Source organism: Anguilla rostrata, chromosome 5 (genome assembly GCF_018555375.3).
Source record: "Anguilla rostrata isolate EN2019 chromosome 5, ASM1855537v3, whole genome shotgun sequence".
NCBI lineage: Eukaryota > Metazoa > Chordata > Actinopteri > Anguilliformes > Anguillidae > Anguilla > Anguilla rostrata.
Genome location: NC_057937.1, coordinates 21,373,657 through 21,445,745, shown reverse-complemented (window position 1 = coordinate 21,445,745; position 72,089 = coordinate 21,373,657). Strand labels below are relative to the sequence as shown.

General features: G+C 39.7%; 2 long non-coding RNA genes across 4 annotated transcripts; both read left to right on the top strand.

Moving 5' to 3' along the window:
* The first annotated feature begins 23,868 nt into the window (after window positions 1-23,868).
* On the top strand, window positions 23,869-31,620 carry LOC135256105 (uncharacterized). Its single transcript, XR_010330377.1, has 3 exons — window positions 23,869-24,224; window positions 25,366-25,440; window positions 31,509-31,620. It is a non-coding gene; the product is annotated as an uncharacterized LOC135256105 (long non-coding RNA).
* A 33,690-nt stretch (window positions 31,621-65,310) lies between these two features.
* Window positions 65,311-68,797, top strand: LOC135254970 (uncharacterized). 3 transcript variants are annotated; one of them, XR_010330009.1, is made up of 3 exons: window positions 65,350-66,622; window positions 66,755-67,250; window positions 68,080-68,797. It is a non-coding gene; the product is annotated as an uncharacterized LOC135254970 (long non-coding RNA). The 3 variants fall into 3 exon arrangements; XR_010330010.1 differs by having other exon boundaries at window positions 65,351-66,622; window positions 66,783-67,250; XR_010330008.1 differs by having other exon boundaries at window positions 65,311-67,250; window positions 68,080-68,738.
* Window positions 68,798-72,089: the final 3,292 nt, after the last annotated feature.

The following is a 72,089-nucleotide window of genomic DNA, read 5'->3' as shown; positions in this document are numbered from 1 at the left end:
GAGAGGCTAAAGCAAATATGGAATATGGTTATCTTGTGAAAGAAAGATAAGAAAAAAACTTGGAGGAATAAAAATGACCTGTGCTAAGAACTTTAAAAGAGCTATTGTGAACCTCTTGCTATTTATTCCATTTTGTGTGTAAATATGTTTTGTGGTATCCTGGAATGCAACGGTTCTTTCAAGTTAGAATCCTCGTGATTACAAAGATAAAGATAAAGATAAAAGCATATTCACTTATCATGGCTCACTTTATGCCAAATTTAGCCCTCTCCTGTTTTTTTCCCACCCCCGCCCCTCTCTCTTGATGCTCAGGTCCCCATTTGCAGCGATTTGCATGGCAATTACCTTAAAACAAACAGTAAATACTCTGCCCCCACACCCACATCCACTGTCCCCCTTTCTGTCCCCAGACAAATTGGCAGAAGAAGCTTTTAATTGGCCGGCTGGGTGCTGCTGAGCTATTAGGTGGAGTACCAAGGGTGGGAAACGAATGGGCCCGTCTGATTGCACAGCAGGAAGTCAGTGAGGAAACTCTTCCAATTACCCTGTTCCACACATATCTACGCCCCTTCCACAAAAAATGCCTGGTAAGCCATGGAAGCCCTCTACAGTGAATACCATGAATTCAGAGGCATTTGGTTAAACTTAAGCAGACAAGATGCTTCTGTACACTTCAGAGTTACAGTAATTCTATTCCTGCTATCAGCACTTACATCATCAAGGAAGACAAGTTAGCCAATATATGTGGCAGCTATACATGCCCAAACCACAACACCCCCACCACCATGTTTCACAGATGAGGGTGCTGCTTTGGATCTTGGGTAGTTCCCATTAGCCTCCACACTTTGCTCTTGCCATCACATGGATACAAGTGGATCTTCATTTATCCACAAGACCTTTTTCCAGAACTCTGCAGGCTCTTTTAGGCTTTTTTTTTCTCCATATTTCTGTTCATGTGAACAGTAGTCACTGACATCCAAGCTGGCCTCCTGAAGAGTGTTTCTGTTATGTGGTGCAGTTCTCAGATGCACAGGTATTTCTGGGAATGTAAACTGAGAGGTTTATTTTAGAAAACAACAGAGCCAGACAGGAGTAATGGGGATGGCGATGCTGGTTCAGGCTGATGCAGACAGGGAGACTAGAATGGAGCCGGATGCTGATGCAGGTCGTGTAACGGCGAAGAGCTGGCACGGAACTGGGCTGGACGGGAAGTTGCGGCGGAGGCGACGTCAGACTGGATCCCATGGGAACTGTCACCGGACTGGGCTGGACTGGGCTGGGCTGGACTGGCAGGAAGGAACTGGACTGGACTGGCAGGACCGGAATTGGACTGGACTGGCAGGAAGGAACTGGACTGGGAGGCCGGTGAAAGGCGGGCTGGATCAAGCAGACTGGAGAGGGGGGAAAATAGCGACGGACAAGGAGACGCACGAACAAGGGGAACAAGGGGAAGCACGAACACAGAACAGAAACAGGAAAGCAGGTGGGCGAGCTGGCTACAGGCTGGGAAAAAACTCTGAAAGAGTGTTTAAATGAAGTAACGTTTTACATGAACAGGAGGCGAGGAAACACGCGATTACACGGAGTACAATCTGGTGAAGATCAGCGGGTGAACCGAGAATATATACTGGGGGGAATTAGAGAAAAAGCACGCTGAATGCTGAGTGACCAGGTGAGGGGAATCAGCTGGGAACTGGAGATTGAAGGGGCTGTCACAGCGGGCACGCCTACTCTGCGGAAGGAGAACAAAGACTGTGCGGAGAAAAAACAAGATACACAAGGTGAATACAAAAAACACGGGAAACGAGAGGAATATGAGAGTTTCTGATCTCTTGAACACCTGTTTGGGGTTTTTTCTTCATTATGGTGAGCATTCTTCGGTCATCAGCTGTGGAGGTCTTTCTTGGCTTACCAGGCTCTTTATGATTAAGAATTTCACCAGTGCTCTCTTTCTTCTTAATGATGTTGCAAACAGTTGATTTTGGTTAGCCAAAGGTTTAGCCTATGTCTCTGACTTTCATTGGCACAACTCTGTTCTTCATGTCGACAAATGGCAACAACAAAATCAGACTGAAAGCTCTCTTGTACCTGCACACTTTCCTCTGAAGAATGTCATATCAGACATCGCTTCTCAGTTCACAAGTCAGCGTCACACAGACATGAGTAGGCGGAAGACACTTCATGTGCAGCTGAATAGGTAAAGTTTCAGGCACCCAACTGACCAGCAAGGGTCACTGATGTGTGATGAGAAGCTGAATCCGGTGGCCACCTGAATCCCTTCCATTCGTAGGTGATTCTTGAGTTAATTGTGCATTGCCATGTGTGGCGTCTGGCCCCAGTTGACACTGGAATGGTCCAGAGCCCATCCATGCACTACAACAGTGCCTCAAAAGAATAAGCAATCCAGCAGCCCTTAATTAAAAAGAGTCATATCACCTACAAACCCCTGTCCCTACACAGTTCCTTGCTTTACCAATAACCCAGCTTCATACATAACAACACTCACCACATTAACAATTACTAAGTGTAATAAAACCTTGCATCCCCCTATTACACAACCATGGTGTATTTATAAGCAACAAGTATTACGTGAACATTCTAAAACTGAAACAGGACTGAATTCATAGGGTGTATACAGGAACTAGTGAGGCAGAAAGAGCCAGAAATAGCAGAAGACACAAGTGTACAAATTACTTTTGCACCAAAATGATAATCAGGATAGCATGAGAAATTGTAATTACTGAGTTGCTTTTGCTCAAGTTGTACAAGTTTGAAACTGTTCTTGCGAGTATTCTCACATTCATTTTCAGATTTGTGAGTCCATTCTACAGATTTGTGAAACCATTTACAGATGTATGAATCCATTCTACAGATTTGTGCTACCATTTACAGATTTCTGAATCCATTATATAGATTTATGACACCTCCATATAATGCTCCATATTCTTGCTTCACACAGATGCAATGGGACATAATATTGAATCATTTGTTTTGTACAAAATCACTAGTGTTTCCAATATAACAAATGTAAATTGATACAGTAAAAAGAACTGGCTACCATATTAATGTGTGCAATAAAAACAAGGGGCTACGTCCATTCCATATGCTAGAGTTCTATGGCTGAATTGAATATTCAGTTCCAGAACACTACAGGTGGTGATTGTGTAGGCGTGCTGCCTTTATACTGTGGCCAATTGCATACTGTGATATGTTACTACACTAGCAAGCACTGTTAAATCTCTGTAAATCAGCAGCATCACTGGCCTTGAGGGCCAGATTTGAGTATCCTGACCTAGTGGAACCAACATTGCCCACAAACCATCGCCTGAGGAATGTTACAAACAGCAAACCAAAATGGTTTGTCATTTCAATAAGAAAAAGATCTTACATTATCCAAGGCTGTACTTAAAAATGAATGGTATACAAAGACATTAACAAATCAGAGTGTTTTATCATTTCCTGTGGTTGGTTACCATGTTTCATCACTTACTTAGTAAACTTCATTCTCCACCCCATTCTTAATCAGGGGGTGAAGACAAACGTCTATTCACATCACTTGTGTAAAGTTTAACCAATTCTGTTGTCCAGTACATTTCCCGGAAAAGTATTCAAGCCTAATGATTAACTAATGAGAAAACAGAGATTGTTCATCCTCAACTAATATTATGTTATCACTACTGTAGTTAAACCTATTTGTGTATCCTATTGTAAAGTAACAACTAGTCAACTATTCACATCCATTTGGTTAACTAATATGAAACCAGAGCTTGTTAAGCATGCAGTAATTTTACTTAATAATTAGCTAAGCTTATTTGCATATGCTATTGTTTACCTGTAACTTGCTATCATTCAACTATTGATAATTTGGTACACAGAACATTTTGCGGAATTGTACTATTTTACAATATGGAATATATACGTTTTGTGTATGTGAGTAACTTTTTAAGTTGCTTAGAAGGGCAATATTGAAAAGGATGCTATACTTAAGGTGAAATTCAGTATCTTTATCGTTATGGGGTGGTTTTGCATTTACTGTTCCTAGGTCCTTGTGAAGATCAATGGAATCATGAACTCCAGCAAGTATCAAGGCATTTTGTCCAGAATCCTTGTTCCATCCTTTCATGCCTGGAAGCTTAACCCCTTAGCACACATGCCAAATCAGGCCAATCCTTGCCCATTTAAGGGATACCCTATTTAAAGCTTTATAACTCAGATGTGAACACCACAGAGACTTAAAAAATGGCTTAAATGAAGCAAGACATTTGTCCAATTTACAATACTAACGCAGATGAGTTTATATTCATAATTTTGGAAGAAATAAAGTGCCACAAATGCAATTGTCTAGATAAAAAATCAAAAATGAATTTGCACTTTTTTAATTTGCAATGAAATACTGAGAGATTGCATATATACAACAGGTTAAACTATACATGTGCTGGATCAAAAACTTCTTGACCACAAGTTCATAAAATCTAAGGGTGGATATGTCGAACTACTATATTTGTGAAGCAAAAACTAAGTGGTGTACCCAGCGTCTCCAAATCAATCCAAAATGTCAAAATTATGCATTGCTGTAAATCACAACATATTCATGTATTTCACTACAAATCAAGCGTTTTGACTCAAGACACTCACTGTTGCATCATTTTGAAGTGGGAATTACAAGCTTTCCATCAGTACAGTGGTCTAAAATATCCAGGGGTCCAGAAACATATCCCGAATCTCTCCAAAAATGAATAAAATGCTTTTGTCCATTATAAAGCATATAAATGAGCCCCTTATGAAGGTTTAAGTTGAAACATTGCTATCAGATAAAAAAATAAAAAAATATTGTCACACAATGCGGTACAGTACCTGAATGTGTAATAATTAACTCTTGTATGTATTTCTTTACTCTATACTCTCGTATGTTTTCTTGTATGGGGATGGGACGACATGAAAACAATTTTCAACCATCCACCATGTTTTGGAAATGTTCCAACTCTCACGTCATCACTGTTGCATGCATCACAAAGACTATTACACTACCAACTAACGCTTACATTACAATGTGAAATATCCACATTATATAATACCACTAACCTATTTAAAGACACTCAATTTCAAAAATAATGTGTATAACCAAAATATGTTGAGCAGTAATACTTACATAGCAATGATGAAATCTTACCTGTGTTCAGTAGATGGAGACAGAGACAGTAAATCAATGATACTGTTCTATCTGCTTCTGTATTGCTCCAGAAAACGATGTCAGCTAGTCCTATCAGCAAACATATGGCTTAGCTATGCTCAGAAGTCCTCAATAATAATAGTATTTCCCAAGAAATTACGAGAAATCGTTCACAACATTTTGTCAGGTGCAGTGTATTTTACTGCTAGTATAATGAGAAAGTTTTCGTTTACGCTGCGATATAAAACACTATTCCAAAAGCAAAATGAGATATGTTATACATCGTTAGAAAGCTTATACTCTCACCTACTGCATAAATGAATTGTCAATCAAGCCAGACTGTACGAAAAAGGGCAACAACGCTGTAAACAACACGTTTGGTATTACACACAGCTTTTTTGCAAGGTACCCAGGCATCACAAATGCGTGTATATTTCACAAATGGATTGTCCAAGGCAAACAGGGAATAATAAAGAGTTGGATTAAGTGCCATGTGCTTGTGGTTGCGTGCTTGATGTCCGTCCTCCAGATAAGGTTTTCATTGTACCTATTAACAACAGAACATGGTGTCAGAAGTGAGATATAAATGTAACGAGTTAGTTGGCGTGTAGTGAGCAACAAAAAGTGTCAAGTTAGTTAAAGTTGCACGTATCGAAGGTTCACTAAGCTTAGCAAGTTAGCAAAGCTAGCTAGCCATGGGTAGCTAATCAACGCGACAACATGAATCAGTTTCAAGTCACTCCACCGGAGAAGGTCACGTTCAAATCTGATGACTGGAAGAAGTAGATTAAGTGCTTTGACAGATTCCGCATTGCTTCTGGATTGGAAACGCAGGCGGACGAAAATCAAGTCAACGAATTAATTTACACCATGGGGGAGGAAGCTGAAGACATATTCGTTTCCTTGCACCTAAGCCCTGAAGAAGCAAGTGAGTACGCGACTGTCAAATGAAAGTTAGATGCTCACTTCGTGGCTCGCAGGAATGTGACATTTGAGAGGGCAAAGTTTAATCAGCGGCAGCAAGAGTTGGGCGAGTTGGCTGACAGCTTCATTACTGCGCTGCATTGCCTGGGGAAGCACTGCGGATACGGGGCTCTGCATGACGAGATGGTGAGGGACAGACTTGTGGTGGGTCTGAGAGATAAACGTTTGTCAGAACAATTACAAATGGACCCAGAACTGACACTAGAGAAGGTGGTCACCAGAGCAGATGAAAACGCAACAAAAAATGCTAATGACTAACTTTAAAGGGGACATCTCGAACACGCAGCTCGACAGCGTGCACACGCAGCAGTGCGGCAGCGCAAGAGCAAAGCAAGCCAAGTCACAGTCCAGACAGACATTCAAGAAAAAGACAGTCGCTGTGCAAAAGATGTGGGGACACGAGAGGAGCCTGCAACAATGTCCAGTGAGAGAAGCGACGTGAAATCAATGCAGAAAAAAGGACATTATGCTAGTGTGTGCAGAACAAAAAAAATGTACGAAGTGAATGTAGCTACAGTAACTGAGGCTACTGATGACTACGAGGTCGCATTCTTCTGCTCAATGACAGCTGATGCAGAGGGCAGCCCTTGGATGATAGAGATAAAAGTGGAAAACTACAACACAGTGTTCAAAATCGACACCGGCGCAGACGTGACAGCAGTCCTGAAAACGTTGTACACCCGGGGCCAGTTCAGCAGACTGGAGAGGCCAACAAAGATTCAGCAGGGGCCAGGAAGAGCACCTCTGAAGGTAACAGGCAAGTTCACAGCCACTCTCAGCAAGAGAAACAAAAGCACAAGGGAGGACATCTATGTTGCAGGGGTAGAAAACACCCTAGGACAGCTTACCGGACCCAGTGTTTTCAAAGCTAGATGCCAACGCTGGATTTTGGCAGATTCCACTCACTAAGGAGTCTTCTCTGCTAAGCACGTTCATCACTCCGTTCGGGCAGTATTGCTATAACCGTCTGTGCTTCGGAATCTCATCAGCCTGGAAGGAGTTCTGTGTCAGATGGACGACATGCTCATCTGGGGAGCCACACAGAGGGAGTACGACGAGAGGCTGCGGAGAGCACTGTCACGACTGCAGGAGGCGGGAGTGACGCTCAACGATAAGTGTGAGTTCTCGAAGAGCAGGATAAAGTTCCTGGGGCAGATCGTCGAGGCATCGGGGGTCAGCACAGACCCCAACAAGGTGAGCGCTGTGAGAGCCATGAACGAGCCATGATTTATCATCCCCAGAAAGCGTCAGTGAGGTGAGGCGCTTTCTGGGGATGAGAAATCACCTAGGGAAATTCCTGCCACACCTAGCCGAAAAAACACGCCCACTCAGAGATCTGCTGAGGAAGTCAAACATTTGGGTCTGGGGGTTAGAACAGCAGCAAGCCTTCAACAGCATAAAGAAAGTACTGACTACACCGACAGGGCTAGAACTGTCTGATCCAAATGCTGAAACGCTAGTCTCTGCTGATTTGTTGTCGTGCAGGATGGGCGCTGTTCTCTGACAGTGGCGAGATAACGCAGAGTGGAAACCAGTGGCGTATGCTTCGAGAGCTCTCAGCAGCACTGAACAGCGATATGCCCAGATTGAGAAGGAGGTGCTGGCCTCCACATGGGCCTGTGAGAGGTTTGCAGAGTTCCTCATCGGGAAAAGTTTCCATATCGAGACAGACCACAAACCTCTGGTTCCTCTGCTGGGCTCAAGGAATCTAGATGAACTCCCACCGCGCATACAACATCTACGCATCCAACTAATGAGATTCTCCCACACCATATCTCATGTGGCTGGCAAAGATATTGCGACTGCGGATGTGCTGTCCAGAGCGCCTGTAAACAGCACAACAGAGGGGGCTACATGAGGAAGAAATCAAGCTGTATGCTGACTCTGTCATAGCAAGCCTGCCAGCTACAGAGAGGAGGCTCAGAGAAATCCAGACACACCAGGACAATGACGACATACTACGGCTGCTGAAGTACTGAAGTATTGTGTGGAAGGATGGCCAGACAAGTTTTCAGCTGGAAGAGTGTTCCAACCATATCTGCCATTCACAGTTCAAAATGGTCTGTTACTTCTTGGCAGCAGAATAGTAATCCCAGCATCACTCAGAGCAGACATGCTGACCAAGCTGCACGAGGGTCATCTTGGTATAACCAAGTACATGGAGAGAGTTAAACAGTCAGTGTGGTGGCTAGGCCTCAGCAGGGAGCTGACAAAAATCAGTTAGAACCTTTATTTAAATTCTCTGAGATACAATTGAGGGCCAGGCCCTCATTTTCAATGTAGCCAAGATTACAAACACAATTAAAACACAATAAGTATAATAAAAGATCACAGAATATAACAACAGTAACTAACATAGTATATAATAAAATTTAAAAAAAATAAAGTAAAATATAATTAAAAGAAATAAAATAAATAAAATCAAGCACAGATAAGATCAAAAACTGATACAATCAGAGAGAGGAATATTCAAAACCAGCGATCTAAACTGCCCATAAGTTGGTAGAGAACTGATTTTCAGCAATTGTTGGAGCTCATTCCAGAAGGATGGGGCACTGAAATGGAATTGTATTGGAACTGTAGCAGCAGACCTGTTTCAGACAGAAAACAAAAATTTCTTAGTCATTGTGGACTATTTCTCAAGATACTTCGAAGTAGCCAAACTAACATCCACAACATCAGAAGCAGCGATCGAGCACTTAAAATCTATCTAGGCACGTCACAGGATACCAGAAGTGGTGCGCTCGGACAATGGACCACTATTTGCATCCAAGTCACACAAACTATGATGTGTTTCTATCCATCGAGAGTGATTACACAGAAGAGGGAAGCAGCTAACTTTAAAAATTGTCTAAAAGCAAACAATTTTCTGGCACATTAGAAATGTATATGTTGTTATTTGGTTATAATGTAGCATTTTTTACATTATACATGAAAAACGTACTGTCAAAATATGTTTGCTGAAAAAATGTCTAAATGGGTTTGACCTTCCTACCTATGCCATGAAAAACAACATAAAGTAACTTATACAGCATGGAAATGGGTCTCCCTGTGCAATCCAGTGGGATGCACAGAGGGTCAAAATCCATGGCTGGTTTGCCAAATTACTATTTCTTTCTGAAAAAGGTGTGCAGCTTTCAGATGAATGGATGAGTTGCACTCTGTTTTTTCCTCTATTGATCAAATGCTTAAAAATGGCAAACCACTAAAAAGCTATTGAAATCGCTAACGTACAGGAAAAAAACACATGCTACCTAATATTGTGCTACTGAACACATGAATGTAGGATGAATCAGAATTGAACACACAAGATGATATCAAGACAGGGGTTAGCCACAATTTGAATGACCAATACAAAATTCCTTCTGAGGTTATTTTGAATAAGACAGCGAGTGCGAGAGACAGAAAAAAAAATAGTGCCATTTTGCTTCTGAAATTGTGGTAGAATTCCCTCAGGACGCTGGCAGCTGTAACGTTTTTAGGACACCTAGTAAAGTATGAATAAATAATAATCAATCTAAACATTTTACAGTGAGTTTTTTGTGTAATAAAATGTGTAATAATTCAGCCAAGTGCAAACAAATGTCTGGTGGAGTCTATGCTTTCCACAATATATTATATTAAAACAATATCTTACATTTAAATGAAGTTGTATTATAATGCTCCAGAAAGATAGATCCCGCCCCAAAGAGTCATGCTATAATTCGAACCCTGATTGACTTGACATACTACATGGCCAAAAGTATGCGGACACCTGACATTCAACATCTCATCCAAAATTATGGACATTAATATGGAGTTGGTCCACCCTTTGCTGCTATAACAACCTCCACTCTTCAGGGAAGGCTTTGTACTAGATGTTGGAGCATTGCTGGAGTGATTTGCTTTTATTCAGCCAGAGCATTAATGAGGTTGGGCACTGATTGGACAATTAGGCCTGGCTCACAGTTGGCTTTCCAATTGATCCAAAAGGTTCTGGATGCGGTTGAGGTCAGGGCTCTGTGCAGGCCAGTCGAGCTCTGCCACACTGTTCTCGACAAGACCATATATGGACCTTGCAGAAACATGGCTGGGAAGCACAGAATGCCTAGAATGTGATTGTATGCTACAGAATTAAGATTTGCCTTCACAGGAACTAAGGGGCCATGAAACCATGAAAAAACAGCCCCAGACTAAGTGGTGTCCAGATACATTTGGTCATATAGTTTACCTGTCAACTAAAAAATGCCAGCACCCACTGTGACTAACAAGAAAGCATAGTTAACATTATTTTGGTTGTAACTAAGCCAGATGGTAACCAAGGGAGCTGTTTCGGTTTTGCATCGATAATAGTATAAGCTAGACTTGCTGTTAAGATGGGGAATATGCCATATTCATATTTGGTCAATTATGTTCATAGATTTTTCTTGTTCTATTTTAGTTAGATTGCTAGCTAAATGATTGGGATGCCATGTATGACTTGGTGGGGCGGCATACCCCATACCTATACAGCCCCGACAGTTTGGCACTTTTCAGAGTTCCCTACAGAAATGACCACAATGATGATAAACTCAGCGCTTAAGAAAATTAACTAAATTAATTAATTAAAATTCTGTACCTTCTGATCCCATTTAAACTTGACAAAATTCACAAACAACTTCACACATCCATACAATAAAAGCCCCAAACTTGGGGGATTTTGCATTTCTTCTTTTTCGAGCCTAATCACATCATCAAACGCTCCAGGCCCACAAATATGTTTTCCCATTGGTCATTTAGGTACATCAGCCATAGAAATTACAGATACAGACACAAAATGGACATATATACAAGTTCACACGTTTAAAACAGCAAAATTGCAACCCCAACATCTATTCCCTTGTAACTAACCAGGTAGCACATTTGCCTTTGGAACTTAGACTGACACGAGTTCAAATCGTTTAAATTATTGCTTTTGCATCTGTAATATGTTTGTGGAAACTCATTTATATTTCTGAAATCCGGATAAAATACACTTACTCTTTAGACTCTTTATTTCCGGTTTTGATATTTTCACAGAGTTTAACATTAGCTACCTTGCTAACGAGACAACAGACTGAATGTATAATGTTAGTACAGACACAGACACCTCCAAAATTAAACTCCAACATCTGTGTTGCGATTCAGTTCGGTAGGTAATCTTACCGGTTGTATAGAAACTGGTGCAAGATAATGACTTTTTCACGCCAGGTATATCGATTTTCTTTAACTCAAAAACGGTTCACATTCAACTCTGTGCCTTTACTGACAACTAGTTTTAAACTAGAAATGAAAAAGAAACAATATCTAATGAAAAACATGTTTTCTTACGTACAAAAATACCAAGTTACTTGACACATACAAAGCAAATTCATTCAATTCAAATGTCAAAATTTTGGCCTGCCATTAAAAGTATCAATATTATGCCAAGTTACTGTGCTACAAACAATATTGGCTGTCTTACCTCACACAAATTAAACTACCTGTATTCCAAAGCGATGCTGCCCAATGTTTCCTAAATTGTTTCAAGTAACTTGGCCCAAAACATGGGTGATATTTGTTATGCAATCATGCAGCTGAATACAGGGCGATTCAAAAACAATATAGGTAGGCCTTGTTAACGTCTTTAGTGTGATCGCTCAAGAAAATGGAATGCATCTGGCCTGGCCCAAAGTTTTTCATAAAAAGGGGGTTAATACCTATCAGTTATCACTTATCGGGTTTTTATTTTTAATGTCATTCTAAAGACATCTAAAATCACCTATATATATTTTCTATACAAAACTTCCATCTAGACATTCTCGTCTGCTTTACTACTAAACCACCTACCCCATCTTTCCCTGCTCCAGGCTGTCAGAGTGCTCTTGTGTTATATTATTTTCAGCCTTGCTGGACTGTAGTGTTGGCGTGTGTTCTGGAAGCACATCAAAGAAAGCCAAAAGGCAACAATTTTCTGCTTGAATATCTCCCTGACTAAATCCATTGATCATGTCTATGGTTCCAGGGAGAACAAAAGAACAGAGAGAAAAGAGGGAGATGGAGAGAGTTGTGGAGAGGTGCGCTTTATCCTCTAATAACTCCTACCTTCACCCTTTCTCCTGGCTCTCTGTTGTTGTGCTGTTGTTGGTTGCTCCTCTGCGGTGCTCCTTGGAGAGTCATACAGACTGAAGTTATTTTATGCTCCGGCTCCCCTGGCCCCAATTTGAAAACTCTGTGTGTCAGTTTTCACAGCTGCAGTCATGTGGCAGGGAAATTGACTGAATTTCTTGTATTTCTTTATGAACTTATTTTGAATCTTTTTTTAAGGCATCTAACAAAGGTCCTTTGTACTGTGGTGTCCTGAAGCAGCACAATAAGTTACATGCATATGTATTATTATTGTTGTTTGTGGTTTTTACCACAGTGGTAGTATGTTGCACTGATCTATGAGTCCAAGAAAAGCTTATTTAATATGTCAATGGCAGCACACAACCCCACAGAACCCTACAATGTTTGCTACAGTACAGTACAGTGATTACAGGAATGGGCTTATGTGGAACAGTAATACATTGTGGTGCTTGTACTGCTGGCCAATGAGCACAGGATTGCATTGAATTGTGCTGGCTTAACAGTATGCTATCTGAAAAGTTCAAATCAATGTTTATCTCAGTTTCAAGGTTACTTGGTTCTGCTATCTGAGATTCTGAGACAGACTGGTAGGTAGAGGTGGAAGTGGCAGTATTGGGGGAGGGGGGGTGGGCAGAAGTGGGAGGTGTAGTGGAGGGGAAGGGGTGGGCATAGCATTCTCCAGACACCTCTCCTCGCCTGTTCACACACGCTGTCTGCAGCAATCTTGCTAAACTGCAGCTAATTGGGAAGTGATGACAGGTGGACAGACTTGGGTGTTGGTTTGGAGATAGCTTATTGGCTCCCTCTCTCCAGCTCAGGTAAGCCAATTGTTGTATCAATTGTTGAAGGCTTCTGGCTCACCAGCAAAACAGGAACTTGTCCGCTGTTAGATCTAATAAGGCAACAGGTCACCACCAAAAAGGACATGGCTACTATTTCACTGGCAGCACTCACGATAGAATGTGTTTTCTGCCAACTAGTGTTATAAATCAGTTAATGCTCATTCTTGTGTATCACCAATTACAAAGATGTTATCACACAGCATTTAAAAATTTTGCAAATTTCCAAATTAAGTTAATTATTGAAGCTGTGATTGTATCTGGACATTATTGTCAAATGAGAACAAGATTGAGCTACGTTTAGCATGAGTAGAAATATGTTGAAAAGGATATCATGCTAGAGTGATATATGGCAGTTAAGGTCTAGCAAGGGCTAAGACATTCTGGCAAAAAACATAGCTACATCCTTCCATGCCTGGAAACTCAAACTTGGTGACATGACAGTGACCCGAAGCCTGCCTTAACTCAAATCAACTTAGAACTGGTGAACTGACAACAAAACTACTGTTTTGCTGAAACCACGTCCAGACTTGACAAATTTATGGTTTGAATTGAAGAGTCCACAAGTACAGGAACACTGTGAAAGAAAATTCAATAGTTTTGTCCTTGCAAATGAAGGGTGCTAAAAAGTCCTGAAAACATGGTTGCCAATAATTCTGACCCCTATGTTTTTGAGAAATTAAAATTTTTATTTGTTTACTTGTTTAAAAACTTCATATCCCATAATCCCATAATGTATCCTTGGCTGTGACACGTAAATGACCTCGGTGTTTCTATCCAGCTCTTCTGCTCTCACTTCAGATTGAGATGCATGTTGTTATGGGTATAAAGGCACAATGGGTTTAAAAGGCATTTTGCACAGGCCCCATAACTTTTATTGATCTGCATGACTGCCAGAGCCTGGGACTGACCTCTTGTGATGCACTCTGCCAAGAGCATAAAGCACCCCAAAAGTGATAAAGCTTTAATTTGCTGGACCATTAGACTAATTACCACAACAATTAAGTAACTACTTGATCAGAACTAATGGGTACCTAATTATCCAAGGAAGGAAGGATCAGGTGGTAATTAATAGAGTTGAGCTGATGTCCTATGGCATTACATCCCAGATACCGGACGTGGGGGGATCGAAACTAACAAAAACAAACAATGTCATTTAAGAGCCATGCAGCCCCAGCAAACATTCCTGCACACTAAAATGCTCAGTGTTCATTTAACTCCTAACAGTTTGGACAATAAAGGATCAAATGTACTCTCTCAGAGTGAAATGTACTCTATCAAAGTTGATTCATCACTTACTATTATTTCTCAGATGTTCCTACCATGTAGAACAGAGGTAGGAACAGTTGAGAGAACTGGTCTCCTGTGTGTCTGCATTTTCAGGGCCACCACAAACACCAGATAATTTTTTATGTTAAAACCTGCAAAAGAAAAAAATGATCATAAAATTTATTATTGAATGCAGCTCAAGTGGGAAAGGATGCCAAAGTAATAGGAAAGGTCTGGAAGTTGGAACTGAGAATTGAAAACAGAACATAGTACACCAATATTCAATATGGGTTATAATGTGACCCATTTTTCTCGTCAGTTAGTGGCAGTTCCAAAGAAATGCAATATTCAGATATTCCACATGTTCTCCAAACTAAGGTTTAAAATGATCAAAAATAGGCTGAAAGAAATCAATTTGAGAGACCTGGCAGTGGTGAGGTAAGACTGTTGAATGGGACTATAGAACTGGAAACTCTTTAAATGTTCTTTAAAAACTTTGTTTTATATATTTAAACAATGCATATTATATTGTGTCAATCCCAGTTTCATGGAACCATGCCTCAACAAATGTATTCCTTAAGAAGATGCTTTTGAAAAGGAATTTTCATACCTAATCATAAATAAAGCCTCCACACAAATTTTTAATCAACAATAAGTCTGCAAGTCCTTCAAAATTAAATCTATAATGTGCTTCTCTTTTTAAGTTTTAATCACATTTCACTATTGAAGCATTTTGGGCACATCAAAAACAGGATAAGACAGATTGAGACAAATCTAAAATTTATAGAATTTTATTATTTGCATATACTTTATTATCTTTACAAGTACAGCTTTAAGTAAGGGTGTTGGAAAGGTCATTAAATTTTAACTATATTCAGTACAAACCCTCCGAATTCAGGGAATGATTTGGACAATCCATCATTCTGTTTTCTATTTAATGTATAATTATTGTAAGATGGGCAGCCGTCAGGAATGCTCTACATATATAATATGCATTACTGTGAATGTGATACTTGGCGCTTTTTGATGTATAGGGCTTTTATTAATGTTTGAATAATATGTGCCTAAAGGGCTAGGTTATAAATTAGAACCTAGAATTGAGATATAAATTTTTATGAGTCCTCATACACCTCCATTACGTGTTTAAATATGAAAGAATTACTGTGATTCTGATTGAGTTTGCAATTGTGCAAAACCCTAAATTTCTTAAAGAGACTGTGGCTGCAGGTTGCAAGGCCTATTTTGATCACTGGTGTGGACTATGAAACAATGCTCTTAATGGGTCCTGGTACATTGTGTCCAGCAATAAACATACAATGTTATTTTACAATGATCTGTAAATTCATGAAATGTAAATCATGATCATATCTCTCAAGATGTTTATCAAGTTCAGTTTTATTTCAATCCTAAAGTCTTGCAAAAAAAAGATTTATTTTCTGTATAGGCTGTGGAGCATGTGGAAAATTATGCAAGGAAAACCTGTTGTAACAATTGGTTTACACTTTAACTCTCACTGTCATTTTATTTGATGTTGAAGAAAGTTGTATCACATTTATTTCAGTTCACAGATTCTTTTTTCACTATTCTTGGGAAATTTGCAGTGGTTCTCAGGCAAAATATAAATGGATACTATTATTAATTGTAAAGCAGGCTAACAAGTTGGAAAGGGGAACTTTAAATATAAAAATGTATACTACAACAGGGAAAACTCTTCAAGAAATGTCTTTGGTGCATCCACAATGACATTTTATTGTACAGGTATATGGCTGTGATAAAAGTGATAGTTATTTTATCATTTCATCAGTTTTTTCTGCTGTTTTTCTAAATGTCTTGTGGGAAACTACTAGCACAGTAGCTTGCCTTGTCTTAGAACCATGAAGGCTGCACCAATGGAAAGCAATCAAATTGTATATTGTTGTATTGATTACTGGTATTGCAGTAGCAGTTCAGTGGAAGTTGGCTGCGTTGTATGAATATACACAGTTACACTGTAGGTGTTAAGACATATTTTGTTGATTCTTAATCAGAGGTAAGCAGGTATTACTAGATAATCTCTCAGGCTGACACTCCCCCTTGGATGAAATCTAATAAGGGGCTGGGGGTCGGGTGGGGGGGGGGGGGTCAGATTAATTGGGTGCAGATTTCACCCCTTGTGAATAGGGAAAGTAGAATGGCGTTTCATTTATTATATTTCTTTTTGGTCAACAGGGAACACATCTTACATGTTCTCCGAGCGAAACATTGTCACCTTACATCTGCGTCGCCGGCGCCGCCTCTAATGATCCTAGTTGCTTCAACTGTTGGGCATCGCTGAGGGAGATGGGAAAAGGGGAAAGACAAGGCGGGCAGAGTTTGGAATGGGTATTTCAGAGCCCTCCTGTCCCTCTAAGAGCCTTTTTGAGAGGTTTTAACAAGATAAAAATTAAGGCCATTGTTTCACTGCTGTTTGCTATGAAGCAGCGCTGGCTCCTGAAGAGAGACACCTTTTGATGTCCAGATGGGCTAAAAATAGTTATGTTCTCCCCTCTGAAGAAGATTGGAACCCCGTGTCTGTGTGGGTACCAGCAGCGATGTCATTTAGCCTTGTACTTACTAGCTCTTCTCCTTCAAATCATGCTCTCTGAAGAGCTTGTGTGTCTGCATGCACACGTGTGTACTTGTGTGTGTGTCTTTGTGTGTTTTTTCACAGTGATGCACTTGCCCCTTTTGTGCCTTCTCTGTTGTTTCCAGTTATTAAAGGTTTTACGCATAGTAGCATGGATTCAAAAAGCACCTGCTGGACTAAATTCCAGAGTCATTGTATATTTAGTTTGGTAAACTTGAATTAAGGTGCTTATCAACATCACATTACATTTTCATGTTTGAAAAATGAAAAGGTGATAGCACAAGTGGCAGTAACAGAATGTGCATGCCTGTGTTATATTGTGTGTCTTTGCGTGTGTGTGTATACACATGCATGTGTAATTATGTTTTTTATGTGCCTGATTGTGAGCAAATGTGTGTTCATATGTAGAGTTTACACAGGTGTATGCGTGGGGAGGTCTTGGAGTGAGAGTTTCAAAGTGCAGTATATTATGGCTATATTAACCCTCTGGGGTCTAAGGGTAAAATGAGGCACACTGGTGATTGTGCGATGCTCTGACATTTGTGTAAATTTCATCAACTTTATATACAGTGATTCCAAAGTGTTTCATATCTTTGTTTTCAGCACAGACTCAGCTACAATAATATGGCAGCAGTAAGTAGGTCATAATCATGTGTGGATTGTAAACTGCTCTAAAAACACACAAACTGTAAACAGTAGTTTTGAACATGCACAGGAATGTTGTAATAAAGCACACTGAACAATTGTGAATAAGACTTTTGGTCACTGAAATGTGTTCATCAAGGTCTTGGGTATCAAAAGATGACAAAATATTTTAGCAAATCCAATGAGAAATATAAAATACATTGCTAAAAGTTAGTGTTGTGACTACTATTTTTCAACATCAGGTGAGAATGGGAGGGCAAATGGCCTTTCTGTAATGAATATGCATTGGGTAGGACGACCTGCCAGCTAAGTAGGCTATTCACACCTGGCCGCATGCCTCCCCACCACTAAGACAAAGACTCAGTGAGCCATTTAGAAGACAGAAACAAAGACATCTTTTGATTTTCAGAACCTTTATTGAAGCAAACTATACGCATGGAAGATGAGATGAGACTGGTGTACTCTTGCAACGCTTGCGTGGCCTCTTAGCTAGTGGTGAACTAGGCCGTGTTTCCTGATCAGCATCTCTGTAAATATGATAAAAACAAAATTGTTAGGAAATGTGACATCAAATCAAACTTTATTTATATAGCACATTTCCTTCAACAGGTGAAAATTAAATGTGCTTTACAAAAAAGGGGCAAACCACTAATTAATGAAAACAAAACTTAGGAAATGTGACATGGTTACATCATATACAAACAAAGAACCAAACAAACACAACCAGCCGTGTTTCCTGATCAGCATCTCTGTAAATATGATAAAAACAAAATTGTTAGGAAATGTGACATCAAATCAAACTTTATTTATATAGCACATTTCCTTCAACAGGTGAAAATTAAATGTGCTTTACAAAAAAGGGGCAAACCACTAACTAATGAAAACAAAACTTAGGAAATGTGACATGGTTACATCATATACAAACAAAGAACCAAACAAACACAACCAGACGCAGAGAGGTAGCCTATAATTTTGAGAAGCAATGGTTAGAATCGTTCGTAGTGTGGGAATTTACAAGCGCGCATATTAGTGAATATTCCTACAAACACACAGAAAATGTAATACAGCACACATTTACAAATAATGCAAGCTATCAACGAAACAACATTAGCTAAACTAAATAAGCATTGATATTCCAGCTCAACTACATGCAACTCATCAATAACAATGCCTCAATCTGAAGTAGGCTAGGTCTGTTTAGCTAAGTGGTTATTTACTTACAGTATGCTAATATCGATTGTGCGAGGACATCAGTTTTAGAATCCTAGCCACGCCACGGGCTATTTATTACCAATATGATCGAAAAACATACAGTCTACCTGATACTTCTAACACAACCAGACGCAGAGAGCCTAGCCTATAATTTTGAGATGCAATAGTTTGAATCGTTCGTAGTGTGGGAATTTACAAACGCGCATATTGCTGGATATTCCTACAAACACACAGATACGTTGCAATACAGTACACATATTTACCAATATGATCATAAGAAATATACTTACGCATGAAGTTGATCCTCAGCTGGATCAGTTCGCTGTTCGAAATGACACCGCTCTTCATCAGTGTCGGCTTCCGGACGGACCATTTTCTAAAATTAAACGAAATGTTCACCTCAAAAGAAGTGAATTAGGTGACACTTTGACATTCTATCCCGCTTTCGCAGACTTGGCATTTCTCACATGGATCTCGCATCGCCCCTCCTTTAGTCTCCTTCTATGGAGAGTAATTATAATGTTGTTAACATGTGAATGCGATTTGGGCGGACTTCCTGCTGAGCGAAATTCACATAGTAATGAGTAAAGTTATACATGATCTAATTAATCAAATTTAGAACATTTAAAACAATTCATATTATTTGCTAATGGGCACATTGGAAAGTCGCGATTCTAAGGTTTCTGTCAATGTTTTTGTTGCGTCTGTATGATAACAGCACGTGAAGTTAATCATCCAAATAGAAACGAAAGTAAATTTCATCTTGTCGAGCTCCGCCGGCGGAGCTCTCGACCCCAGAGGGTTAACATTGCAGGTCTCTCTCAAGTCGCTTCAATGCCACGGTATTTTGCACTGCAGGTGTGGGCTAGCCATCAAGGCCCCCTTGTTTTTTTTTGGGGAGATGATAAGTGTTGCAGGTACATGATCTGTCACCTGTCACCTGTCTTTACATTTTAATTAGCAGACTATGGGAGCTGCGGCATGGTCACTCTGTTCTTTTGGTTATAGCACAGTGACAGTATCTGACAGTCAATAATCCCCTCAAGCATCTCCTCTGTCATAAACTCAACCTTAGTTTCATGCCTGAATCACAAAGGTGTTACAGCGAAGACACTGCTGTTTCTTTCATTTCATGGGCCATGTCTGGAGAAAGGCACACGTAGAGAAACTTTTCTGCATTGTTATTGCCTATTTCTTTGTCCCACTCTTGTTATTTAACACATAGGAGAGATTTAAGATGACTTCCTTTTTCCTTCCGGAAACTTTGACAAGTCCTAGGGGTGAAGGCACATACCAATAATAAATACATTAACACATAATAAGATATGACCTATAAAGAGACATTATTATGAGCAAATAAGATTTAAAAAAAAGTGTTTTAGGGATACATTATCCTTTGCTGCATGTGTCATACTCACACAGTTGGGAAAAGTATTTGGTTGTTCTTGGTATTCCTAAAGCTGAAAACTAGCAAGACAGACAAAAACAACAAAAAAAGCAAGGCACTTTGTCCTCTGGACCGTTAAAATGGAACAGCTCATGAGGAGGCTGTTTAAAACCCTATAAAGTTTAGTTATTGTCCTATTTAGAAAACAAATGTTCTTGACTGGGCTTATTATAGGATGTGAGATAATAGCCGACGTACGAGCGTCTAACCTGTGCCCATCCTCCAGGGATGCGCTCGCGAATGAGGTGATTCGTCTCCATGGAGTCGCTCAGGAGACTGCGCTCTGCGGGCTGAACACAGACCCGATTAAATTAACAGCACCACGGAGTGAAGACAGCCCTGGTCTGACATTAGTGTCACTCTGACAGAACGCTTCAAGACCATTTGCGGCATGCTGTACATATGTATTTACACTTTCTTATCTCCTCAGAGATATTTCTAAAAGGTAAAACACATACAGCAGGTAAAGCGATTACAACCACTTATTAGATAGGATGATATTATTTCCGCACCTTAAGAATTCAACAAAACACTTATTTGAGAGCTTTTATTATTAGGGATGAGTCTAGGTCTGTTTGCTGTATCCTATAAAAATGTGCTGAATTTTCATTATTTTAGTTCTTTGAAGATGTGAAGAACAATAAAATGTGTACAGTCGGCCAAACTATTATAAGAACCTGCGCAACAGGTTGACACGATTTATACATTTGAGAGACAAACTTTTGTTAATACTTGATAAAAATACTTTATCATATTGCATACTATGTTTGGTTGGATATAACCAACAGAATTTAAAACTTCAAAGCCCTGCCAAATATGGAGTTATGGTAATGTGCGGTAGCACTATGAGCCCCTAGGAGCAATCTTAGTGCTTTATTCTCAAAGCACCACAACAATAATATTGTAGAGAATAATCACGGCTTCTAAGAAATTGATGAGAGAAAAATAGAGACCAAAAACAAACAAAGCTCTTTCCATGGTGTATGCAGGGATGCCACTGATTCTGTAAAATGGTCAATTTATTAACAGATTCTGTCTTTTGAATGTGTGTATGTACACGTGCATGTGTGTGTGTGTGTGTAATTATAAAAAGGCCTTGGTGTTTCCCTTTCCCTCTCTGAAAGTGGGTCTCCCAGCTCCTGGCACGGTGATGTATGGCATAGGTAGTCTGGTAGGAGCCTATTTGATGTAAATGAAACTAATTAAGGAAATGTCAAACATAATTAATAAAATAGGTTTAAGTTGCAAAAACACTGTCAGAAGAATGAATGAAGATATGGCTGTTGCTGCTCTCTCTCTCTCTCTCTCTCTCTCTCTCTCTCTCTTTCTCTCTTTCTCTCTCTCTCTCTCTCTCCTCACTTTTCAATTAGGTCATAGATTGTTTCCCAAGCTCCATGCTCCCATTTTCCTTACTTCTCTTTTTCTCTATAGGTCTTTTGTGGTCTTTCCTTTTCTTCTCAACTCTCTCCCTCTCCTCTTTCTTGGTCTCTCCTTCTCTCTCAGTCTCTCTCTACAATCTCCCTTTTACCTCTTTCATGATCCTTGTTTTCTCTTTTCCGCTCCTTTTTTCTCTTGAGCTCTCTCCTCTCTCTTTTTTTTTCTTCATATAGTCTCAATAAAAAGATGGAGGGGGTAGCATGGGGTTTAAGGAAAGGAAATAAATTTGCCTATCTGTCCACTGCCTAGAATAAATTAATTGTGGACTCCTCATCCTGTCCGGGTACAACAGGTCATTAACATAAGCAATTTGCGTCTGACTCCTTCCGTCGGCTGCTTAATAGACCGTCAGACCTGGACCGATAAGACTGCTAGTCCCTGATGCATTAGCATTTTCATAATATCAAAATATTATAGCGTTGTGATATGCCCGGCCCATTCATTATTGATAAGAACAAAAGGTTTTTATAAATTACAAAGGGGGAGCGCGACCTATAATTACGCCAAGCAAATTAGGGTGCACGGTGAAGTCACGAAGGTTCTGAAAGGGAATAATGATTCAGGGGACCTTTCCCTACCCCTGGGATTAGAAAAGTAATAGATTCCCCTGAATCTACTAATGGGGCTCCAGTATAGGCAAGCAGGACAGTGGCTCTGCAGGCCATACTGGCGACTGGTAGATGGGAATGGGGGAGTTTTTGTTGGCCCTCAAGGTAGGAGCTAAAAGCCAAGGGTTAAAGTTTTGTTTGGCTCTCACTGTGGTTATGCTGGATGCCAGTTAGCAGTGGCACAGCAGTAATACCGGGTAATCTGTGGGAAATGTTCCAGAAGGGAGCTACAAATGCTACTGCTGCTACCACTACTCCAACTAATAATAATAATAATAAGAAGAAGAAGAAGAAGAAGAAGAAGAAAGTTATTAGTGAAAGTATAGCATTATTGTTGCTCCAACTATCAGGGCTGTCCAGGAACTTTTTTGTCAGTAGCACTGATGCTAGTAAGGTCAAGAGAGGCAAAGATTATTTTGAGATCACATTAGTCCATTGGATTTCTCCATGGATACACTATACGGAAGATGTATATTGTCAACGGAGGGAATACAGTACATATGCAGGCTTATTGAACTCTACACATCCATATCTACTTAACTTATTTATGGGACAGTGGCTTAAGTCGTACAATTATCAAGTTTATGAAAAAACATATGATTGCTTCAGGCAATATTTTTAATATCCTGTATCAAGTGTAAGGTTTAGGAGCTCTAGAATGAGCAGTTGTCACAGTATAAATAAACTAGCACAAATTTTGAAAGTGTTGTTAGTAGTGGTAAGGTAGATAAGGTATTAACTAATGAATTTACACAATTAGCAATCTTTTTCAAATCCTCATTCCTGGCTTTGTTGGCAGTTTTATGTTCTTCATATCTGTCCATTAGATACTATCTAGTCTATAGGTAATCAGAGCACTAATTTAGTCAGGAAAATGGCAAACATTGTTGGGCTGAATGGCCTGGTCTCATCATTATGTTAAGTCATGTTATTTCTGTCCATATCAGTCTTTTTTCCTCAGGTGAGAAACACACTGCTCAAGTACAGTCCACTGTACCACTATAGGCTCATTTTTGCTGACACTGCCACTTTTATGGGAATGCACACAGAGCTTGATTAACCAAGCCCGTGTTCACTTAGTAACTTAATAATCACCTGATACCAGTTAAGTCTGATTACGGTTGTTAGGTTTTGTGAAGTCAGCTAACGCAAAGAAACCCTGGGTATGTTAAACTTCATTTTAACAATCATTATGATCAGAATCTTAAGATTCATTATTTTCGATCGCGAAATTAACTAACTGAATATCAAAAATCAGTTCTACTAAAACTACGATTTTTATACATTTTCTTAAAGAGAGGGCTATATTTTAGATTTTATATGATAAAAAGGGTTAATGTCAACTAGCCTACAGGTAAACACAGGTTTCCTGGACTCTAGTTGCTGTATTGTGCAGTGTACGGCAAGAATGAGAAATGTAAAGTATCGCTATGGGGCATGCAATAGAACGGCACTCACAACTTGAAATATGTCTCTTATAATGCAGTCAATTGTCCATCTTAGAAGATACTGTAAATCACATTGAACTTTGAATCCTGCAGGATTAACATTAATAGTGATAAAACTCAATTGAATCAAACAACTCGTCACACTTGTTGCTTACAAGAGGAATATTTTTTTTTATGTTCGCGCATTACATATTTTAAATCATGCCAGTAAGGCAGACCATCATGAGGCTGAAATCAAATGTTTGATACATTTATAGGAAGCAAGAATTACCTGGTAGACCACAGAAGTGGATAACCAAAAAATACTTTCAATTTTGAAGAAAAAAACAATTTTCAATGGTCAAATAGATAAAGGACACTCTCCAGGATGTAGGCATAGATATGTGAAAGACTATCGAAAAGAGAAGACTACACCGGCTTACATCAGAGGGTTCACCACAAGAAGCAAACCACTGGTAAGACCTGAGAAAAGAACTGCCTGGTTAAAGCTTGCTACATTGAAAAAAATACAGTATTCTGTGGAAGTCTTATGGACCAAAGTAATGGAAAGAGGAAAGTGCGGAGAAAGAAACTGCTGTTGATCCTAAGCAACCCCCTCTTCTCTGTGTAACATTGTACAGGTAGTGTTATGGCTTGGGCATGTATGGCTGCCACTGGAAATGGCTCACTAGTCATCATTGATGAAGTGACTGCTGATAGCTGCATGAATTCTGAAGTGTGCAGATGCATCTAATCTGCTCAAGTTTACACAAATGCCTCCAAATTCATTGGACAGCGCTTCATACAGCAACATAATAATCCCAAACATTCTGCTAATGCAACTAAGTTGTTTTGCAAAGCCAAAAGCAGGAAAATTCCAGACAGACCAAGTCACCCAATCTGATTCTAACTGAACATGCATTTCATATGCTGAAAACAGGACTGAAGGCAAAATGCCCCAGTAACAAACAGGAATTCTAGAACAGGCCTGGAGAGTATGACCAGGGAAGATACCCAGCATCTGGTGAAGTATATGGGTTACAGAGTTCAAGCAGTCATTGACTACAAATGATTTGTAACCAAATACTAAATATGAGGACTTTCAGATTGTGTTAATTTGTCCCATTACTTTTGCTCTGCTAAAATGGGGCTGGCATGGGCACAGATAGACACCAACATAAGATGAAGCATATGCCCCCTCCCCTGTGACAGCAATGGTGCCCTTTTGACTGCAGAAATTTTATAAGGTATAACTTACCACAGATTTTTTTAACATATGGCCCCCAAAAAGTCTGAGCAAGTCTCACTGAAATGGGGGGATTATATATATATATACATACATATATATATATATATAAAGCAGTATGTCCTACACAGATGACTTCATATGGAAGTACTATATATACCCTTAAATTAAAGCTGACAGTCTGTACTTGAACCTCAAATTATTTTTTTTCCCCTTCAAATCCAATGTGCTGGAGTACAGAGCCAAAACAATACAATTTGTATAACTGCACCAATATTTTTGCATTTTACTGTGTATACATACTAAAAAATAATGATTTATTAATGCACTCATTTGCCCAGTGTTAGTAGGATCCTGTCTATGCTTCACAGGAACTGTTGCACCATGGGAAGAACTTTCCTTCTATGAATCCCACTGTTTGAAGCTCTAATCTGTTGGCGATAAAGGTGAGGGAAGAAGCCTCGCACTGGCCCATAGTGTCCCTCAAACGCTGGTGGGGATTTGTGCATCTTTAAAGTTGAATTAGATGTGACTCCATACTCTAGTGAAGTAAAGGGGACACAGGCAGCGCAAAGGAGCGAGCGTTCCCAGTGCAGAGAATCGATTTTCTTTGAGCCTCGTGACCTGGGATTACGATTGATGCCACTTCAATTATTCATGTCAATCTTACACCGTCCCCCAAGTTGGACATTAGCCCACATCATACTCTGCATTCTGTGTGAGGTAAAGGATAAAGGGAAGAAAGACAGAGAGAAAAGAAAGGAGTAGATGATCAAATGGGCCTGTGAGGAGTCCCAGGCAGGGATTGCAGTTCCCAAAGCAGGCAGATCTGGATGCAGTAGTATCATTGCATCAGACTAACCCTAACCCTAACCCTAACCCCTGAACGGCTGTGATATGGGGCTGAATCGAGCACCACATGATCATATCAAAGCTGCATTAATGTCAGGTGAGGGCTGGAATGTTGGAGGGTAGCCACTTAGTTAATTTAAGGTATACGATAACCTATAAGATAAACCACTATGATATATCATTTTGTCACATACATACATTTGGTGACAATGATGAACAGAGGCTAAAATTGCTTTATAAAGTATAATTTATAATGCTACCTACCTCTGTACTTTTACCTCTACAACCACATATTTTTTTCTCCCATTATGAATCCCCAATTCACTGTGCTCTTGCATTCCCACAATGACTTCTTGTACCCATAAAAGGAGTGCTGATACACTCCTGTTCACCAATGACTCTTTTTCACTGGACAACTGACAGTGTAGTTTTAATGTTGTAGGTTCAACTCCCAGATGGGACTCTGCCATTGTACACTTAAGCAAGGTGCTTAACCTGAATTGCTTCAGTAAATATCCAGCTCTATAAATAGATTGTACGCAAAAAATTTAACAAACTAAACAGGCCCTTAAATTAAAACGTGACCACATAAACTACACGAAGATAGATCATTTGCCCTTTAGGCACTGTGAATATAATGTCTGCTATTTAATTGTCTCGATAAATAATATCTTGCCTTGTTGTGCTGAGCTGAAACTTCCATCTGAACCAAGAAGAAAAGGAACGTGAAGCGGTGTTGCAAAGCAGTGATGGGCATCATGTGCTGCAGGAGATTCAGCCTTTCAGATGATAATTTAAGCCTTGGCTCTCTTTCACTGTGGACTGTGTCTGGTGCTTCAAGAGTGTTTCAGCACTTAAGCGCTTAATTTAAATCACTCTACAATCACTTGTTTGATCTTATATATAAAATATCTCAGTTTCACACTGATACTGCAAAAGTGAGCTGTCCCTAAAGCAAAGGTTTCTATTGGCTGTCATGCGCTGCCATTCTGCATGGTGCTGTGATAATTCATCTGCATAACAGTTTGCTGCTGGGTTAACTTGCCCAATATGAAAGAGTGTTACTGTACAAAAATAAATCTGCATGTAAACTAGTTCATTCCTTGCAAGTTTCAATCCAACAGCAGATAGGATGTCCTGGAGATGCATTATACCGCATAAAAATGTCTCCTTCCATAGAACAGTGCAGGAGAGGAGTTTAATGTGCATGCATACCCCCAGTCCCATCCTGCTCATCATCATACAATTACGCACGATCCAAGCAAACAATAACCAAATTAGAAAATCTATCCGCCTGGGGTGATGCATGCAAGTAAAGTGCCGAGCAGTTGCATGGCATGTAAAGCGTGTGACTGCTTACAGTAAGTGCCGTTTGGATTTTGCTAATTAGAAACGTGAACCTCGGGTACAGGGGGGAGGTTCGCTTCGTCTGATTACCTTATGTTTGGACTTTTGAGTATAGAGGGTGTTAATGCAATTTCCTGCCTTATTAATTCCATCCAAAAGCAAAATGTCTTCCACTGAGGCGTCAAGCAAATCGCCCGCCCCAGCCTCTTCAAGTGGTTTCGGAGATCATTAGAGGCACCGCATTTCTTTCAAACTGAAATGAGGAAAGACAAATATATCACCTTATTGATATATTTCACCTTATTGATAGATGCTGGTTCTCTAGGAGGGGTACAGAAGCTACTGTAGTTTAGTATCTAGTGACTGGCAGATGCCCTATTTTATTTTAAAGTGAGAAACATTTAAAGTTATTATAAGGCTTGAACCCACTTACATCCTTTCTAATCATTCATTAACCTATATGGCGGGTTTCTCCCTTTGTCTCTCACTTTAATTTCCCCTGTAGCCCATGCTGTAAAATATGTCTTTTCTCTAAAATTATGTTCACATGCATTAATGTATTGGAAGTCTAATGCCCGGCCAAAGGTGACATCGTTTATTTTTCCGGCCATTTATCTAATTGCCCAGTGCTGAGAAGAATTAATTAGCCTGCTTATTTTTCTTTGCCTTTTTTGGACAGCTGCCCCATCTGGGGGAGAAGACATTCCTCTGTGTGTCTGATTAATTGCTCAGAAAGACGGCTGCCAGCGTGCGTCTATTGCCCCATCCCCCCCCCCCCCCCCCCCCCCCCGCCCGTATTGCCTGTACTGGCCCGAACCACATCTGCCTGGGCCACGTTCCTGAGACCCACAGCCCAACGAATGTCTTTTCCTTTTTACACTTTCCCCCAATCCTGCCTCTTCATCTTTTTCCCCCTTCCCGTGACACTCACAAACAACACGTTCTCCCTGTTATTACGGCCTAATTAATACGCACCAAGGCTATCAATCACTGGAGAGGCAGGGCGGAGCCATCTCACCTCCACCTGACATTGGCACAAACAAACAAGGAAAGAGAACACAATTTGGTGAAGTGATTCACAGAGGGGTGGAAACAGCTGTAATGTGCACTTATTAAAATAAAATTTAAAAAGATTGAATATTATAAGCAGCAATTTTCATATTAGAGTGTTCTCATGATTTGTTCAAGGAGTACAGCTCCTGTACTCTGATGTTTTTCTGACATTTTTTATTTTTTATTATTTTGCTTAGCCATAGCCTAGTAATGTTGCCATATTTAATGTTTTCCCACATCATCCATTTTTACAATCAGCTCTGAGACTGGCCAGGATTCATTCACAGACATCCATTTTCTTCTTTAGCTGACAGTTCACTTTTAGTTTGGCCATTTTTTCCCCAAACACAGTTTTAAACTTTAAATCTTAACTTATTTGATTTGCAATTTGCAAGAAAAAATATTTTGATTAGTTCACAAAAGTGATTGGCATAATGGAGTTGATGTAACCTCATTCTCCCAACCACCTTTTCCTAAATATGTTTAAATATGGCAGGTTTGATTGCAGACCTATGTCTCTCACAGATGATTATGCCCCCACTGCCATAGTATAACTCGGGTGGGTGCTTTTGAGCTGGGCAGTCATCTGCTAATCCAGCACAGGCTCTCCAAGCAACCGCCCTGGTTCTCCCATGAGTGACCCAAAGAGGTGGCTTCAAGATGCCACCAGCACGTCAGACCCTAGACCCATCTGTCACTAAGGTGAAGCAGGAGGGGCTGATGTTCACAGCTCAGAGCAGGCAGCCCCTCCAGGTCACCCCCCCCCCCTCCCCAGCACCTCCAGAAGTAATAAATGTGAGCCTGAAAGAGTGCAGGCCCTGGATCCTAGCATGTGTCTGAAGGCTCCTCCGCACTTATTTTCCTCCCCTGTTCTCACTCACTCTGTCAAACACAGACCAGATTAATGGCACAATTTGTTCAACAAATCATATTAGCCGAAAACACACAGAGGAAAAAAGAACATTTTTTCCGTTCTATTCAGCCCATTTTTGCTTTAGTTTTTCCCTCCCCCACCACCCATTTGCAGCAACCCTATCTGTTCAAATAAAATGTATTCCTGTCTGACATTTACAGAGGTGTACCCTGAGAAGCAGAGACATAATGACTTTGGGCAGCTGAGAAATGACTGGAGTGGAACATGTGTATTCAAAGGGGAGTGGAATACAGTTAGTTTTCACGCCTGGGTCCTACATGCTTTACAGAGGACTTATCTAGAAAAAAACCCAGAGGTTCCCCTTTGCCAAAAGCAGAGATGAACGTTACTTATATTCGCTATTTCATCAATCAGTAACATGAAGGAGTTCTCAAGGCAAGACCTATAGTGCATGTACTGTACATTAGAGAAAATATTTACTGGGCTACAACAATCATGCAGGCAACATTGATTGGAGAATAATGCTGTACACTGGGATATTATTCATTTTAAAAGTTAGTGGCAGTAATACACACAGAACTAACTAATTAAGGAAACTTTGTAAGCGTCTGGTCATTCACTTGTCTGTTTTTTTAGTAAATATTTGTTTTATCCACTTAAGAACAGGAAGAGCAGGGAAACATCATCTGCTACATCGCATGCAGACATACAGCAAAAGCTTAACCAGGAGTGCTTTGTTAAAAAAATAGAAGACTGAAATAACTTAACAATAGTTATTAAATAAACACACTCACATGTCACGTATGCGAACAGGAAACAAAGCGCTGACACCCAACTGAGATTCTTTACTGGCATAAATCACTGCCTGAAAGTAACTGCTGTACTTGGTGTCTACAAGGTTCTCAGCTAGCGCTTCTGGGAAGGATTCTACTCCACGAGCACTCAAATAGCCTTAATATTTAAACACATATAAGGACTCATCCACTGAGATTCTTCAAAGAATGACTTGAATATGAGAAGAGGGGTCCGTAGGGGGGGCAGTTTTCCCAGATAGCCACAAAATACGTTTCGATTTGAAAAGAACGGCGCAGCTGGAAGGACAGATTCTGTAGGGCACAATTCAGGAGGGAGGGATACCAGGCTTCTAATTACTGCCTAAGCACTCCTGTGCAGATATAGCGATGTCATGCTGGGTTTGGGTGGAGGAGATGTGAAGGATGCTAAGTGAAACATCAGCTTTGAAACTCGCGTAACCCTAACGACACAAGTGAAACGTGGGCTTTATGGAGCTGTCAGGAGCTGGGTGTTCTTATTTGAAAAGCAGACATTCTCTATTTTCTTTTTTCCTCTTCTGCTTTGCTAAGAAGGTGCACAGTATTCCACTAAGCCAAAGAAATGGTCCAAATTATTTCACTTTTATATCACTTTTTACATGCCTTGGATAATAACGCCAAACCAGATTCAATCAACAAATGTCCTTAACTTTTGGTTGATGTTAAATTTAACATGTTTAGCACTGATAGATCTAGGCCTATTTTTTCCATTTTGGGGAGCCCTCAGATTTTTGCTGTTTAGTATAATCCACATCAGGTCTTGCATATAATTTTTTTCAGTACAAAATCTGTCTGTTATTTTATCACAGATTCATGTTAGGAGACTGTAACATGGGCAAATGGACAGAGAAGCCTAAAAAACTGATAGAGAAATTTCAGACTGGTTTAGAAACGAAGCAGGGGCCAGTTCTTGTAGCCACAGAGCTTAGCTTCACAGTGCAAAACAGTAAAATAAGTTTCTACGTGAAATGAGAGAAAAGTTGTTAAACATTACATACCATATCCCCCATTTTTCATCACCGGCGGCAAAGTAGATCTCAGGAGTTTAAATAAATGTTAGGTTTTTAAAAATCACAAACAGTTTAACAAGTTTATTGGTGATCGATGAACGTGTTGAATTGTTATTAAAGGAAAAAATAAGGAAAACAACAAAATTATGGACAAAAGCTGATTAACTCCAGGCAGGCCTGAGCCTCATACCCTACTGTACCACTGATGGGACAAACAGATGTTTAAAATGCCATGGTATGCAATCCTCAGTAGTCTAAGCAAAATAATAAAATACAATGTTTAAAGCTAAGTGGCTATCCAGGTTATCGCTGTAGTATAGCCTGTTTTTTACTTTGGAGGGTGTCTCATCATGACCTTACAGAGAAACAAGAGATAGGCCTCTGTTCTTTTGGGCATGGGAGGCTTGAGGTGAGGGGGGAGTGAGTAAGTTGATGGGCATGGCTGAGAAAGAGGCTGCACACCAGGGAACTTGTGGACAGGGAGAGTTGGCATACCTACAGTATTTCAGATGTGGGAGTGGGAGCTTGTTATCTGCCATTTCCAGAACTTTCCGGAGTCCCCACCTGCCTCATGCTCCGCACCCCATGCCGGGACCCACCACCCCCCTGCCGGCCGCCAGGAAGTGCCGATTAGCAGCCCACAAAGAGCCGACACTGAGGTGAGCTTCCTCAACCAAGGGGCTAGGGCCGGACGACACGGGCCACCTCGTGACTTCCGGTTTCCTGCCCGCAGCTGGGGGGGGGGGGGGGGGGGGGGGGGGGGGAGTTTGACAAGTACTCACATTTGCCTCATCTAACAAAGGAAATGGGACTCATACAGGGACTCGTACACGCGCACAGAGATATACCAAAGACTTTCAACCCAGTAACTCTATTACTCACCAATCCCATTATATGAAATTTAATGCAATTTATGGCAATATATGAAATAACTTAATTGTACCTTCTCACAATCATGCTTGGTGAATGCTCAAACGGTACCTTCCCTGATGCAAGCAAGATGAATGCCTTACGGATTCCATCAACATTTGTTCTTACACATTGACTTATAAATAAATGCAAGTGCTGCCTTTTTTTATAAGCTAACACAGTGAAAGCATTATAAAGACATGGACTTCACTGTTTGCTGAACTAACTAAACTTTTTTTTGAAGTGTACATAAATGTTCACAGCAGTAGTCTGTTCTTCAGTTGCGCTTGTTTATGACATAAAATTTTAATTAACCTGCAAGGTCGTGACCTGGGACTTGTACTTTATTTCTCTGAGCATGTAACGTCCTGGCAGTCCTCCAGGTCAGCGGGTTGAGCATGTTTGAGCTCGCCATATCTCGGCGCGTGCTGACTGACCTGGGACAATGGGGTGGATGTGGGATCGGCCCAGATAAGGAAGAGGAGAACTCAGAAGAGCGGTTAGGGGTGTAGGTGTGGGGAATAGGTACGCCTGTTATGGGACCACATCCCAGGATCCCATTGTTCCAGAGAGGAAAAACACAACAACAACAACACAACACATCCTGGATCTATTTAGCAGGATCGTGCGGAGAACAATCGAAGCAGTGCATTATCGTTGCTTTGGGGGGGGGGGGCGGGGAGGAGGGAGGAAACTTCCCTTCTCTGACACGGAATGGACTTTTCACACCTCCGCATCACTGTATCGGCAGGAAAACAGAAAGACAAACTACTGAAAACTGCTGACTGCAGGCTAAAGCAGGATAATATAATTGCTCAACCTTTTTTCCTTAATTCAAGAGCAATTTTTTATTTAAGAGCAATTGCTCTCTTTGACACATTGGCAAGGATTCAATCAACACTTGTATTAAAATTTGATTCACAGATACACCGGTGAGTTTGGCAAACCAGAGAGGAATGATGCACCAAACATTTTTGGTGAAGAAAATAATTAAATCTAACCCAGTATTTGTAATAAAATGTTGTAACTGGTCACAATGTAACTGAGAAGGCCGGAAAAGCACACAATCATTTTTAAAATTCATAAATCAACCATAAGGACAAAGGGTCATAGCACTTAAATTAAACAATCCCTGCAGGGAAGCTTGTGCTTGTGGAAGCTTGTGTCACAAAGACATATTGAAGCTCAACCAAGATGTTTGTCTTGTGGCACATAACTTTAAAATGATCAAAAATAGGATTGCGGATCATAATCGCTATAAATAAGTGCACTTTAAAAGAACAAAAGCTTAAATCCATCATGGCATTATTTTCTCATCCTGCCTTTGTTGCCCTACTAGGTGAGACCATGCTTATAGGTGAAAGATCACTTCTACAGCTCTCCAAAGCCGAGATAACCTCCATGTCAGCGTGCTACGACACACGAGGACACATCATTATCCCCATCTTTTCACGCAGCTTTGCAGGGTGAAATTTAAGAGCTGATGACCACAAAAGTGCCATTGATAAATACAGAAAGTTCCAGACAGGAGATGGAATTTGATATTGTACCTCTGAGAAGGCTTGCTTTACCTGGATACGGGTAATGAACCCCGACATACCTGTCACACATCTGATAAAGGATGCTTTGGCAAAGTGTGCGACACTTGCGGGGTGATCACCATAGTGGGCAATCTGTGACCCATAGTCTAATGCTGTAGAACCTGGGTTGCGAGGCTTGGGGCTGATAGTCTACAGACCCGCAATGCAATTTTCACTCAGTCCAAAATCTCCTGACGGGCATAATCTAAGGGCTGTAGGGAGCTTAGATGTAGACTCTGGTTCCCAGACAGGATATTAACGGAAGTATCTCATTGAGAATTACCTTTCACGATCTCTGAGGATTCCCCAACAAGACATTTTCACCACTTTGAAATGCACCTGAAAACAGCTGTGTACTGTGATGTAGAAGTCATAGAGTCAGGGCTTTTCCCCAAGAGGTCATCAGTTCAATTCCTAGCTGGGTGACTTCTGCTATACCTGAGAATGAGGTCCTCTATCCTGAGCTGTTTCCGTTACATATACAGCCATATGATGGACAATGCGGCAAGGCAGTAGTGTAGTATAAGGATTATGGAACTGTGATTCTAAACCAAAGGCTGCAGATTAACTGTAATCGTTCCCCTGAGCAAGGTACTGAACCTGAATTTTTTCAGGATATAGGACTGTTTAACTTTATACTACATAAAGTGTAAATCCTATAAGAGCTTAATTATTAATTTAACAAAAATGTAAAGTATATGGTAAGATATACAACTCACCCTGGAGTGCAATTGTTAAAGTAGTGTACTGTACAGACAACAATGAAATAAACCATACAATATTGCCAAAATTAATGGAACATTAATTTTGATCAATAAGGGAATCATTTGGTTGGACAAAATTGTCACTACTATTTAACCCTGTGAGACCCTGTGTTGCAAAAATGCAACATTGCTTTTCAGGCATTCTAGAGACACCATTTTCCCCATTCGGTTCGCCATTCAGTTTAGAACAACATTTCCCAGTTCCTGAGGCCCTATACTATATTTTAGCAACATATTTGGACAACATATCTTTAGACATTTTATACTGTTACTCAGAATGTCTGGGTCTCACAGATTTAAATAGTAAAGGTTTACTGAATCCAGTAGCATTTTCCCCCTTTTTTAAGCAATAGCATAGATTATTTATCTATCTATTTAATTATTTATTTATTCATTTTCATCATGGGCCTCCAGCAGAATAGTGGACTCCAAATTTTTTAATTTCACACCTTTTGTAATTTAGTCTGACTACTGCACTCTACCATAGCTGCACTTACATAAAGTGATCTTTTACTGACATTGGAGAAATAATATGTCTGTTTTTAAATCACCAGACCACTGCGAGAGCTAAAGCCACTGATAGTGTATTCGCATTCATTCTGGCAGGGTGTGTTGATCTTTCATTTCTGGAATCTCCACATTGAAATTGACGTAATGACTTGGCAGCCAGAGTTAATCCGTCTTTTATATTTGGTTCAGCCTCTCCACATTGGAAACAGGCACTTTTGAAAGGCAGCAGGGAAATAAAAGGGCCCATGCACAAAAGGCCATGGCTCATGCAGGTAAGGGGAAAGGGTACCTAACGGCAAAACAGGTGCCGCGGGACGAGGCAGTGATATGGATCTTCCGGTGCTATTCATGTAGGTTCGCAGGGTGAGGTCATGTTGTAAACATGCTGATAACAGAAAGAGGGGAGAGATGTTTCTTCTTTCCAGGGCCGGGGGTGAGCTAAAACGCAGGCTCTTAAGTCAGTCTGCTGTTAATCTTTTCTCTTTTTGTTTTGGCAGGAGACATGACTCCATGGGCTCAGGGATTATGGAAACGGTGGCTTAAATACGTTGATTGTTGGAACTCTTTGGCCTTGCACGACTGGTGGCCTAAGGAAGGCTCAATGGGGCCACTTATGTCCTCCAAACTAGGCCCTTATGCATGGCCAGAAATAAGGAGAAGGGTGAGGGTTAGAACTAGAACTCTGAGGTTTTTTGTATCATTTTTCTTTTAATGTAAGTACGCAACTAAGAAAGGAACGATGGAAGGATATGAATGAGGATACTTTTTCCTTGCGATGAAGTCACAAAAACCTGGTCCACCCTGAGCTTTGTTTTCGGAAAGACCCTGTGTTTGATTGAGAAAGTTTCAGTTCTCCTTTTGGGAGGCCATCATTTTTATTTTTTTTTAAATCTCTTCTTTTAAGTACACAGTAAAATGTCCAGTGTTAATTCAACTCTTAACAGATCTGTTAAGAGTTGGATTAAAACTGGACATTTCACTGTGTATGAACTGCACAGAAATTTGCCGGAAAAATGTTTTTACTGATGTTTTCGAGTCAATTACAGTGTGCTTCGCTGGGGTTTAAACCTCAGGTACTGGAACTGGAACAGCTAATCTATATTTGACAGATTTGGATAGATGATCCAGTTGTAATGCAGTTCTGTGGTCCTAGAGTTAAGAGATTTAAACTACAGCTAAGCATTCTGCAGTTGACCCTACAAGGTAAACACTAGATTAGTGATAGACACATAGATTTGTGAGCCATTCCTTGACTTTTAAAGACAATACTATATGTGCATGAAATGCTGCACAGTCCTGTATATGCTAAATACATTTTAAAAATCCTCTAATAACACATGCCATTATTTTATTCTTTCAATCAACAAAATAATTTACATCAACCATGGTTATACAACCACAATTCAGCCAATTTAGTTCTGATAATATTGTTACAAAATAGTAAAAGCAGAATTAAACAGGTTGTAAAGATTTTGTAATATTTTGTATTTTGTTTTTCAGAGCCAGTCTGGTCACTCTAAATGCATAAATGCAGTAGTTTTTATTCAGGAGGTTTTTCAAGTTCTCACATATCTGACACAAAATTTCATTTTCAAAAGCCTATGCATTTGTTGCTGTCCACATGATGGATAAATAAGGTTTAATACATCTGTGTAACAGCAGTCTGGCATGGCTGTTGGGAATTGGAATATAGGTCAGAGGATCAAGTCCCCAGGGGGATGGGATGTGATCTGGCACAAGATGGTGTGCCTTGGCTATTCCAACAATAACCCACCAGTCTGCAAGACAGTGCTGGCCAAATCAAGCCCTCATGGTCACTCTGGACATGGGGATCTGAGGAACAAATCAATCATTTAACAGACTTCTACTGCAGAATTCGATCTTTTAAAATGTCTCTGACTGTCCAAAGGCAGCATTGTTGTTTATCCATCAGCTCTTGCATGTGTAGGCTAGATGTGTTTTGTTAACATAATGAGGTCCCATATGCTGTCCTTAGTTTATCCAGTCTCCAGCATTTCATTTCTGTACTAATGCTCCAGCCATTAATAAAATGCCTCTCATCATTGTCCCTTTGTGGTTGGCTCAGTCTTCTTTTGACTAGTGTTTAAACACAAAAACATGAACATGCGTGCACACACACACACACACACACACACACACGGTAACAGCTGTCTGCTGCTCAGGACCGGGTAGGATCTGAGGCCACTGCAGTGAATCTGGGTCACAATACTTGGAAAGCATGAATATCAAATGGAATTTTCAAACTGGTGAATTAATATGTCTTTCACTGGTGACATTTTCCAGTGGCATATGGCTGAGAGCTCATGGGAGAGCAGGCTTTTTGATTAATATTTTTTGAGTCCAAAACTAAAGGATGGTGCTGGGCATATGTCGCCTTCTGTTTTTGTCTTGTGAAATGATAATGCTGCTCTTTTTCAGCTTTTATTCTTTTTTCGTCCTGACTGGATTCTGTATCTACAGAAACGCCACTCCAGTCAGACATTAACCCCTTCTGGGGTTGTACCGCAGGACAGGAACACAGATGTTGCATTGTAGCATGGCTTCCATACCTGTGAGTGATTTTTTCTTACTCGGCCTACCTTTAAAAAAAATTAGTCACATTCCATTTTTGTGAATGATGTCTTCTCATGAGGTGAACGCAGAAAGAATTCACCAATGTTTGCTCAGATGAAATAAAAGCCTTACCCCCAAAGTCCAGTACAGTTTGCCGAGGGACTCTTGCATGGAAGCTATTGTAGTGGCCATAAATTAATTAAGCTGGAGCAGACATATTTTTGGAGTGCCATATTATTTCTGTTACCAGATGCTTATGAAGTTCTGAGCTGAATCGATGAACATAATGATAATAGTAATTTATGTTATTTTCACAGGGGAATGTCACACATTTGAGCTGGTATTGCTTACTAATAGCATTATTATTATAGTAAGAACAACAGAAACACTGTTCATCTTCCTACACAGACTGAAGACCCAACTCCTCTTATTGCACCATGGCCCCCATGATCCTATTTATATTTTCTTTCTTTCTTTTGAGATATTTGTATCATTTGTATCAATGTACAACAATAAGTTCATTCTCTCTAGTAATATTTTCTTTGTGATATCAGAGTTTTATATTCCTGAGACTAACACTGATGTTCTCCACTTCTGTAAGTCACTCTGGGTGAGTGTTTGTAATGTAATTACTTGACTTCACAACCACCTGGACAGCACACTGAGAAAAGCGGCATGCGCTCTGTCACTTTCCGTCTGTAGGAGGTAGTCACGTAGCGTGGAGGTAGCTTTCCCACTGGGAAGATGACTTGGCGACATTGCTTATCACTGCTCTGCTTTGATTTGTGTCAAACCTATCAAACAAAACAGATCATTTGCACAAGCATATAAAAAAAAACTCCTATATTTTTCCTTTTTGTTCTACACTCAAAAGTCTTAAGTTTTACTTTTGAAATCAATATTTTTCTTTGGTAAATGGACTTCATTTATATAGCGCTTTTATCCAAAGCACTTTACAATTGATGCCTCTCATTCACGCATTCACACACACACTCACACACCAATGGTGAAAGGCTGCCATGCAAGGTACCAGTCAGCTCATTGGGAGCAATTAGAGGTTAGGTGTCTTGCTCACGGACACTTCGACACTCCCAGGGCGGGGGATCGAACTGGCAACCCTCCAACTGCCAGACAGTTGCTCTTACCTCCTGAGCTATGTCGACCCAGTTGCCCTTTGCAATATGTATTTATTTTCTCTTAATTAGAAATGTTTTACTTGAATAAGTAATGACAATTACTGATAATTTTGACACAAATCTGTATCAAAAGTGTTTTCTTTCATAATTTCGTCACAAATCTGCATCAAAAGTATGATGTTTGTGTTCATTTGTGTTTGACACAAATCCGTGGTAAGGTTGCGGTTACCTCCCACAAATACTTTACAGTGCATATAAACTTTAAAAGAAGTGCTTTTCTGAGTAATTAATACAACACTAACTTCAAAAGTATACTGTTTTAGAAGTAAGAAATAACAATAGCCTAAGCCTCTTTGAAACAGTCATGTTCAATAGGACTGTTTTATGGCATCATATTGGGCCCTGTATGTGTGTGTGAGTGTGTGAGTGCACATGTGTGATTTCACACACAGAATTTGAACTGAACTGTCCAAATCATTACAAACTGGATTCATCTTTTTTCTAAAAGCCAAAAAATGTCTTATGAAGGAATGACATTGCCCTTTCTTTTTTCTTACTGAAGAAATCTGAAGCTCTTATACAGCACATAATACTTATTAAAACATAACAAACAAATAAAAACAAACAAACCAAAACACTGAAAAACACATAAATATTACACGTCTGTTGGCCAGCCACCCATAAGAAGGATGAGCCCAAAATAGGACATGACAGATGTCTACAGAGCATCAAACGTAATGGGGAAAATGCAAAGCTATTTCACACCTATTCACAGCTATTTACCAGTTGCTTTAACCCATGTGACATATTTATTGGATCTGTAACAATTGTGCCTTTTGAATGACCCAGTTTAGCTCGGCTCTGAATGCTAACCGTTATGATTATAAATGATTTTGATTTAGCAATAACAATGGTGTTTATTGCTGCCAGCAGTCTTCTGCATTCTTCTGTAACAAGGCTAATGTCAGACCAAATTGAACGGGTCTACATCAATCCATGGTTATGACTATGACTGAAAGTGATAGCAAAAACAATATAACTCAACAAATTGCAGTAAACACAATTTCACACTATTGTTGATATGAATTCAGTCAGTGTTTCCCACACACAAATTTATGAAAACATGCAAACACAAAATTTCAAACATACTACACGCACATGCACACAAACAAATACACACATACATTTACAGTCAAAAAGTAGAATACTGTGGTGTACACCCAAAAAATACTATCCAGAACGCACACACACAAACACATTTATATGCTTAAAACCATCCACACACATACACACAGACACAGACACACACACTAATTAAAGTCCATGCAGAAACATGTACATATGCACATATGCTCGGTTGCAAAAGTGTTTATCCTTCTTTCCATGTTCTCATCATAATTGTTTGAAAAATGTAATAATAAACCTCGGTTTTGCCCGCCCTCCTTGTTCTTAACATGCAGAATGCAAACATTTGTATTCAGCACTTTCTGCAAACAAATTCAAATTGAAAAGGGTAAAGTCAAAAATTAATTATCCATCAGTGGCCAATGTAGTGGAAAATGTAATTTATAGCACAATTATGAAAATGATGTGCTTAAATTAAGAGCATAAGTAATTCAGTCATTTTACTTGCCTACTCACTTCTTTTTAACTAAAGATGGGCTTAGAGTGGAATGGGATAATCTGAACTGGTGAAAAAAAAAATTCTTACACACGTAGTTCACATGCCGAGGTTGCAGTCTATTTGCGCTTGGCCCTTTGGGCCACCACAAACTGGGAATACCGCCTCTCTCATTTCTCACTGGCATGCTAAAGACCATGATATTTTTGTCAAACATATTCAATGATGAATCAAGAGAAACTATTGTAGACTTATGTTCTATGTTCTATAGTTTTCCCCCCATTTCCTTCTCTTTCTGTCTCTGTGGCACCATTGTGGAGTGTGTGAAAGGATGGAGAAGATGGATGACCCCCCGAACCCCCAAATAAAAAGCTGTTACAGTGAAACCAGCTTGAAAAGCAGCAATTTGGAACTCAAGAGCCTGGCAAGGAGAAGGGAGCTGGCAAGGGGGTGAGACCGACAGGGGCGTGAAACTGGCACTGCTCGCTGCTCGGCCTTTTCAGCTGGGATGGAGGCCCCTCTGGCTTCTCACAAGACCACACTCGCCCTCTACTCCTATCACTGTGCAGTGTGTTGCTGCGCCTTTCACCCATAGAACTGGGGGTGCTTCTGGAAAAGGGACCAGGTCTCTGGGCTCTGGGCTCTGGAGAACAGAGAAATATAAAAATTTATCCAAACTAAATGTACTTTGCAATTCATGGTTTATTGTGTCAATGCCAACATCTATTGTCTGGCTCTTATCAATGTGCCTAATTCCTTTAGGCATACTTGCTGTAATTCAGCCTATGTTGCTGAACTATTTCTTTTGATGACAGACAGTGCAGTAGTTTTACAGAATAGCACATTGTAACTTCCTTGTTGGGACAGTTTCCTGCAGTGCTAAAATGTATATACAGTGATGTACACTATTTTATTTAATATAGAAATCTGCCTATTCTGTATTAGCCTAAGTTAAAAAATACACAGCCTACTCTGCGGTGGCACCTGTGCCTTGCTTTCAACCATGAATTTAATTTGTGTTTCAGCCTATTACATGTACAGACTGCTAGCAGAATATATGCCCTCTAAGGTGAGGATGTAGGCATAACCAAGTAAATATTCATTTTAAACAGGCAAAATAGACGAACAACAGCATGAACAAAATTTTCAGCAGAAGTAAACCATTGTGTGAATTTAAATGTTAAAAAAGTTAAATAATCTTTAAATAATTTTCAAAAATTGTTCCAGTGTACTTTGACCTGTTTCCAACCAAAAAGTTTTAGTTCAGAAAACCCTCTCACCCTCTGTTTGCCAGTTTTGAAAACCCGTGTCACAGATAGACTATTCAGTGACAGAAGACATTTAATACAAATATTTATAAGTTCTAAAAAGTAGTTACCAGTTACTATGACTATGTTCTGCTTGAATTTTCAAAACCATATCAGTACAATTACTCATACCAGCATATTAATAGCTACTAATATTAATTACATTAATAGTTAGTTGTACTAATAATTCCACAACTAATTTCTACTAGTGAAAATACAATATTTACTGGTATGATTATGAGTAATACTCCTAATATTAATTGCTAGGATTACCACTACACCACTAAAACTACTTATTGCCATGATGACTAATAAGATGACTAACTGTTATGACCAGTTAGTAAAATGTCTAGTGTTGAATTAACACTGGGAATTTTACTGTGCAGTTCAGATTACTAATGTCACTTCTACTAATAATAATTGCTATGGCTACTAATACTACAACTAATAATTGCTGTAAATACTACCGTCACTAATACTAATTACTGTGGGTATTAATACAACAAGTAATACTACTTTGTATGACTACTAGCAATACTACTCATTGAACACTTTCAACATGGGGGTAGTTCAGAACTATGGTGACACCAACTTTTACGTGAATCATTAATAAATGGTTCTTTGCATTATTCTAACTATTTATTTAAATGATAAACAAATAGTTTTAAACAACTATTTGTACCTATAAATCTGACTTTCTGAAAGATTTAGCATGATGATCTGTCTTTAGTTTGATCAGTGCTAGCGTTACAGACTGTAAATTCATAAAGAACTATTAATTTGCAAATGTCTAAAGAACGGTCATAAAGAATCTAGCCTATGTTTTGTGGTAGTACATCGCATACTAATTGCTATGACCCAAAAGAACTACAACTACTTACTATCACTACAAATACTAATACAGTGCAACTACCCCTACCATTACTCACTGTTACTTACTAATGGATCCAGTGGTGTTGTAAGCAAGTAGAGGATGAACAATACCATGAGTCCCCCTGTCCTCATCAGGCGTGCATTTATGACACAGCCGCCAGAGTTGCAGCATGATTACAGCAGCCCGGGCAGTGCCAGTGGAACAGGCGTGCTGACATGCGGAACGCCGTACATTTTCCTCAGGAAATCAGGAAAGGTAATCATGTATGGAAGCTGGGTTAAGAAGCAATGTAACAGTCTATTAACTTTAATATAGATATGTAGGCATAAGCATATGCAGAAAGGCCATTAGCATAAATCTTGGTTTCTGTCATTGGAGACATCTAATGACAAACACTGAGCCTGGGCTAGAACACTGGGCTCTGCACTTGAGCTCTCAATTAACTCCGTCATTTACCCATAACCCCCCTCACAGTCTTCGCTAAAACGGCCTGGGCCACTACCACAGAGAACTATACACAGATTATAACATCACTCTCTGGACATGCCTTTTCACAACATGCTTTAATACTATTTTCTCAATACAAATATCCAGAGCCAGAGGAAGCATTTTGTATGTTACAAAGAATTATTAATGCGTAAGTACTGTTTTATTAGTGTATTTCAATCAATTCAGTACTGATTGACTTATTTACTGGCTCACTTAAATGTATCTTAAATACCTGTGTGGAGATTGACGTTATTTTACTGAAGAAAACAATAAACATTTACATGTAAGCATATAATTTCACCTACATGTTTTGTCTCCAAAGAAGTTGAGGTTTAATGTCACAATAAAGAAGTTTGCTCCTCGGTTATTGTGTTGGTCATGAACCTTATATTACAATGCACGCAGAAACATGCAGAAACTTAAATTCACATTGTCCAAAACGAGGAATAACAGACAATTATGTTTACATGATGAAACAAGCTTCAGGAGTAAAATGATGCTGACTTAGACTTTACATGCTCAAAGTGTGTTGTGATTTTCTATATATTTTCTATTTGCATAGACTCTGAAAGCAATATTAATAATATTCATAAAAGTGCAGAAAATGGCTTTGGTTCAAAGGAAGGCAAAGGAAGTGTAATTGCAAGAAAATGTTTTCAGTGGTAACAGAAGTTTTTGTGCGGAGAAAGAGAGAGGAGAGCGCTCTCCATTTTCTTTGATTGCTCTTCAAAGGGCCCTGAAAGCAGATTTTCCTGACTCAACTTTCTATGCTCTTCTACTGTGGACCTGTCACTCAGCTGTTTGATGTTTGGCTGAGAAAGCCTTTCAAAAGAGCAGCTGTGTTTCAGAACTTCCCACAATGAAAATAAAAAATAAAAAAAATAAATTAAAGAAAACAATAAAAGATGTGTAAAGGGGACAGAGATAAGGGAAAGGACAAAACCCTTGATGCTAGCTTCAGTTGATCACATTCAAAAAGTAAAAAATGTATCATAATAATAATAATAACAATAATAATAATAATAATAATAACAATAATAATAATAATAATTGATTTAAGACTAATCATTTTGTTGAGTAGGTTTTGTATACTGAGGGCCATCAGGATTGTATTTACCACCTGGGAGTATTAATTGTAAATTCATTGGTTGCTAAGATATTGCTTAGAGAAATTATACAAGAAATTGGGATGGCAGGTATGCCATCCCGCCAAGTTAGGCCTTGGCGGGGGCATGCCCCATACCTATACAGCACCGAGAGTTTGGCACTTTTCAGGGTTCCCCACAGAAATAACCACAACAGCCACAGACACTCAGCCCTTAAAAACATTAAATTCTGTACATTCTGACCCCATTTCAACAGACAGATTTCATAAACAACTTCACATGTCCACACAATAAAGCCCCAATCTAAGGGGATTTTGTGTTTTCTCCTTCTTCTTCTTCTTCTTCTTCTTCTCATTCTTATTTTTCCTGCCGCCTATCCCACTGACAACATGTCTCCGCATTGGACATTTTACCAACACCAGCCAAATCCTCACCCTCACGACCCAATCAAAAACTTGCATACACACACAAAATACCCATCCCTTTTTACTCTGAAACATTTCCAGTTTTAACAGCTAATCTGCCTGTGGCCTAGTGGGTAAGGTTACAGTCTTGGGAACATGGGGTTGTAGGTTCAAGCCCAGCTAGGGACATGTTTCTTTAACCTGCTTTTACCCTCACTAATAATTGTCTACTACTTCTCAATTATTGCTTTTGCACCATATCTACCCGCCGCTCACCGAACGTATACACTGCATTATGACGTACCGTCTGCGCGTTCCGTTATTAACCGGCTACAATATTGCAAAGCCATATGGATTCAACGGGAGCTCTTCTGTGCTTACTGGCCTGTGTTCTTCTTTAAAACCACGGACAGGTTTGCTAATGATATTTCACGCATTGCATAGCTATGTCATGGTGCTGCACTAACAAAGTCACAGACTAGTAAACCTCTGGTTGAAGGATTGAATCCCGCCTCACCCTCAGGCACATAATTTCCTCTTTTACACTAACGTTTTCTTACGCTTTTATATTTTCTTTACCAAAACTCACTCACGGCCACTCATATGCATTTCATGACGGCAAATGTGTTCCTTTTATTAAAAAGTTACACCAGTTCACCACTGTGCCATTTCTACTAACTATATTTCTTCACTTGGCTACCGTACAAAACATTCTTATCAGCAAACGCCACGTTTCTACATTCATGTTACCTCGCCCTGTTCTCTCTCTAGCCACATACAAACAATTACTACGTATGTACGTTCTACGTATGCAACTCCCCATTAAAAGATTACATTTAAAATCATGACTCACTCATAAGTATAACTACTAGTACTGAACATGAGAAAAGCACATTAGTGGAATAGATTTCACACATTACTTAACCCTCCAATTTAACAGCTAAGCCTTCATACAGACTGTTATATATACCGTTCCATAAGGAATCAAAGCTCACTCATGGTCACTTTATTTACTCCACACTATAGTCTGTGATCATGTCAACCTTCACCTACATGCCCATTCTGCTAAAAACTTATTGTTTCAACTACGCAATTTCATAATTTCATCCTAATTTCTCTCACACTGTTGTTATTTTCTCATATGCAAAGCCTACTGGGACATATGCGTCTGCTCCTATTCTCCACTATCAACTTTTCCGGTTCTAGCTTAGCAAAACAGCAAAAAGGATTCCCACCTGCAGATAAGCCTATCAAAATGCCTTATAAACCTTACAAACACTAAAAGTGCATCTCCACGAAATAACAGACAACGGAGCAGGACAGCAGGGTACAGAAGTTGCGACCTAGGCAGCTCTAATTCTACGGGCTTGCTGATTCTTTTCTCAATCAAGGCTTGTTGGATGGCCGTCAAATCCGTGAGTACATACACTGGGCATATTTCACCTGCGTTTCTCATGTGTTTACGCTTACGCCACCGCACCCTTTGTCACAGCCACTGTTTTACATATATAGCAAACCGAAACTGCTAAACGGTACACGCTCATCAGACTGTACAACTTCACACAAGGATAGCCATAATCCACAACCGCTTCTTACAGGGTCACTTCGCATTTCTCACTCAGATTATATAACGCTTTGCAAAAAGAAATGATATCTCATAAAAAACATGTTTTCAACGTACAAAAAATGCCAAGTTACTCACACATGCAAGACATACACCGTCTATAACTCATTCATTCATACTGCCAAAATCCAGGCCTGCCATTAAAAGTATTGATATCCAAATGACGTCAAGTTACGGTACTACAAACAATATAGGCTATCTTGCCTCACCAAAATTAAATAAGATGTATTCCAAAGCAATGCTACCCAATATTTCCTCAATTCTTTCAAGTCACTACATGGCAGGCATGCATTGTGTATGTTTCTGTTGTTTTTGGTTTTTGTTGCTGTTCTTCAACAGTTGAGAAAAGTGCATTCTGCATTGTGGTGCATTGCGTAGACCTACAGTTCCTTCTTTCTTACAAATCTGTCAACTCAACCTGAAACCCTCCTGCCTCCCTCCCTGAATTTTGAGAACTCACCATTTGCCCTACATCAGGGGTGTCCAATCTTATCTGAAAAGCACTGGTGTGGGTACAGGCTTTCTTTATAGCCCAGCATTAGCACACCTGATTCTCTACTCATTAAAGTCTTGATTGATTAATTAGTTGAATCAGATGTTGTGGTGCTGGGCTAAAACAAAAACCTGCACCCATTCCGGTCCCTTTCAGATAAAATTGGAGACCCCTGCCCGACATGAACACACGTGAATGCAAGAATTTCGATGCAGTATGAATTACGTGGCTGTGTAAATCATAGTGTTGTAAATGTCTCAAATCCCTAAGTGGGTGATTTGAAACGCAATTGAATTTGTAAACCAGTTCTCCTCCCTGATGGGCTAATTGGGTTGCTGTTTAGCAACACCCAGGGAAAGAAGGCTTGGATGGCGACCACCCTCTGTGGTGCTCTCTCTCACTCTCTCTCCTCGCAATTCCAATATCATAAATGCTTTATTAGCAGGAAAAACTGAAATACAGTAAATATTTCCTCATAAATATTGTTCTTTCCCCTGTAATTTGTTCGTATGTAGGGTGCAAAGACATATTCGAGATGACAGGCTGCTGGGTTTAATTTTGACCTTTTTTGGTTTACCCTCCTGTTTTTTTTTTAACGCTGGGGGAGAATGATGGCTGCATGCATGTATCATGTTGTTGTGTTTTATCTGTGGACATGTGGTATGTGATTGTTATTTGAAGTCTGAATTGTGTCAATAAAGGCATTTTTAAATTTCAGAATTTCTCTCCCATCGCCTTTCTCTCTCTCTTTCTCTCTCCAGGTCCTCCTGAGTAAAAGTAATCAAGGGTTAAATTGGATATGTAACGTATGCTCGGTGACCCACGAATCGCTTAGCCATCAAACGGACTCAGTACGAGCCGGCGATCAGATGACTGTTTGTGTGGCTGTGCAAGGCCGGGCTGCCGGGGATTGTGAGCATTACCGCTAACACGGCCGAGGTATTTAAATTTTGATTTTTTTTGTAATGGCCTCTGACAGGTTTCATTTCCTCGGGGGGTAAGCGCCCCAGACCCCAGAAAGTAAATGTTGCTAAAAAGTCATCAAGGCAGAATATTAAAATGCCATCAAATAAGAATTTCACTAATACGATCGGGCTGGAGCTCCAGGTATGCTGAAGACTGGGGTCAGAAGGGTCTGGTTCTGGGAGAAACACTATTTGTTCCCCTTGGCTGGTGCTTTTTTTTCTTCTTCTTAAATAAATTATTTAAGCCTCCCCACCTCCAACCTCGCCCCTCAGCCAAATGCCCCACTCACTGCATCTCATAGATCTCTCATGATCCTCACACCACCTGATTCAACACGAAAGGAGAGAAAAATGAGATGGAAAGAAATGTGTCCTCTCTTTTTTCTCTCCTAGTCCTCTCTCCTTCCCTTAGCTTTCCCTCTCTCTCCTATAGCGCTCTTTCTCTCCCCTCTCCCTTGGTCTTATGTCCACTCTTTTCACCGTGTTGAGACAGTGCAGCCTCTTCAAATAATTTTAAAATAAATGCCAGGCTGCTTGAAGATTCCTGTCAGCTTGACAGGACTGGTATTAAGGTCTCACGGTTATTAAACGTTTACTCTTGTTACTATTAATTTGACTATTACACTGTTACACTTAGGATTAAGAAGTGATCAAGAGTAAAAGATAACGGGTGAAGATATCAGGTGGGAATTATAGTTAGGGTTAGGGTTAGCTGCAGTGCATAATTGTGACCCAACACGGGCTTGAGATACATGTTTCACACTCAACCATTCCACAGGAGAGACAAGAAACTTGAAATATCATTATTACATTATTATATCACTACTACTGTTAAAACGGAGTTAATGTCAGACTAGCATTCCTGATGATCAAATCAATTCACCTAGATTTGAAAAATGAAATCATTGTGTAAATATGTAAAATTTTGTTAAACATTGGCGCTAGCAGGTCCACCAGTGTATGACTGGCATAAAAATATCTTACCGAAGACTTAATGAAATGTTGGAGCCTCAAACTAAACATTTGCAGATTCAAACATGTTCGTCATTGATATGGTCTTACAGATGGCGATCATACTTCATCAGTCTCTATGAGGACAAGTTGCAATAATATGCAATAATGTAATACTGGTCCTCTAGTGTTATACGGTATTATATTAATGAGAGGAACTGTACTCCTCCTTTTGCTGTTTAAACTACGTGCCATTTCTTCATTTGTGATTGAAGTCTTTATTCATTGGTCAGTGTGATATAATGTAGTATTGTTTTTGTTTGGTGCTGTTTCCTGAAACAGATAAAAGTGATTAGACTTGACTTATACTAGTGAGAGACTAACTAATATCATTCTATCATTTATGCTGACAGCGTCGGTGGAGTCTGATGTAAATTTTTGCCTGGCTCCAAAGATTTACATGTGTCCAGAGGACTTGTTATTTGAGTGTCTTGTGAATTGTGTTGTCCTTGTGACTGTCATTTTTACCTGGCTACCTAAAGAAAGCTAATGGCTAAAGCTGAAGCCAGAACAGCTTCCTAGCTAATGCTTATCATTGCAAAGTCAACTGGAGAGCTGTCTGCATGCATGATTAGAATGTATGTGGGCTAAATAAAGGAATGGATTGAGAAAGATTTTTTATTGTTTGATCTTTATGATAGATGGCTGCACATCATAGCTACCTAATCAATCTCTAAAATATAGCCTGAACTAGGTTCTGTTTTATATCCCAAATAATGATCCATATTTTCTTACACAGTGTAGTGAGGTTTACTCAGATGAATGGAGTTTCAACAACCAATCAGAATTTGGTACGTCAGTAGAGCTCAACTTAATCAAATAACATTGACATGACAATGGTAAATGGTAATGGTAAATGGTAAATGGACTGCATTTATATAGCGCTTTTATCCAAAGCACTTTACAATCGATGCCTCCTGAGCTATGTCGCCCCAATATGGTATGGAAATAATATATATATATATATATATATGTTATGATAATGAATTTGTGAATAGGGTAATTGAAAACAATGATTTGCATAATATGATGAATTATATTATGCAATTCTAATAAGCGGAAATTATAATTTTGCGATGGCTAACATAAGAGGTTGGCAATACTTCCATTTAACAAAGTTTAATTTGTGTTATGGGTTAGTAACACGCTACTCCATGTTACGTGGTTAATTTGTTATATCAGTCTCATAAAATAAAAATTTTAACCACGTAAAACTACATGGTCAGGGAATTTGCTATTCCCAGCCAACATACGCACAACAAACAAAACACAACGAACAGCAGTAAAATAACCTAAACAGGTATTTCAAATTTAACTCATTACATTACAGGCATTTAGCAGATGCTCTTATCCAGAGCGACTTACACAACTTTTACATAGCATTTTACATTGTATCCATTTATACAGCTGGATACATACTGAAGCAATGCAGGTTAAGTACCTTGCTCAAGGGTACAATGGCAGTGCCCTACCCAAGAATTGAACCTAGCTGTTTCGGTTCCTTATCCACTGTGCTACACTGCCGCCCATTTAGTATTCCATAATATAATTTGATGTCAGTGTTAAATAAAATGTGTTTCAGTGTTAAATAAAATGTGTTTCGAAACTTAACAGTGATAATGAGGGAGGTCACTCCTAAATTCCATATGTTGCTTGGTCAGCTCGTATGCTGGTCCCAGGGGTCCGTGGCAGGTGCGCAGAGACTTGGAAACTTCTTCTGTGAAGTCGGGGTTGTGATGGGTTCCAGGCAAGACGACGGATGGGCACAAATCTTCCACTTAGGAAAAGTATGTAGATACGTGTTCCTCAAACAGCTGTCGATTGGAAATAAACCAGCTTGGTTTATTTCATGGACCGTTCCAGGCCAACTCAGGTAGGCCTCCAGCGAGGCGCGAGTTGGGAGGCGCAGCAATGTCCAGCAATATCCTTAAGGAGATGCGTCTGGAGATGCAATGTCTTACCTCAGTGCAAAGTTGTTTGGTTTTTGATTACTTTTATGCTCAAAAGTCACTGACGTGGCAGAACCCCATGTGTGAGCTCTGCACTGTGATTGGTTTATTATTTTGGCCACACAAACATTTGATTGGCTTACGGTATTGGATCAGTCAATGAAACATGTATAGGTGTTCCTTGCCCCAAGCTGATGCTTAATCGATCATGACGTTTATTGCAGGGTCACAAGAGGAAGGGGACAGGCATTGTTAATGATGTTAATGATGAACGAGAGTCAGTCCCATGGTCAGGGAGTCAGAGGCCCCAAAGTCCCTGTGTATAGGTAAACATCGTTACAACAGCATGTGCATAATCACCTTGAATAAACTCCAACAGGATTTGAAATGGTAAGATCTTGTGCCTTATGTCCAACTTGACAAAAATGAGCAGAAAAACAAGCTTCATCTGCAACTTGAAGATATACAGCAGGTCCTACTACATCCAGACAATTTTTTTGTGGGCAGGCAAAAGAGATAGAAGGTAGCCATTTTCCTCCAAGCGTTTTCTATGCAAGGTATAGTAGAATAACATCCTGAGGCTAGAACTAAGTACCTGTTTTATGAGTGCTATACAAAGAGCAGTTGTGAATGTTTTGAAGTTACACAATGATGGGGTGTCATACAAAATAATTAGGGAAGTGGAAGAATGAAAAAACCCTATCATAAGCAAACCTATTCAAAACCAAAACAAGCACTGGCTTAGGAAATAAAACAATTTTATACAAGAGTTCCTGGTTTGAGAGTGTATTTTTTCAATAAAATCTTTTAAGCCAGTTTTCTCAAAACTGTTTTACAATTACAAGACAATATTCAAACATATCTGTCTTATCGCCAGAAATATTTACTCATATTTACGACTCGTACTCAATATTTATACCCTATTTTATAGCTCATATCCCTGTACTTTAAATTGAGCTTAAATAAAATAAAACATTTTGAAAGATGTATCCAAAGTATGTGTTTGGTCGCTATTTTTTCTGCCTTATCACTGCTACAAACTGCTGCCAGAGATGGTGTATAAATTAACAGAATAGACACTGAATTTAGTACGCCATTTACAACACATCTTCCGATAATACTTAAAGCACCCAGCCATATAAGCAGATATTCATTTTAACTGCTTTAACTTTTATGCTTTAAGTTATACAAATATTGTAATGGAAAAAAAAATCTGGCAGCAGATAATCCAGACTGTTCATTTGTAAAATGGCCCTTCTACCTGCTACTTTTTCAAGACTTTAGAAGCGAGTTTTCACCCTGTTGTTGTCTGACAATGTCACCACTGCCTTCTGTATTCCACAGGCATCCTTCTGTGGTCATTACCTTCCTGACAGCCAACCAGCTGTCGCTAATTGCTCACTAATGGGTGACAGTGGCGTGGTGGTGTTCAAGACTGGGCATTCCAAGTCTACGCTGGAGGTCTCTCTCTATGTCGGTCTCTCTCTGTGGCATTTGAAAAGTGAGCCATATCTCATTATAAAAACCTTCTCTTACTATTTCCATGTTCCAGCAATAAAGCGTTGTGGCAAGGTGCAGTTTAACTTGCAACGCAAGTGTAAAATTCTATAAATATTCCATTGCGCCAAAGACTCAAGGTTTCCACAGGCGCCTCACAATAATTTATTCCTGACAGCAGAGAATGTGGCACGACTATTTCAAGATGCAGTAACACAATGACACATAGCTAAAAAACATAGCTGACAAAGATGACTTTATTTATATGTATGTGTGTGTGTATATTTAGTTTTTCTCAGCTGTCTAAAATATATTATCATTTGCAATGAGCAGTAAACTGTATACACCTTTAATCCCATATGCATTTAATTCAGTTTTATTGTATGTTGTATTATTATATTGATCAATAATTACTGAATTTCATATAACTGATTTTCATGTGGAATTTTTTTACATAGATATATGGCATAATTACACTGAATATTTAGATGTGACTGTTTTGTCGAGAGCCCAACAGACAGGCCCCAGTCTGCCCTTACTGTCAGAGTGGCTAATAGATGTGAGAAGGTCATCGGGCATTAAGGAGAGGGCTCTGTGTTAGCATCCATGCACGTGTGGGAGACGCTGAAGGCTCTTAGACAAGCAGGCCCTTTCACGGTGATGAATGGCATTTTTCAAGCGTTCTGCTCCCTAGTTATGAGAAGGGTGACCTGGTCGTTGGACGACTTTATGAAGCTATAAAAAATGTATGTCAGTCTCTAGTTTCTAATGCCACTCAGAAGGGACTGGTGGGGAGGGAGAGGAAGATGGGGGAATGGTAATAAGGCCATTTTTCCCCAGCTCTAAATAGCTCTCCAACTGCCGTTCTGTACTTATCTGACAGTGTCCTTGTCGTCAAGATGATTTTTTATTCTGCTTTTTTTCCCTTCCCCCTTTATTCCTCTTTTATGGGACACATGTTTTCAGCTGACTGAATTGACAGGAGATAGGCATCCTTTTACTGTGTGTGTTTCGTGCAAGCATTTCATGGCTGTTCTCCACAAATAGTTTCTACAGTATCTTGACATCTGTTCCCCGCAAATTGCAAACAAAGATAATCAGAAATATTAGATGTCTCGCCCGTGCAACTATAATGACGATAATATCATTTTTTTTAGTAGAGTATATTGTCACGATAACACGAGCATGCAACCTTGTGCATGCTGCCTGATGGATGAACATTACTCTACTCTATTTCAGCTCTGTACAATTGTAACTTGTGATTACTATCACTGTTTTAACTCTTGAGATGATTTAATAGAAGAAAAACAAAAACATTTTAACTGTGATTTTATACAGCTGTTGCCTTTTATGATATGGTGATATCATAATTCATAGCACACACTGTTAGGACAGATCCACTGGTTACTGTACCATTGAAAAAACTGATTTGTACATAATGCATTTTAAGCATCATGCAGTACCTCCACTCAAACTTGCACCTTGAGCATTTATGAACAAAGTAATTTATGTAGCTATGAAGTTCCTGTTGGGGTTGATATGACTTTTGGTTCAATAATCTGAAGTTTCAATGCAAAGCAATGTAATGTAGATTTGATTGCTGTAAATACCATAGGAATTAACATAAACAATCCTATTCTCACAAAAATGCAGTACCTCATGATATTTTGACATCAGATCAGGAAAATACACAAAAAACCTAGAGACCTGAAGATCCCAACAACCAATCTTTTTTCCCCTCCGTATCCCATTAATCATGAATGTCTTATTTTTAATAAATATGCAAATTCGTGCAAGCTGATTCGTGTTACTACTAATGCACCATAAATAAAACATGAGCGGCTTCTTTTTTTTGAGGGACAGGAACAAAGTTTTGGAAAAACAAACACAGGCAATAGAGGAGGTTAGGAGAAAAAAGGAAAGAGAAAAAGGAAAAGCAAAAATAAAAAAGGTAGGGAGGGAAATGGGCGAGTGATCGGCGTGAGATGGTGCTGCCATGTGAGCGTTTGCGCTCAAGTGCTTCTCCCTAACTGACGTGCACTTTAATCTGACCCCAGATTGTAGCCGCTGCATGTGACTTTAAATTGAAAAATGTAATCATTTATTTATGAGAGTAATTAGGTCATGTTGTCTGACAAGTGCAATCTGTGCTTTTTTGAGACCTCTTAGGCCAGGAAGTAGATTGTCATGATGTTTTATTCAAACACCCCAGGCTGCACAATCGTGGTGAGCTTATTATAGCACTTTAACCCCCCTTGGTGACCCAAAGTGCCTCTCTCCTGCCTAAAACTCAAGATACCGATGGGTCTGGTTTGTTTACTCTGTTAATGGCGGATTCCCACACATTGGCTGGAGAGGGTCACATAGAGGATGGGAACACTTCCAGGGGTCCTGCAACACGTGGCACCCCAAATGCACCTCTCCATGACGGTACACGCCACTTCATCAAGCATGCGGGCCTTGTCCATCATCAATGAAAATGGACAGGCCATTTCAGCATTGCAGGCATGCACTCACGTACATACAGAAATTAACGCATGCAAATACACAAACATAGATGGCAATATGAATATTGAGCAGCTGTCTCTGCGCTACCTGCATAAATGTTGTGGCTTTTAAGGCTGCATACTGTTTATGATTGCATTCAAAATGTTGTACGAGAAGAAAAGAAAAACAATAATGATAGTTATCATGATACTTTGATGCAACAGTCACAGAATGACTGTTCAACTGAATGAGAATGAAACTGAAGCATATGCAATTACACCTTATCATGCTCCTTATTATCACTTATACAATGATGAACATTAAATTAATATCCAACTTTCCATTAAAATACCACAGATATCACTAAAGTGTTGGAAATTCAACAGCGTTTGTGGCAAAGAAGAAGGAAAAAAATCAAACAGCCAAAGATAACAGATCACTGAAAATGATGTATGAAGAAAAAAATGTATAAATGTTCTAATGGGGTCGAAGTTAGGATTATGTTGGTTAGGATTATAGCTACAAAATAACAGTAGCCTTTCACAAAATGAGGCTACTGTAAAAGTATAAAACTGCAAACAATAAAGAATTTGCAATATTATCATTTGTGTAACTAAACTTCACAAGTGTTTCATCATTCAAATGGCCATCTTAAACTTGTTTTATGACTGTCCATAACAAATGTTTTAATCTTTGTCCGCAGATTTAACATCAAGATGGAAATTTCAAGTTATCTGGATCTTTAAATGCAATAATTATGCAATCAGTTTAATTATACATTTTGTATTAATACATCTGAACTGGACATGCAGTCAAAGCACATGTTCATCGCCTCACAGGTTATCTTTCAAAATGATCACAGAGCTACTTTAACGTATGTTGAGTGCAGTGCATTTTCCATCTTGAATTCAACTCCACATTTTAAAAATGGAAGACAAAGAGGATTGTTTCTGTATCAGAAGAGTTGTGAGGGACTGGAGACAAAAAAGGCTAAATTGCTCGCCACTGTCTCTTTGAGGGTAATCAATCATCTTCTGGACTTGAGCCACTGTAATTTAAAAACAGCTGTAATCTGTGGTCATTGTCGCCAAAGTAGATTGTTTGCCAAACTATTACCATAACTGTCAGGCCAAATCAGAAAAATAATCTCATCTTTCTAGACAGATGCATTTCCCCACCTGCATTATTGATACGGCCTTCTCGAAGGGATGGAGGGAGATGAAGGGACAAAGAGAGAGAGAGTGAGAGAGCGAATTATAAAACATGGCTCTATTTACAAAGGGAGATTAGCTGGGTCCTTGAAAGTGACTGACGGAGACAGACAGGGTTTCAGGAAGTGAAATATAGCCAGTTCACAGCACAGAGGCGGGTGGGAAAAAAAAAAAACAAATTTCCTGGCTGTGGGGGTCAGGTGACCCCACTCCTGAGCCTTACCCATTCCCTGAAAATGACTTCCCCCATGAACACACACACACACACACACACACACTCCTGGCCTAACTTCTCAAAGCACTTCCTCTTACAACTCCCCCTCCTGACTGCAGCTAGCTTTTTTATCACCAAGGGGGACAGCAACAGTACTGACCCCCTAGTGAAACACCGTGGATGCATTTACTCTTCAGCAGGATTGCATATCAGCCTATGAACGCCACCTCTGGTCTTCATTTGTTGAAGTGCGAAAAGGGGCCATTCAAATGGGTGGGGGTGATTCTTAGAGAAGTGCTGTGATGAGTTGAAAATCACCAGTAAACCCCATATTTAATTTACCAATTTATAATGAACAGTATAGCTTGGACAGCACTGTTCTTTGTTCTTTGAGGTTTATCCCTTTATCACGTCAATTTGAGGGCGGCATTACTGCACAGTAAATATTTCGTGTTAATTCATTAAGTGTTTATGAGTCCACAAGGAATAAGTGTATTCTATCAGAGTGCAATGTACTCTGAAAAAGATTTAACACCAAGGGCTCTATCTGACACACGGTGCCAAGCGCAATGCAAGTGTCTTTGCTAGTTTCAGACCGACGCAGTTGTCATTTTCCCGTCCAGCGCCCATGTTGTTTAAATAGCAAATGTACTTGCACCCATGTGAGCGCCCATGGGCGTGTTGGTCTTAAAATGAGGTGTGGTCAGGCGCATTGTTGGCGCATTGCTATCTTGAGGCAGCGGAAAGCAATTGCGCGATTGACCAACAAAAACCTGGTCTTAAGTCAATGGCGCAGTATTTTACTGTTATTTTAAGGGCGCATTATTAAGATAGTAATATGCGCCTACATAGGCGGGTGCACAACATGCGATATTTAAAAAAAAAAAATACATGTCATAATGGTTAGTCATAATATTTATCAGAATTAGCTAATCGCAGTAATGACCATTCACCATTATAATAGCAATCCGCCAAGGTGTAAGTGCACCTGGCTTTTAAAGGAAATGGGAGATGACACTCCGATTGGTTTATTTCATGTTACGCCAAAAACACACCTATGATTAATTAAGAGACTAAGTACAACCCCTTTGAACCATGTGCCTTACTTTGCGCTCAGATTATCCGCCGTTAAACTAGCAAAAGTGGATTTGGACACGCCAAAAATGTACTTGAGCCATGTGCTTTAGACCGTGCGCTTAAATCGTTAAAATATAGACCCAAACCTTTAGCTGTACAGGTATGTACTGCATTCTCTACATCAGCAAGTCCAGCCCCCAGCCTGTATCTCAAAAAATCTCTCCAATGAGTAGAGAACCAAATGTGTCTGGCCTTGCTCATACAATCCAAGGGCTTTTATTTGCAGAAAAAATAGAACGTGTCCTTCCGTTGGCATGGGGCAAGATTTGGCAAGATGAGTCCACTCTCAAGATATAACATATGGAAGGATAAACAGCATCAGGTTTGTGCCATCTTCCTCTAAAATAATATGATGGATGTCTAGCCACGATTTCTGGGATACAGCCAGACAGACAGACTGTTTGAGGGGGACAGCAGTTGGGTCACAGGGGTTATAGCCGCTGGGTGATGGAGGATGGAGTGGTCTTGTATAATGGTTTGTAAATTCAGTTTGTAACTGACAGGTTGTGGGCTCGATTTTCAAATGGGGCACTGCAGTTATACCCTTGAGCAAGGTATTTAACCTGTTCAGCAAAATTGACTGTATTTCAAAAAATGTAAGCTGTGTAAGTCGCTTTGGATATGAACGTATGTTAAATGCACACAGTATTTTGAGAAGCTTTTGATTTATGATTCATATAACACAACTCTGATGCATGTCTCTGAGGAACATATTGCAATGTCCTTGCTTATATGCCACCATTTGTCCACGTCCATTGCACACACATCTTTCACATTTCACTCCTTTATAAATGGTACAGCATGATGCTAGTGGGAGAAATTCATATCACTGAACTTTATATTATGGTTAGTATAATTATGTGTTATGAGTTTTAGTTGACCTACGGTGAGTTCTCAATAGCTCCATAGTTCTTAATACATATACATATAGTTGTAATACTTCATATTACTTCATACTTTAATAGCCTCATTTAGCCTCTTTAAGCCAATAAAGCTAATTATAGAATTCTAATATTTTAAAAGGTGGAGTGCTATCCTTTATTTGAAGAATAAAGGAAAAGGGTTTTGCATGTTCTCCTTGTGTTTGCGTGGGTTTCCTCCGGGTATTCCGGTTTCCTCCCAAAGTCCAAAAACATGCAGGTAGGCTAATTGGAGACTCTAAATTGCCCATAGGTATGAGTGTGTGAGTGAATGGTGTATGTGCCCTGTGATAGATTGGCGACCTGTCCAGGGTGTATTCCTGCCTCTCACCCAATGCACGCTGGGGTAGGCTCTAACACCCCCCTGTGACTCTGACCAGGAATAAGCAGGTTTAGAAAATGGATAAATGGATAATAATGAAAATAAACATGTATACATACACATGCATACATACAGACGGACATACACACTCTTTTAGTAATGACATTACATTATTGAGTGTCATTACAGTGTTGTGGATACAAAACTGTGACCGTCTGAACTGGCAAGCAGTCAATTTGACTAATGATAACATGCTCTAACAATTCATTTTAGAGCTAGCTAACATGTAGCTAGTTAACAGTAACATTAGCTAACTTTATAGTTAGCTACAGTATGGATCTAACTTAGACATTCTACCTTGCTAAATGCATGGTGTTATACAGACCCCTCCAAAAGTATTGGAACAGCAAGGTCAATTCCTTTGTTTTTGCTATACACTGAAGACAATTGAGTTTGAGGTCAAAAGATGTACATGAGATGACAGATCCAAATTTCAGCTTTTATTTCCTGGTATCTTTATCTATATTTGTTAAACAACTTAGAACATATCACCTTTTGTATCAGACAACCCAATTTTTAGGTGAGAAAAAGTATTGGAACATGTGACTGACAGGTGTTTCTTGTTGCCCAGATGTGTCCTGTTAGATTGATTGGTTAAACAATAAATAGTTCTGAATGTCTACTCTTGGTTTTAGCCTTGGGTTTTACCTGTGAAGACTGCATTTGTGTTATAAAACATGAACTAACATGAAGACCAGAGAGCTGTCTTTGGGAGAAAAGCAAGCCATTTTGAAGCTTAGAAAAGAGGGCCAGATCAGAGCCATTGCACAAGCATTGGGGATAGCTTGTACAACAACTTGGAATGTCCTGAAAAAGAAAGAAACCGCTGGCGTACTAAGCAACAGATATCGAACAGGTCGACCAAGGAAAACAACAGCAGTTGATGACAGAAACATTGTGAGAGCTGTGAAGAAAAACCCCAAAACATCAGTCAGTGACATCACAAACAATCTCCACAGGGCAGGGGTGAAGGTATCTCAATCAACCGTTCGAAAAAGACTTAGAGAGCAGCAATATAGAGGGTATACCACAAGATGCAAACCACTCATCAGTAGTAAGAATCGGAAGGCTAGATTAAAATTTGCAAAGAAGTAGAGATGAGCTACAAAAGTTCTGGAACAAAGTTTTATGGATTGATGAGACCAAGATTAACCTCTACCAAAGTGATGGAAAGGCCAAAGTGTGGAGAAATAAGGGATCTGCTCATGATCCAAAACCTATGAGCTCATCTGTGAAGCATGGTGGAGGAAGTGTCATGGCTTGGGCTTGCATGGCTGCTTCTGGAGTGGGCTCACTAATCTTTATTGATGATGTAACTCATGATGGTAGCAGCAGGATGAATTCAGAAGTCTACAAAAACATTCTGTCTGCCAACTTACGGAGAAATGTGTCCAAACTAATTGGGAGGAACTTCATCATGCAGCAAGACAATGACTCAAAACACACTGCCAACACAACAAAGGACTTCATTAGTGAAAAGAAGTGGAAGGTTTTAGACAGGCCAATTCAATCACCAGACCTTAACCCAACTGAGCATGCATTTCACCTCCTGAAGAGGAGACTGAAGGGAAAAAACGCCCGAAACAAACAACAACTGAAAGAGGCTGCAGTAAAAGCCTGGAAAAGCATCACGACAGAATACAACAGTTTGGTGATGTCAATGGGTCGCAGGCTTGATGCAGTTATTGCAAGCAAAGGAATATGCTACCAAATATTAAGCGTTATTTACTTTCATTTACTTAAATACTCTCTGTTCCAATACTTTTGCTCACCTAAAAATTGGGTGGTCTGATACCAAAGGTGCTATTTTGAGGTTCTAAGTACACTCAGTGGCTTTGTAAATATCACAATAATAAAAAGCTATACTACCTTAATAAAATCTCTGAATATCACTTAAGTGATTGTTTGAGTTGGACAAACCAAAATAAATGCCTAAAAATCGAACAGTTAATTTTGTCTTAAATGAACATCCAGAGGTGTTACTAGGATGTCATCTTTGGGTGGGCATTTGGATTATTTGGGGAGGCAACAACAAAAATGTACGAGGGGGGGGGGGGGGGGGATAAAAAGATTAAATTATAGCATCCACTTTTTGGGGGTCCGGGGGCCATTACCCTGTGAAAAAAGAAAAAAATAATTAAACTCTGTAACACTAAACAAATGTCCAATGGCGTCCCAGATAGCAAACAATCACTGAAACTATGTTAAATCAACATTCCGTTGTCAACGTTAATTTAATTGAATCAACGCCGAACTCGGAAGTTGATTCTTCATCACATTTGCACCATTGGTTAATATTGAAATAACGTTGAACCATATATTTCAACTAATATTAAACCACAGCAAATTACTATTAATACTTCAAAATACTGTGAAAAAAAATATGTCCTGCTTTATCTACGACCAGGATAAATGTTATGAAATATATCTCAGCCCTATTAAACATTTGGCTTTATCTAATATCTTATCTTAATTTCTAATAGGCTATACAAATGACAACGGACAACTTTACATCAGTTTAAAAAAAAAAAAAACAAGTTTATTTATTTTATTAAAACAAGTTTATTTCATTTAATTTTATTCTTTGCGAATTCACTCCTGAGCTGTCTGGCGTCCAGCCTCACCCATCCGGTCTGAAGTGTAGCGGAGCCATTTTTGAACTACCTGGGCAAAGGCAAATTCAGAGACTCCCCCTGCCCCCATTTGCTGAGTCAGGACATCTAAAACAGAAAACATAGAAGCAAAAAAATAAAGTTAAAAATTTCAGATTTAAAAAGGTTCAACAGAAATTGCACTTGGAAGTGGAATAGGCCTACGTGTTTAGTAGCCTTAGGCGCATTAGGTAAGAAGCCGGGCAACTTGCACAACGCCGCACTGAGCACATAAATTACTGTAGCCTAGAGTGTGTAGCCTAATTACCGAAATAACGCAATAGTGGCGTTAATATAGGCAAGTGTTCAATACCATTTTATATTTACTTTATTGCACAATATTCAAGCTCCATCGGTAATAGGATCATTTCGCTAGCATAAAAGCAAAATGCTACTTTATCGTCAGAAGAAATAATCCTGCGTTGAGGACAATACATTGATTATATTTACTTATTGCACAATATTGAAGCTCTCATCGTAATAGGATAATTTCGCTAGTAAGCAAAATGCTACTTTATCGTCAGAAGTAAACCTGCTAGATGTTTATGAAATAGCTATTGATCTTTGTTCGATTTTGGGTTTCTACGAATATATGCATGCCTCTCTTCCTCTCAACTATCTAGCTATGTTAGGCTATATCATCTACGCTAACTTTGAAATTATCAGTTAGGCTACGTTAGGAGTAACATCTGATCTTTAGTTTCACTTTTTAGAAATAGTCCTCAATATTTATTGTAATATGGTTACATGAATATAATAAAAACTATAAATTAAGGTTAGCTAACTGACTAATTAACTTAGTAAAGTGTTTAAACCATAGAGTGAACTTATTAAGCTAGTCTATGATGTCTCAATTTGCCAACTTTGAGAGATGTTAACGTTTCAACCAATTTTAGATGTCTAAATTTATAATCATGTCAACATTATCTAACTGAATTTAGAATAAATAACTATGCAATTGGCTATTACTTGATGTAATCACATATACAATAGATGTGTGGGGTGCAGTACGTTGGTCTACCACACGATGGTCTCCCGGTCAACTGTAATTCCATGACTTTTCGATCAAGGCTATTTCCTGGTCAACTATAAATCGACGGCTTTTCAATATCACGGCATCATTTCCCGGTCAACTATAAATAGATGACTTTTCAACATCATTGTTATTCCCTGGTCAACTACAAATCAATGCTCAATCAATTACAATCAGGACACCTATAAATCAATGTTATTCCAACGTCACTGTCATCATACTGTCCAGTTTCATCGGTATTGTAATGGTGATCCAGCATTTATTTAGCATTGAGATTTCAATCTCAACCATAATAATGATTCAGATGGAAAATCTGTAACGGTACGGGTGCTGGGACCCAGGCGCAGAGTGGAAAAAAAAACACGAAACTCAAAAGGGAGAAAATTAACAAAGACTTTACTTACAGAAAGGAAGGCAAACAAACAGGGAACAGAAAAGGACACGAAGGGCAAAAACACAAACTCAAAAAATCTAAATAAGGCAAACAAACAGGGAACAGAAATGACACGAAGGGCAAAAACACAAACTCAAAAAATATCTAAATAAAACAGAAAACAAGAGGAACTCACAAACATGGGCAGGGGAGAACACAGGCAGGTAGAGGACAAGGGCAGGTCAAACAGAGCACAAGGGCAGGTCAAACAAAACACAGGCAGGTATAATCGGTGGTTTGCAAACAGACATCGGAAACAAACACAAGGAACCAGCACCCGAGTCAAGGGAACAGAGAACTTAAATAGACAGGGGTAACAAGACACAGGTGAACTCAAAAAACAATCAAACCAGAAGGAGGGGATAAGACACAGGTGGGAACAATGATGGGATAATGAGACAATGAAACAATCATACAATTAACAGGGGGGGAGCAGGACACAAAACAGAAGTGCCGCCATCTGGCGGCCCAACAGGGGAAACACAGACAGGAAAACAGGACCATGACAGTACCCCCCCCCCCAAGGGACGGCTCCTGACGTCCCAGGAGGCCGACCCGGGGAGGGAGTCAACAGAGGGTGGGGGCTAGAGACAGGACTCAGACAGGAACAGGGACTGGACACAGAACTGGGGCAGGAACAGGACTGGACTGGACAGGACAAGACTCAGGGCTGGACTGGACAGGACAGGAACAAGACAAGAACAAGACTCGGGGCTGGAGGGGAACTCGGGGCTGGAGGGGAACTCGGGGCTGGACGGGAACTCGGGGCTGGATGGGAACTCGGGGCTGGACGGGAACTAGACTGGGGCAAAGTAGACACACCGGACTAGACATGACTAGACAGAACACCGGACTGGAACAAGAAGAGACAAGACAGAACACTGGACTGGACGTTAGACAGGAATGGACAACACCACGACCCTACATGAAAACACACATACACACAGGACTAGGCACAGACACGACGAGACCTAAAAGGACAAACAAAGGGACAAGCAGGCAGGGAGGCATACTGCGACACCGACAGACACACAAAGGGACAGACAGACAGGGAAGGAGAGGGAGGAACCAAAAAACTGGCACAAGGACTGACAAATAGGCAGACAAGACAAGAAACATGCGGATTGACACGCAGACAGACAGGCGGGAGAACACATTGGCCGTCGAGCTGACGGCCTGGGTAGCAGACAGACAGGCCAACATACTGGCTGACAAACAGGTGGGCAGACAGGCAGACAAACAGGCGGGCAGACAAATAGACACGGGGGCCGGGGAACACACAGACACATGGTTGGGAACACTGGGTGGCGTGGGAACATTAGGTGGAGTGCGGACTCTGGGGGGAGGACGGACACTGGGGGGAGGGCGAACACTAGGGGGAGCGAGAACACTAGGGGAAGCACGAACGCCAGGGGAAGCACGAACGCCAGGGGGCAAGGTGTGGACACTAGGGGGAGCGAGAACACTAGGGAAAGAACGGACACTGGGGGGCGCGAGAACACTAGGTGGAGCACGGCCACTAGGGGGTGTGGGAACACTAGGGGGAGCCCTGCTGCATTCTGCGGCGATAAAGATTCTAAGATAACTCGGCAATTTCTCTGGTTTAACGGGTTATTATCCAGCCTGAAACGGTGCGATGGTATTTGTAAATGGCTACACGTGTCATCTAACTTGCGATTAGTTGGCTATCTCCCTGAATATGAATTAAATGTTTTTAACAGAAAATAACAATTATAAATGCGATTTTATCCACGGAAATGGCTATACAAAAATGCTGGCTAGCTAGCTGGCTAATCACTAAGCCAATTGCCACCAAGTGAGCTGGTAACTTAAAAGAAACACGCAGCTTGCAAAACGTGCAAACTCAACTGTGAAACTATTCAAGACTACTAATATAACTTATAAGAATCAGAGAAAAGAATAAACAAGAAAGAAAAAAGGTATTAACAGTTTTAATTGGATTGCTGATAGCAGCTACTACAAACAGGTTTCGCAGTTCACGTAACCATGTCTGTACCGCATGTGTGAAGTAGGGATGGAGAGTCGACTCCAAAAAAGTCGATTCCTGATTCCATGACGTCGATTCTGAAATTCGATTCTAATAATAAACGGAATCGGAGTCGACTCCTGTTGAAATGTCGACTCCAAACTCTGGAATCAAATAACCTTTTTAATTTAAACGAATTTGTAATGAATTCATTCTGATTAGCCCTATCTACACACTAACCTGTGTTCAGTTCCGTTCAGTTGCCTTGGTCTGCTCCAACAATGGAAATTCAAGGCTCGCTCATTGGTTGAATGCCGCGACAAGCAATTCATGAGAAGACGACGACTACATTACGACTGTATGTTCATTGTTCAGAGAAGATGTCGGTGGTTTGGCGGTATTTTTCTTTCACCGACGCAACCAAAAATAAAGTTAAATGTTTGCTTTGTAAAAAGCAACTAATGTATAATAAGACAACGTCCCCGATGTGGAAGCATTTGGGAATTTTTCACACAGCTGAAAAATCCGAATGCACAAAGGCAAACACTCAAGTAAGCTAACTTAGTAGATAACTCAAAATGTATAGCTAACAGATAGTTAGCCAAACGCGTTGTTCGCATAGCTACTAAATTATCATTAAACAACACAAGTCCTTATTGTCATAAAGTCTCGTTATTCTTTGTTTTTGAGTGTGCGGTTCAAGAAATGCCAGCTACTGCTAGCTTTTGCTCTGAGATAGTTAGCTAACTTTAGGGCTACCAGATTTAAAAATGTAAAAAACCGGACGAATGTGTTTGTAGCAAACAGAATGACACCGCAGAGCCTGGAACCTCAGCCCAAGCAGCTCCAGTAGGTGAAGAAGACATGGTTGAAATCCCTGCTGCCAAAAAGCAAAAAATCCAGTCAGTTGTGACCCAGTCAAAACTGACAACATCTTTCTTTGCCAAGGCACCTTATTCATGTAAGTTTGTAGCAATAATAATAATGTGAATTTAGATTTTTACAGTGAACATAAAAATTGTATATAATGTGGGAAGAACACGATTTAAGTCAGAGAGACCGCTAAATCTACACAGTGATTTAAGTAATTGTTATCTTTGACAGCTACCAGTGTACAAAAGAAAAGGCTTGACTCCAAATTGCTGAAAATTATTGTCAAAGACATGCAGCCATTTTCAGTAGTAGAAGATGATGGCTTCAGAGAGTTTGTGATGGAGCTAGAGCCTAGGTATCAGTTTCCTTCAAGACCAACAGTTGTCAGGCAGATTGAAAGGCAGTATGAGGAAACTAGACAGGAAGTCCAGCTGGAAATTGAGGTATGGTTCATTAGTGCTACAATGAAAAAAAAAAAAAAAAAAAAATAGAATCTTAATTTTTTTGGCAGACTATCAACTTTAAAGCCTTACTTGTTAATACAAATATCTACAATATGTTACAGGCAGCAACACATGTGTCACTTACTACTGATATGTGGACCTCTGTCAGTATGGAGGCATATTTAGCATTCACTACATCACTTGAGATGGACACATGCAAACAAAACTACTGGATGTTCACAGGTAATCATGAGCATGCATTAGCATACTTACTCCTGGAATAATTTACATAAAGTCCCCTGAAGGTTTTTTTTTGGAGTGTTCCTATGATACTAGGGTATGCAACTTTGGAGAAATTAGCAAGAATGTGAAAATAAACAACAGTAAAAATCCACCCCCCTCTCTGCCCCTTCTCTCCCTTGCACAGAGCTATCCTGATTAGTTGTTGATTCAGGCACCTGAATTTGACCTGTAACAAATTACCTACCCTAGCTGTAATAGACATGTTCATATATTTGTAAAGCACTTTGTAACTGCATAAGTGTTATAAAAATTAAGTTTATTATTATTTACTAAATCAATTTTGGTACAGATTCCCAGAGCGCCACACATCGGATGCCATAGCTGTCTGCATGAAATACTCCACAGCTGGAAACTGAAAGGGAAGGTGCAGTGTGCTGTCACTGATAATGGAGCTAACATGGTGGCGGCCATTAGAAAGCGAAATATAAGACACATACCATGTTTTGCACATACTATTAATCTAATAGTCAAGGACAGCCTAAGTGCAATCCCAGAATTGGAAGAAATGAGACAGAAAGTAAGAAAAATCGTAGGACATTTTAAGAGGAGTTGCACTGCAAAGGAGAAGCTTGCAGCTTTGCAGCAGGACATGAAACTGAAAGAGCGAAAACTAGTTCAAGAAGTTGAAACTAGATGGAATGCAACCTATCTCATGCTGGAGCGCTTTTTAGAAGTGAAGGAGCCCCTATCAGCTGCACTGTCATCCCTCAAAGGGTCAGCCCTCCCAGTAATCTTCCAAAATGACTGGATTGACATGGAGGAGACAACAAAGGTAGGAGACATTGTACTAGTACTTTTTCAGTTAAAAAAAAAAAAAAAAAGTCATTCTTATCTTGATAATCAACTTAATTTGTCCAAGACTAAGGTAATCACAGGCAAAATGTCATCTCATGTAAACATCAAGGTCCTGAAGCCCTTCTTAAATGTCACAGAAGAGATGTCGGCTGAACAAAATGTGACTGCATCCAAGGTAATTGTACTTATAAGGAACCTGCAAAGGTTTACCGCCACTGCCATTCAGAGAAATCCACCTGAAACCACTGGCCACAAACTTGCAGTTGCTCTCAATAAGTCTCTTATGAAGAGATGTGGAGCAAACACGGTAAGAGTTGTAAAGCAATACAGTACTTGGATATATTAACAAATTATGTCAATTATACAAACTAAATCACTGTATTTGTTTCCTATGCTTTTTAGTTTCCTTGGTATTGCAACTCTTCTCGACCCACGTTTCAAGAAACTGGCATTTGGTAATGAGAATAATGCAGGAGGAGGCCGTGAAATCTTTCTCAGCTGAGTTCGCAGTGTTGGTGAGAGAGGGAGGTGCTCAGACTATGAATGTAGGGGCAAGTGTTGTTGAGCCAGAAGAAGACGACATCTGGAAAGAGTTTGATGTACGGGTAAGTTTGTGAGCCATGTCTACAACGTACAATGAAATTCTTACTTGCATGTCTCCCACAGAAAAAAAAACATGAGAAACAATAACAATTACAGTAGGTAGCATATAGTAACTATTAGTGCATGGTTATTGCAATTAAAGTGCACAGTAAAATGACAGGTAACTATTGCAGTTTGTGTAATTGTATTAAAGTGCATAATGATCCTTATTGCATTTATTGTTTTGCACCATCTGCCAGATAGGAGAATTAAGAAATATGCGTTTGCAGTGACTGGTGTCCTTTATGATGTGGGCTGCCTTATTGTTACGTCCCCAGCCTCTGCTTGCCTGGGTAGTGCAGGTGGAGGTAATACCTAATTGCTTGATTGCCTCCACCTGCCTGTGGCCCAATATAAGCCCTGCAGTATGAGGCTGGGGAGATTCTTCTTTGGGGTTTCTTTTGTGCGGCTGGAGTTTGGTAGGTTTTTGTGAAGCCCCATTATTTTGTGAACTTTGAGTTTTTGTTTGTTTTAGTTTGTGTTTTAGATTTAATAAATGTCTGAGTTTGTGTTTTTAGATCAGTTTCTGTCTGGTTTTTGGTGATTTGGACATTTTGTTTGTTCCGGCCCTTCGAGCCGGCCGTAACACTTATTAAAGTAGTATGTAGTGAAAATGTCCTGGATTGTGAGGAGCTATGCAACAATAACTCTGAATGCACTGTGTGTGAGTGACTGACTGATTGACTAAGAGACTCACCGAGTAACTGAGTTAGTGACTGACTGAGAGATCAAAGGCAAGAGGAGCTGAAATTGACAGCATTCTATTTATTTATATATTGTTTGTTCTTTTAGGTCTCGCAACAGAATCCACACAAGGATTTCACAACAGAGGTTAAGATGTACTTTGCCCTTCCAAACCTTGAGAGGAAAATGTGTCCACTACAGTTTTGGCAATCTGAAGGCCACAGATTCCCCCACCTCCAGAAGCTGACCTTGAAATACCTTTGTGTACCCGCAACATCAGTCCCCAGCGAAAGGATTTTCTCCAAATCAGGAGAACTGATCTCAGAAGGTCAAGACTCAAGCCCAAAAACGTCAGCATGTCCCTCTTCCTGCATTACAATTGGTAGTGTGGTACCCAGCATGACCCGAAGGTCCCTCCCCAATATGTGAAGAACGTTTTTTTATTTTTTACTATTGTACCATTGTATTGTATAGTATTTAAGTTTTGTACAATTTAGTATTGATTTTCATTTAAAACATTTGTTTTGTTTTACAACTTACATTTTTGTGTTGACAAATACATTTTTTATTGTACTATTGTATAGTATTTAAGTTTTGTACCATTTAGTATAATTTTTAATTTAATACATTTGTTTCTATCAATGCAGTGGTGTCATTAAAAAGAGTTGGGGGGTGGTTTTTTTCAAGCAGTGCTGTCTGTCTTGACATGACACTTTCATGCTTTTACAATAAGTTTTTTATTTAATAAATTTGTTTTACAACTTAAATTTTTCTGTGTTGATTTTCATTTGGAATCGGAATTGATTGAGAATCAATTCCATTACAAGGAGTCGGAATCGGAATCGACTCCAAAAAATGTGGAATCGTCCATCTCTGGTGTGAAGAAGTGGCGTGGTTTGGCGATAATGTAAAGGAGCAGCACTGACTAAGCACACCCACACCAATAGGAAAGCAGTGCATTTTTTGATGACCAATGACAAAATTACAGAAAACTATGGACGCTAAAAAAATAGCTATAACTAATTTTTTTCAGATTTCATTGGACTTACAGATGATTCCTCTGGGTGGGCATGGCTTATCTCTGGGTGGGCAATGCCCACTGCAGCCTATCCGTAGACACTCCCCTGTGTACATCTATTATTTAAGTTTATTTCATGAAAAGAAATGAGCATTTGACTAACAAATTATATTTTTAAGTTATCCTTTATATTTTAGGTAATTTAAATCAAAATATTTGAGAATGGAGCAATTATACTTAGCAGTTTAATGAACTACAATTATTACTCATTCCAAATCCATATTCTTCATCTTTAACGACAACTTGGAATTGAGTAAGTTACGCTAAACGTCATGACGCGGGCGCCATTAACAATCGCGCACAAAAGCCGCTTTTCCACTGCAGGGCCGAACCATTACCAGGGCCACTCCGTGCCGTTCCGCTCCGCGCTGCTCACTAATCATGGGAACGGTTACGGTTACAGTTTCTGTTTCCACCATCGGGCTGCCAAAACCAGGACTAGGAAGTATCTAGTGAGGACAGCAAATGACGCGGTGGATCAGCGACGGCGTCCTGTTGCGAATGTAATATGCGCCAGTTGTTGTCTTCGCTCCCCATACTGTTTTGTTTTTATGTTATGTTTCATTGGCTGACAAAACGGACGAGGATTCTGTGTATTTTTGTCTGTTTTTGGTTTTTCTTTTTAGCGTATCCTCCACTGACCATCACTGTTGCATGCATTCAAAAAACTACTAACTAATGCTTACATTAGTGTGAAATATCCACATTATATAATACCACTAACCTATTTAAAGACTCTCAATCCAATAATAACATGTATAGCCAAAATATTTTGAGCAGTAATACTTACATAGCAATGATTTTATCTGAATCGCATGATATTTTCGGCACGGTTAGACAACCGTGCTCATTGCAGCAGAACCGTTCGGGTGGGCAGGCTTATTGACGTATTCACTGATTGGTTTCACATTACTTAAGTTTTGTGACTCTGCATACGGTCTCTTCACGTCCTCTTCCGTAAGCTAGGTCAGTGGAGAAGCTAATATAAATAAAAATGGCAATCAAAAATTGTATTCCGTCATAGCAACAACATAAACCCGACAATAGCCCTAAGATATGCCAATACAGCAGTGAAAACGCTGCTCACCGAATAACGAAATAAACGAGACAAAGTTTTAAAAAATGATACCATGTCATTCTACAGTCAATATCTGGGACTAAATATTGAATAAATATACAACTTTACCATTGGTTTTACGCGTAGAGATGTCCCTTTTAAGACTGAGTGGCCATATATTGTCTTGGACAATCCGTTTGTGAAATACACGCGCATTTGTGATGCCTGGGTATCTTCCAAAATAGCTGTGTGTAATACCACACATGTTGTTTACAGCATTGTCGCCATTTAACCCTAACCAGTTATCTTTACAATGTCTGCAGGATGCTGCTGATGCACCTGTCAGTGTACAAGAGCAGTTTGCAGAGGAGGTGATGAACATTTCCCTGCTGCGGAACCAAGATTGGTCAGTCGAGGAACCTACTGATGTAGGGATTGTGATTCAGGGCATCACTGTCCTCAGCAGTCTTGGGGATCTTAGCAGAGCCTGCTGCTATCTGTTGGGACTAACCTATGCCTTGGATCTGAGATACCCTACGAATCTCAAATATAGTTTTGAGGTATTCCAAAAAGTACTGCTGGAGCTGGATCCTAGAAACCTTTCAAACAAGGTTCAGAGAGAGACTGAAAAATTACCTGCGTACGTAGTTGCCGACTACTGTTCAGCAAGATGCAAATTGATTGAAGGGCCCATTGTTCTTGGTGCACTTCACCTATGTTTGAGAGACCGCTTACTAATATGCAGAGTTCAATTCAGCTCACTGTTTTTATAGCATGGACAGTGTTACATATGTCATTTGCAAAGTAAACCATGTTTAGACTTAATGTTGTGTGTTATACTGGTCAAATTTGGCGAATAAATGTTTAATTTAAATGTTAATGTGTGTACAGTTGCTTTATGTTTATCATTTGGTTTCATTAGATATACTGACCTCAAGTAAAGTACTCCACTTGTGCCATGCGCTTTAGACCGTGCGCTTAGATTGTTAAAATATAGCCCTAAAAGTGCATCTCGATGAAATAACAGAAAACGGAGCAGGACAGAAGAGTACACAAGTTGCGACCTAGGGAGCTGTAATTCTATGAGCTTGCTGATAATTTTGTCAATCAAATCCGTGAGTAGCCTACATACACTGGGAATATTTCAGCTGCGTTTCTCATGCGTTTATACTTACGCCACTGCACTCTTTGTCACAGCCACTGCAAAGAGTAGTCATAGGATAGTCATAATCCACAACCGTTTCTTAAAGGGTTACTTCACATTTCTCACATTCTCATAACAAACACTTTACAAAAAGAAATGATGTCTCATAAAAAAAAACACATTTTCAATGTACAAAAATGCCAAGTTACTCACACATACAAGACACACACTGTCTATAACTCATTCCTTCAAACTGGCAAAATCTAGGCCTGCCATTAAAAGTATTGATATCAAAATGACGCCAAGTTACTGTACTACAAAAAATATAGGCTATCTTGCCTCACCAAAATTAAATAAGCTGTATTCCAAAGCAATGCAACCCAATGTTTCCTCATTTGTTTCAAGTCACTTGGCCCTGAAGTATTGAAAAGGAGGATGCAAAAGGAGGTAAAATTCCATCGAGCAAAATCCTCAAAGGGCTTTGTATAATGAAACATGGCAGGTTAATTAGCAATGCTTGGAGCATCTTCAGAGTGAACATATCCTCCATTTTCTGCTACGTCATACCGAGTGGCTAGTCTGCAGCTGTCAGTAACTGATAGCTGAATCAAAAACAAAATCTCATCCGGAAAGAAGGGGATAAAACATTCTGTCAGTCTTAAAACCATTTTGGCATGCTATATTCAATTAGACAGGATATTATTATTTCTATCTATCATTATTGGTTCTGTGAGTCACTAAGATTTTCTTTGCATTTATTACTTTCCCTTGGTCTTGCATCTGTCATCCAGCATTGGGCAGTGTCAGATGCTCTTCCTGCCCTCAGTAACAGGGTGTAA